Raw genomic sequence first — 61316 nt, forward strand, 5'->3', positions numbered from 1 at the left:
ATAATGGAATACTTGGATGTTCTCACAAATGAAAAAAATTATAGAAATCCAATTATCAACCTCTAATTTCTTTAATGTCCATTTGATTACTATTCTAGGCATGGATGGATTTATGAATTTTACTCTCCATACTAATACGTCAGAATTTATTGCCATTGTTTAAAATCTTTGTTTGAGATTTCATTCATGAAGTTAGACGATGTTGTGTTTTTTTTCATTTCCATTGGTTTATTCAAATACTAACAATACCATTACAACCAAAGTCAATTTCATATGGACTGGCATTTCATAAAAAGTATTAAAAACCTGAAGAAACCTATTTAAATCCAGATGTATCCTGCGAAAGAAGTGACCCCCGCCACCTCCATCCAGATGTTGGTGACTTGATGTGGGAATACTTCACAAACATTTAATTTATTTTGTTATTCATCATTGGTGGTCCAAAGTGAAAGCGTCTCCCTGACGCTTCTTTTCTCTTTCTTTATTGTTTCTCAGGAAGATATTTTTAATTTATCCCTGAAGAAGCATAATCTTTGGAAAGTTTGTGTAAAAACCTTTGAGGACTTTCATTTCACTTGAAGGATAGAATGGTTTGTATCGAAACCAGATTACCCAAAGTTATGTGGCATTGGATGAGGATCAAGAACAGGTCCATATTAAACAGATCCATTCTTTACTGAAGTTTTTCTTTATACCTGCAAAATTTTTGTTTTGTAGTTGTGTTGTAAATAAATCTAATATGGGGGTCCTAAACTGCTTTTAAGGGAGGTTCAGTACATAGGAGAGTCTTTGTTGTAAGAGGTTCAGTGGCCTTTGAATATTCAAGGTAAATACTTATTCTTGAACATCAACTCCAAATTGTATTATGTGGTGATTTATGTGAGGTTTTACCCCACCCCTTCTCTCTCTCTCTCTCCCTCTCTCTATATTCAGGGTGGGGGATGGGGGGCTATGGAAAAAGATGTGAGTAGAAATGGCCACAAAATATACACTGATTTAAGCTGCCCCACTTTCTCTTTGTCATTTTATTTTTTGGGAGAGGGGATGATGTAGATTATTAACTAAAATTCTGTTTCTATTGGTAAATATATACTGCACCTTTTTGCTAATTTTAATTACTCCACTGCAGTGTTGCAGTGCAGGTAAATTGCCAATTCTTCTACTGCCAACTCATCCACTCAACACATGGTCTACTTTCATTTGGTCTTATGCCATTCCGTTCATCAACATTTCGTCTAACAACCATTTGGTCCATTAATCATTTGGTCCAATCATCACTTTGTCAAATCACCATTTCTTCTCATAACCAGTTTGTATAATTTTCATTTCATTTTAATTCATTTTGCACAATTTAACACTTAGTCCAATTAGACCACATGGTATATGGACTAAATGGCTATTGGACCAACTGGTTATTAGACGGAATGGCATTAGACCAAATGAAAGTAGACCATGTGGTGAGTGGACGAACTGATGGTAGACCAAATGATAGTAGACGAGTTGGCAATTGGACGAATTGGCATTAGACGAATTGGAGGTATAAACTGCAGTGCAAAGTGGCAAACAGGAGAAACAAAATGGTTGCCCAAACCAACAGGGTACCTTGCTCGGCACTCTTATTTCCATTGTTTTACTTTGTTGATTAGAGGTTTCAATATGTACTAGTATTGATCATGTGAAAGTTTTTATATATATATCTTGATAACTCAATATAGTTCTTAAAGTGGTTGATATTCATAGCCTTTGGTGATTATGAATTTCTTATTTAGTTCTATATTTTAGCGATCCACCAGTCTCCATCAAAATATCACCATTGTTGACAGGTAAAAGAAAAACTGTAATGACTCGGTGCTTATAGGAACGTATATGACGTATGGTAATACAATCTACACGGCAAAGAACTCATACACAGAATTTGTTTTTAAGAAAATAGAAACTAGGGCCTCATAATGAAAACTACAAAACAGCCTTTCTTTGGAGAAGGAGGGGGGGGGGTTGGATGTGGATTGGTTAGTGGATTGATGTAGGCCTACTCTCACCAATCAACTTGGTTTTCAAATATGAATAAGGTCACAGAATCATGAGATTTACGGCTCTGCTTTATTGACCAAGCTATTTAATGATGGCAGTGCGCCTTTGTAGATGATTTTCAATCTAGATTGCAGTTTTTAAAAAAGGGATACATGATAGGGACACTATGGTAACATTAACCCTACATATTTGTGATGCATAGTCCTGATGAGGATACACCATTACTTGCATGTTTCTCCCACAAAATATTCTGTATTGTAGATGGGAGAGTCCAAATTAAGCAAGCTTCCGTAATTCTTGGCAACGTTCTTCTCTGATTTGTCATAAAACCACAGCATGAGGCATGGGTGAAGCACGTGATCTTGAAAGATCATACCCCTTGCTGGATGATGTAGAATTTGACCCTGTTCACAATCCCCAGCCCCCCCCCCCTTCTCCCCCTTTAGAGTATTATCACTTTCCTAGACCAATTCTGTTTTGACACCGTTCTCATTACGCTTTCTAAAACTAGTTTACTGGAAACCGGTTCAGGAAACTAGTTTGAAAGATCGCTTTGCTAGCTCTCCCACTTGATCACACGAAAGTGGTTTTTCAAAATCACTTCATATAAAGCGATCTTGTTACTGTGGAAACGCTCTCAGTGGGATGACACGTTTCACGCGAAATTCGAAACCGCAGCGTAGGTATTCTACACCTGTCGTGTGGAGTAGTGCGCTCAAAATGTGCGAAGATCACTTCCCGAAGAACGGTTGTGTCCTCACTACGCCAAAACCAGTTTAACGAGCAAAGTGATCTTGAAAACTATCGCAAGATGGTTTTATGAGCCGGTTTGGAAGATCGCTTTGACCGTTCTCGTTACACGTTAAACTATTTTCCAGTAAACTAGTTTTCTGAAGGTAGTGAGAACAGTGTCTTTGACTGCTTCAGAGCTACTGTGAATTACAAAGTGATCATGAATGGTCTACCACCATGCAGGAAATGAGCAAATGCGCTGAACTGAACCACACGACTAGCTCATGGTCTTCTGGGTCACTTTTCTTTCTGGAATGAACATTTTTAATTGAGATTTAAGTTATTGCTAAAGGAATGCTCCAGGCTGAAAATATTTATAAGTAAATTAATAGAGCAAAATGCACAGAGCAAAACGTAGAAAATTCCATCAAAATCTGATAACAATTAGCGAAGTTATTGAATTTCAAAGTTTAGCAATATATTGTGAAAACAGCTATATGCACGTTGTCATGAATATTCATTAGGTAGGCTGATGACATCACATTATTACTTTGCTTCCCTTTTTCTTATGTTATTGCATGAAATCATAAGTGTTTGATTTTTTTTATACTTGTGTGAATGTTATGTCTCCCTTCTTATGAAATAAGTTTCAGCAATAAATATCTAATGCATTGAATCAGTTGTCAATCCGATATATTTCATTCTTGGATGAAAGAAATTGAATAAACCTAATTTCATATGATAAAATACAAAAGAACTTGTGGGGATATGGCATCATCAGTTTGCTCAATGAATATTCATGAAGACATGCCTAGAACTGTAAATTGTTAAAATACAATAACTTTGTGGTTCCTTGTCTGATTTTGATCAAATTTTCAGTGTTTTGTTTGTCCGATTTTTTTAAAATCTGTTCAAATCATACTATTTTCAGCCTGGAGCATCCCTTTAAATTTGTGGGATATATTTGATTTATAGTGTTCTAAAGGAGAATCATATGCAGATTGAATAATTGAAAAAAGGCTGTTTCAATCAGTAAATAGAAATGTTAACATTTTGAATAGTGACATACACTCAATATTGAATTGTAACTTCTAAATGGCTAAGCTGCATACTTGCATACATGCAACTCCTTAAATAAAAAAAATATGTTTTGATTAGAGAAATGTTGTAGGACAGAAGACATATTCAGATTTCAATCTAGTAGTGTAATCACATCACGTTGTGCATACCAGACACACTTGGGTGAAATTTCCATTTGGTGAAGGATAAAAAATTCAATCAAATACAGTACGCCTTGAAGATGCATATAATAGCCCCGGGGGTTCTTCCGGGTGAGCAAACTTGATTACAGAAAATATTCTTGTCTACAGAGATTGAATTATGTTGGTGTGAATGTCATGCTCTCTGCTCCATTTATTCCAATTAGTGCTCAGCCCTCTACATGCGTCAACCAATGTCATCACCATCAGTGTAGATTTCCTGCATAATTCAGATTACATAACATTACCCCTATCCTTACCCCACTCTTGCACACGTTAAGCCTCTGTTAGCGATCATCACATTTCATTAACCCTCCTCTGCCATCTCCGTCCTGTGAGTCAAATAGCAAGGGAGATCCACACTCCTCTCGGCTTCTTGCAATTACACCCCCTCAGGCTTGTAGGGAGTGTGAATAATTCATGTCCACGAGAGGTCATTGTGTTAGCCGCTCCATGCCCGGCAAATCCAACCGAGGATGGTGCTTATAGAATGGGAATTCCCAACTGTCTCTGAAGGGGGCACAGAGAAAGGGGGCAGGGCATTGAGAAAATTTTTACAATGTAGGCCTATTGCCTTCTCACGCGTTCATAGAATTCATGATCAGAGTAATATATGAATTCAACTATTTAAGAGTGTGAAAAATTACGTTCTCGACCTACCTGTAACATCGTAAAAGTCTTTATTAAGCCTTGGTAAATCTCCAATTATCCTTTTCTGTATTTCAGTTTATTGTCATGTCAGCAAGATCAGATAAAATAAAATGGTATCTAAAATGTGATATTTTCATTCAAATTGTCAAAATTAAAGAAATTAGGATTCCCAATTTTTTGGTTAACCATTCCTAATGCATTCACATGAACTGTGTAACTAACAAAAGATGTTAGATTTGTCTCTTGTACGATAACCAATATGATAACAGCAAAAAAAGAAAAAGATAAATGAAAGCACTCAAAGATAAAGCCCTATTGGATTCTAAAGCTGGTAGGATAATGTTTCACTCATTTCCCTGTTATAAAGATGGAAGTGGCATTACCTGTCATCTTTGTAGATGATTTATAATAGATGTATCATCTTTCAAAATAAAAGTACAGGCCATATTCAAGTTTTTATTTGAAGCATACAGGTACTTAGAAATCACTCCCTTTTTAATGAAATGTTTGCACTTTTTCCTGTAGCTGGTAAGAATATGTCCCATTCAAGCTGTGTTTTATATTTATTGTACGTCAAATTGATTGAATTTACCTTGCTCTGCATTTGCTTTGCTTGATACGAAAAATAATGTGAATTCTATTCCAGTTTGTGTAAAGGCACAGAATGAACATGTATCAGTAATTTCTACCGGTACTCTATATTATTCACTGTTATCAGTAGATGGATGGGCAGACAAGGGTTTTAATATTCTCTTCATATGACTGTCTGTGTACTTAACAACATAAGCGAGACATGACTGTCCAATTTAGTTTTGATCATGATTGCGAAGAATAATGGATGAACAAGAAGTTTCAATTTGTGCGTAGTGCACATAGATACTTAAATGTGAATATGCTAAATTGCAATAAGGTATCGATGCAGCATTTGGTACATGCTATGAAAGTGGATGTCATCAGTCCATTTTGTCAGAGTAAGAATGCCTTAATTCTTCAGGCCTAGATTAAGCTTTTGTGTCACGTTTATTTAAAATGTCATGTCCTCCCCAGAAAAATGTTGGTTTGAATCAAAAGAAAAAAAATAAAACAAGCATGATGCTGAAAATTTCATCAAAATCGGATGTAAAATACATGTACTTTATGACATTTCAAAGTTTCGCTTATTTTTTCCCAAACAATGTATGCAAAACTTGTGACATGAGAAGGCAATATCTTTTGCAGTGTGGTGGCTCTCTCAACTTTTATTTGTTTAGAAATTTAGCCCTTCAATATTAAACAGAAACACACAGTTTTACCAAACAAAGCTATAAGCCTGTGACAAACCATTTAAATTTCAGTTGATGTAACCACTGATCGTATCCCTTTATTTTTACATTGACATGCTTTTAAAAAAATAAGGTTAACAATGGTTTAACATGGCCTGCTGTAAAAATGTAACCATAAAATGTTCGTGAGGGGAATTAGCAGGTAATAAACACCTACCTACCAGACTCATTAAATTTGACAGGGTATTATTTTACCAGATACCTTTACAGCATGCATTATGGAGATGAATATAATGAGTTTCACATTGCCCCATGCCATCCATGCATATACCTCATGCAGGTGGTATCACACTACTGCTTCACCTTGAGAAAATTAATAAATGGATTGGAATTGACCTTTAAATAGATATTTGTGAATTTGTTTGTGGATTTCTCATTGCAGAGAATATTCCCATGTTTCTTTTATTTGTTTCAAGATTAAATTCAACATTTATTTCCCACGCATTGTTCACATTATCCTGAGCCAAAAATAGTATTTCTAACATTTATTTATAAATTTAGAGATTTTAGGGATGCATGTTTGGTAATGTACTTTGGGATTCTTTTGAAAAATATGTAGGCCTTTTATTACAAATGATGTGAAAATTTCAATGAAGTATAAATTGAATCCATGCTTATGAATGAATATTTTATTGTTTGCCTTTTGATTATGGGTGAAAATATATGCTGATATTAGTCTGTTGTTGACTGACTAAAGTCCAAAATCAATGAGTGATTAAGTCTTGACCTTATTGGAACACGCTTAAAGTATGTAAACATATATATTGCCATTAAGATTGATTTCTCATGTTTTATAGAGAGGAAATGATTAACTTGATCACTAAATAGAGACAGCAATATTTTTCTTGTATTATTTCAACCCACACTTGTCAATTCCAAGGAGAGACTACTCACATGAAACATGCTGCAAATATTATTTATGCTTCAGTTGCTGATGTAAATAACATTTTAATGTAAGTTTGTGTAAATATAACAGTACATACATGTGTTTGTCAAAACATGCCTTATTTGTTGGAAAGTGAATGTTCTAAAATGATTAAAATCAACATTTTTGTAATGCAGTAAATATAATTTCATACAGGGTTTGCAATTTGGACACTTTAGGCCTACATTTTCACCAGAGCTTGTCATAGAATCATAGAATCATAATAATGAAAGCATGCAAAATCTGGGTCATGTCACATGAAATAAACGTTCAATTACAATTAAAATTAATTGCCTCTGTAAGTCTTTGGAAAACCATGTAAAGTAAATTACAATCAATCGTAAATATTTAGGTTACTGAATACATTCTAGTGGTCATTTTGTGTCTTTATGTTTTTTTTGTATCAGCGGTAGAGATAAAAATGCAATATAAGCAAAGTCTGTGTAAACATGAGTATCCTCACATTAAAAGTGATAACAAAATTGTGTGTATTTGAAGAAAAAAAAGATCTTGCATTTTTAATTGAATATGTAAAATAAATCAAATGAATACATTACCACCATGTTTTCTGCTACTGATTGCCCTTGCAGGCCTTGAATTTTATCACTTTAGGCATGGTACAAAATGCATTTTGTATCTCATTGTTTTAGGTCACCAAGGCAAACATTTTTGTAATGGTCATAGGGTAGGCCTATCTTTTTCTTTAGATGTCGTGTATTTCAGATCTGTCATGCAGTAAATCATGTCTATTTTTTCTTCAAAAAGATAACTTTCATGTCAAACAGCATGAAATGTGTAGTAATCATGGTATCCGGTTGTTGCTGTCTCTGTTCCCCTTCATTGGACTTCCAAATTTACATTGCTGTTAGCACCCTTTTGCGTTCCCTCCTGTCCATAATTGTTTTCTTAATTTAAATTCAGGATTTGCAGTTGTTTTGATCAAGTTCTAAGAATATGGATCATCATATTCAGTGTCCAGGATGAAAACAATTATGGAATATCAATATCATCATTTTCATGCAGTAAATCATGGTTCGAATTTTGTGATGTCTATTTTTTCTTCAAACGGATAACTTTTATGTCAATAAGCATGAAATGTGTAGTAATCATGGTATACCTTGGATTAAAATATTGTGCTGATGAGAGAAACGTGACTGTTTGGACACAACATAGGATTAGTCCTGTTGCATTTGAATATTATTCCAATCAGCATAGAAACTGATTTATGTGTATTCAGATTTGAAAGCACACTTCCTGGCAACAAAATTGGTAATATCCTCAGTAACAACATTGAGTTTAAGGCCATCTAATCCATGCTTAACACATAATCTGTGCAGGGTATCCTGACAGTGATAATGGACAGTCTTGCTGTTAAAGAGAGTGACGAAAATGAATGTCTGGGACTAAAATATGATATATTGGTTAAAGGTCAAGTCCACCCCAGTAAAATATTGATTTGAATAAATAGAGAAAAATCAAACTAGCATAACATTGAAAATTTCATCAAAATCGGATGAAAAATAAGAAAGTTATGGCATTTTAAAGTTTCGCTTATTTTTCACAAAACAGTGATATGCACAACTCTGTGACATGCAAATGAGTCAGTCGATGATGTCCATCACTCACTATTTCTTTTGTTTTTTATTGTTTGAATTATACAATATTTCATTTTTTAGAGATTTGACCATAGGGACCGACTTGACTGAATGATCTGAATCATATATAGTATTAAACAATGCTAATTCCACATGTTCAGGGAGGAATTGATCACCGTTTCACTTGACATTGAGGAGAAAATTAGAATATTTCATATTTCATATAATAAAATACAAAAGAAATAGTGAGTGGGTGACGTCATCAGTCTCCTCATTTGCATACCAACCAGGATGTGCATATAACTGTTTTGTGAAATTAAGCGAAACTTTGAAATGTCATAACTTTCTTATTTTACATCCGATTTTGATGAAATTTTCAGTGTTATGCTTGTTGGATTTTTCTCTTTTTATTCAAATCAATTTTTTGTTGGGGTGGACTTGTCCTTTAATTGTGATTTATTGATTAATTGAAGTGTTTGGCCTTCATGATTTTTTTGTTTTAAATTGTGCACACAGACTAATAAAAATGATCAAATGGGAGTGGATGGGCTATTTAGAGCTATTGTACCATTATTCATGAGTTTTATATTTTCTATTCCTTTGCCATCAGCAGGGGCCACGGAAGCTGTGGGGCTGGGGGGGGGGGGGGGCTTCAGTCCCCCACTTTTTTCAAAAACTGTGTACAAAAACGTAAAAATGACCATATGATTTTTTTGCATGGTCAGCCCCCCCCCCCCCCACTTTGAAAACCGGTCCGCGGCCCCTGGTAGGTGTTTCATAAAGCTGTTCGTAAAGTTACGCACAACTGTAGGCATGACTGGAACATGTTCTTAGGTCATAAATCAATTATACAGGGATATCATTTAGCACAAGAAAGGATCACCAGTCGTGCGTAAAGTTATTCGTATCTTATGAACAGCTTTATGAAACACCCACCTGATCAGTTATGAATATTTTTCTTCTATACATAGGTGACATATTTCTTATTCTTTATTATTCAATTCAATTCAATTCAATTCATTCAATTCAAAAATGGTCTTTATTGATAATCAAACATGTTAACAATCATACATAAAAAACAGCAAAAGCTGGAAATATCATGTTTACAAGTTGGTGTTGGCACATTATTAAATACATAGTAAAAACCACAGTAAAATACATTAAAAAGGCTATACATTCAAAAGTTAATACAATTTAAATAAAGCATAAAAGGCAATGAATGAATGAATGAATGAATACAATATGATAATGACAGACTTGAAGGAGAGGAGACTGACACTTATTTAAATGACAAAAATAATTGTATGGTGGGGTGGGGATGACCATTTTGCATTGCCTTTCCTAGTCGACACACTCGTCTTTTGTTGAGTATGTCAACCAAAAAAGGCAATGGACTGTTTTTAAATCTTGTTGTTCTTATTGGAAATTGTTGATAGTTGTTTGCACGACGAAGAGATATGTTTGTATGTTTTTTCCGAGGTAGCCATGTCTTACACAAAGGATGAGTTGAAAGTGATTTTGCAAACTTTTTACACAGTGTCAGTCTTCTCTCCTCAAGTGTTGGTAAATTACATACCTGACATGCATTTGTGTATGTGATGTAATTATGTCCTAAGATAATTTTACATACTCTCCGTTGTATTCGTTCAATAGTATTATTTTGTTTTGCTGTAAGACTGCTATGGAAAACTGGAGCACAATATTCTAAAATTGGTCGTATATAACCCATATATATTGTCACCAAATCAGGGATAACATGCAGTACAGTACATAGTATCAATTACTTATTGCCATGTCTGACATATACCCATGCAAGCCATCTAGTAATTAAGAATTACTTTTAGAATATAGATGAATCCAACTTCAGATAACTGCAACTTAACTGGCCTTAACCAGGGGGGGGGGGCTTCCAAAGAAAAGAATTTTCAATGGGTTACGCAATGATCCAGGTGCGTTGCTATATCAATGCATATATTATCTTTTGTTAGGTATACTTGAAACCCCCTGTCAGTAATAACCAAAAAAAAGATAACAACCTAACGGAATTGGTCTATAAGTAACCATAGAATCTAGATATCATGGTAATTGTTGTTTGAAAAAAAGGGCCAATGCTTAAAGCCCCCTCACACCTGACCGAATGTAGGCGGACAAAGGGTGACGAATGGGAAAAACGCACGAAATGCACGCAAATTCAACGAATTCAAATAAAATTTCTGTCTAATCATGCGATCAGTAACTATTGTAAAATTTTATCAACGAACGGTAAGGATATCGATTTTTCGGTTCACCTCTTTGAGTAAATTGCAGCCGAAGGCGAGCGAATGGTTGATATAACCCAATAAGAAGAATGAACAGTAAGCAATGGTTTGATATGGCGTGCGATTAGAAACAAAGACGAGGGAATAGATCGGGCGTTCTTATACGTTTATGCGCGCTCCTTGGGGTGTAACTAATTTTTTGTCATCGTGTTGCTTCGTTAAGGGTTCTTTCGAGATCGGTCCACTTTGGCAAAAGCGCGATGAGGACCTATGCGCGACAATAACACACGAACGATTACCGCAGACTAGACAAGAGATGCGAATTCAAACAGATGACCAACGATTTTTCAATTCGTCGGGAAATTTAAAACATGTTCAAAATTTCCGTGCGAATTTGGATAATCGCAGCTTTTAGTTCAGAAGGTGTACGAACCCAAACACGAAGGGTAAATATGATTTACTATCAGTTACCATTGAAAACGATTCTAAAAAAATGCCTTTCGCCAGCCATCGCAAGGCATATTTCAGGCAATTTGGTTTATAGGTGTGAGGGGGCTTTTAAGCAACCCTGAATTGATTTGTATCATTACTGTTAGAGAGAAAAATCCCACTCTTGATGCAGCTGAATGTAAAAGTAGATGTAATTGCTGGTATACCATAATTATGAACAACACACCTCTGCAAGGTCATGCACTTTGATTGATTTTGATATCTGACATGCAAGCCATTAAGTTATGAGGAAGTACTTTGAGAATAAAGTAACCTTAGAATGTAGATATGATGGTAAGTGTTTGGAAAAAATTCCTCAGCAAACTTAAATTGATATTTATTGTAGAGAGAAAGATTGATGCAGCTGAATGTAAAAGTAGATGTAATTGCTGGTTTACCATATGCACAACACACCTCTGCAAGGTCATATGCACTTTGATTGATTGGGATAATAATGTCTAGTGTAGTAGTAAAGGATCATGTTTGCTATTTAAAAAAAAAACCATTGTATTTGATATTGTGACTCATCACTTAAATATAGTTCCAGACTCACATGAAAATAATTATGCATTTGGTGGAAATTCTTTAGTACGATTGCAATGCTAACGTCTGGGTTATTGTTTTAGACTTGTCAAAGAAAACCGCTCTTTCGTAAGAAAACGAAAGTGATATTGACACTCAGCTAAAACTCAAGAGATGTCTGATATATGAAACTGGGAAACATGTTCCTAGTGATAGGTAGACTGACATTCCTTTGTATGTTGTCATGTTTCTTAAAATGTGACTTGCCTTTTGAAATTGACTGCGAGTGAGTACATCTGAGCTGTACTTCCGCAAAAACCATGACAAATGATACCTTTGTAGAAGTGGTATCCGGTACACAACTATTTTAGGCTCAGACAGATGTACTTGGTTCCTCCTATCTGATAAATGTTTATGACATGTTGTTTATGATTATCTTGAGAAAGGATTGAGAAGAAAATCAGTTCCTTCCCTTCATCTTTTAATGTTCTCAGTCTTCTCATTCCAATCAAATTCACCCCCACCCCACACACACATCTCTGTCTTCTTAAAGTACAACACTCATTTCCTGTTAATATTGATCTTGAATTGGAAATAATTTTTCTACTATTATGTGGAAAAAAAAAAGCTTTTATTTTATACATCGTATGGGAAAGTAAATGTTAATAGACTTCTATACAGTACGTTCACTATCAATACAATTCTTTTCCTATCATGACAGTCCATGCAAAATGATTTTATAATGATTTTCATATCTTGCATCCTTTATATATATATATTTCCCTTTGGTGACCTTCCTAGACACATTTACATATCAGAACTATGAGTAATCATAGCGGGTAGTTGAGAATTCAAGCGGAAATAGGTAAACAAGAGTTAACAAACCGACAACTTCTATAGATGTAGGAAATGGGGATGCTTATAGCTAGGTTTATTTCGTTAATTTGCATGAAATATGAGTTGTTCCATTTCCTTTTGTCACTTTTTATAATTGAGATTATTCATGAAAAATACATGTACATGTAAGGCAAACGATTGCCTATCAAGTTATTTTTATAGGGTTCCCATAGTTCACATTCTATTGTTCGACAGCCATTATCTTTAATGTCCACACTTTATCAAAACTGAAATGGTGTTTTTTTTTATACAATATTTATTTTTTATGTCCTTCCCAGGCACATCTACATATTATTTCTATGAGTAATCATGGCTGGAAGGTTGAGAACTCAAGCGGAAACAGATAAATATAGGGTCCACAAATATACACCCTCCTGATTCCCAGTTATTGTTGAGCTTCCAATTAGGAAGGTCGTAACTCAGCATGCCTTTTCAAATGCTGTACATACAGTTTTGAATACCCTGAATACACCGAATTCTGTTATTGGTGCATGGCCTCATTTACTTCATTTCAAATGAATTTCCCTGTCATTTGGTGCTACTTTTCTTGTTCATTTTCTCTCCCTCCTACCTCTCTGTCTGTCTCCCTCTCTCTCTTTTTCTCTATCTCTTGTTTTTGTTGTAGAAAAACTGCCTTTGAGATGAAAATTGCATATAACTTTGCCATCCAATGGTAACTTCCAAGGAATCCTTGATTTTTGATTTGTTGTTATTGTAGCCATTTTAGTTATCAATAGATGGTACAGTTACCACAATGGTAACTTTTATGCAACAGGGTCCATACCAGGAAGAATGAACCTCTTTGGTTCTTGTAAATGTCTCCCTTTTGCATTTAAAAATAATAGATTTTGATAATTCTTATGCATTTATAATTTCATATGATTCATGTTGTAAATGGATTTTACAATTTGCAAGGAATAAATGATAATTGAAGATCAGTGATCTTGAATTTCTTATGGAATAACATGAAATTTCAGAAAGCAAGATGATTACCCTCATTATTGATAGTCCACGGGTGAATGCATATCAAGTCCTACAGGCATCTCTCTACCTTGAAACTTCTTATGTTAAAAAAATACTTTCACAAGATCAAAACCCTGTGAGATATAGTAGATCATTTTGTTTTCTTCATTTCATAGTGAATTTATTTTTATTTTTTAGTATTGTTTCAATTCATCACGATAAAAGACTCGCTCTGGCAGCATACATTCATGTATAATTGCGAAGTATTTTTCTGAGCCAAGCTGTTACAGTTTAAGGCCCCCCCTCCCATCAATGATTAAACAAGCACAAATGGCCTTTTATTGAGACATTCCTGCTAGTTCACTCCGTTGCTATGTGAACCTATGTGAGAACCAACTTACCGTACAAGCACCCCAGGTGATTGCCCTGTACTCTTTTCCTCGCTCAGTTTGAATGAAACAGTTGGTAGACCTCGAGCCGAGCTGCTTGTGTACCGAGGATTGCACACTCGCTTTCTAACCCTCTCTCTCACCATGGACCTATTACGAATGGACATTCAACGAGAGCATTTTATGACCACCACCTGTTTCCAGCTGTCAAAATTGCTGTCTAACCCTTAACTTTCTCTTTACGCGGTTTTTACAACGACCGCCCGGGGTGATTGTTTACACAAGCTCCTTTCGCCCGATGATCGTCACCGATCGATCACTGGCCCTCTTTCGACCAAAGACGGTCATGTTGTAGCCCCGATTGCCAATAGGGAAAGTCCTTACATTACCTAGAATGCAATGCGCAATTCATATCCGGTTTTTCAGTACATTATTTTAGGCTCTCTATAATGTGCGATTGTCGTCTGTCCATCAAAAAAAATCCCGTTAAATTTCATCAATCCTGTGGAATTTTATGCCCAAATGAAAATCAACTTCTGACCGAAGGTAAGCGCTACTATCGACATCGATACTGTCCGAAAAAGCTGAGATTTTAACGTTTTTCCGCAGATTTTTTCGTCGAATTTCAACTGCTTTTTTGCCGTAGATATACGGATCTGCAAGGTGATGTCAATGCATTTCATTTCCGGTTGTTAGCGATGTACGTAAAAAATACGTTTATGCACGCCTGTTTTCTTGTTTCTGCTATCATTTTCATAGCGCTAACGTTCGCTGCTGTGCGTTGCTTTTGATAAAGTGAACGAACAACATCGCAATGGGTAGGAGCAGCGTACAATTGATTTCCGCTGTCCATCAGTGAGAGCATGTTTTACGACCGGCTTGATGGGTGTCAGCTGCCAGCGCTCTGTTTATAAAAGGATTAGCGGCGACGGTCTCTGTGTCAAAGGAGGGGATTCGTTGAATGTCCATTCGTAATAGGTCCATGCTCTCACTCACTCTACTGCTCTGCAGCGTGCTGTAGCAAGCTGGTCCATGGTGTTCTTTCTCCTCTATGCATAGAGTTTTGCATACTTGTATTTAGGCTATAAGGAATTATTCATTGGATAGATAATATATCTGAAGTTATATATACCCGAGTAAGCAGATCATACATGTTTGGAAGGTAAGATAGCTTAATTTCAAAGTCCATGTTGAATGTTGTTGATAAAGAGACATGCAGTGGTGAATGAATAGATCGAAATTCGAGATTCAAAATCGTGAAATAGTGAATGTGCCTTTTGTATGCGAATCCAGGGGAATGTTTATGGGAAAATTATGCAGAGATTGCCTCCACATCGTTTTTTTCCTTCTGTATTTCATCTGTCTTTTTCAATACTACATGAATGTATGATTTGACATAGAATTTAAAGTAATTTTATTAAATTAAAAATACTGCTGTAAAGGCGTGATATTGAGTTTTTCACATTGACATTCACAACCCTAATCCCATGAATTTTGAAAACCAGCATTATGTCACTTTATGAAAAGTGGTATCAAGACTTGTTATATACTGTGTGGTGATTCTGTTTTTGTTTTTCAGTCCCCTGGAAATTTGGGACGTGATATTCACTGCATTCCAGTGGACAAGTGGATACACATGTCTTGGAGATATAATTATAATTGGATGTTTATCCTTGAATTCCAACATATATATCTCTACCTCAGACATGACCCTATGTATACTGATCCCGGTACATCCTCTGAGTTATACCTTGACCTCCTCTAAGGATAACAGCCAGTGGAAATTAATTCTAATCCCATCTTATTTATCAAACCCCATGGATATCATTTGCTTGCTATTGAAGTTGTCTTCACACCCACTGAATTAATAGAAATACTATAGATTACAAGCATCCAATTTTTTTTTGTTGTTGCCAATTTACTCCTATTAAACCAGATATGAGCATGTGCAAATTGATGGCTTTTACGTAGAGAAGAATGGATTGGCTTATTGTGTCACCTCCTTGATGGAACAAAAGCTATCATATAAATAAGTGCTGTGAATAGTATTTTTTTACTTTGCTTTTATACTGACAAAATACTTGAATATTCAGACCAGGACCAAGTCAATCAGAAATACCATTTTTTTTCCTGATCAGGCAGATTTGAATGCATGATTTTATCCCTTCACCACTGGCCTTCAAACATGTGATGGTACTGATGTAGTGTATTTCATCAAATTGTATTTTGTTGGTTTTATGAATGTGATTGAATTATAGGAATTCCTAACATAGTAATGCTTCAATCAGGAAACCACACCAAGAATCGCTTTCTCCTCCATTTTCGTCTGCTATTCAATTTTACCTGTATTACAGTTCAGTTGTGGAATATATGCAATGAAAGAATTTTCTCCTTGGCAATCTTTCTAAAACCGAATGATGCCCCTACCTTCCACTCAGACTTGAAAATTGTTTTGTTAAATCGCTTAAAAATTTTAAAATCAGTAGAGGATATACAGGTAGGACTACATGTATTGGCCACCCCTTGTTGCAATATGGTAATTGTAGAATGGAATGGAACTATATCTCTGATCGTTCTTACTCTTTTCCATCAGAAATCTCTTGAAGGAAGCAGTCATCTCATTTGGTCATCAAGCTCTCATTCAGCCTCTAGGCAATCTACAGGGTTCTGATAAGGTGTCTTGGATCAAGCTCCAGAGATATCCCTTACCAAGGTCAGTAGGGAAGGCAGTCAGGTGGAAAATTTGTCCTTACTTGAGGTCAGGGATGGTCTGGGCCATTAAAAGCTAGTCTACAATCTTCCAGACCAGGGTCATAATCCAGCTGTGACTGTAATGGATTTGATCTTTGAAAGATAGGGAGTGTGGTGAAATGTATTTGGTCAACCAAAGAGATATCCTACACTAGGTTTTTTTGCTGAAAACATGCCATTCACTATGAGGTATGAGATATCTTTGCTTCATGCAAGAAAGGCCTGAGTATTGACAGCTCTCAGGGGCAACCAAATAGCCTGCTCAGCACAGAGTAATATTTATATAAGACCACTGTTTCACACAAGATGTACACATGTTGATAATTATCTGACATGTAATGAGGCAGGAAAATACCATGTATGAATTAACTTGAATATAGGCCTATATGTATTGGCCACTCCTTGTTGCAATATGGTAATTGTAGAATCGAATGGAACTAAATCTCTAAATCCACCCGGCATGGTGGCTCAGTGGTAGAGCGTCCGCCTCATGAACGGGAAGTGGTGGGTTCGATCCTCAGCTGAGTCATACCACAGACTTATAAAAATGGGACCTTCTGCTTTCTTGCTAGGCGCTCAGCATTTAGATTGGAGAAGAGTAATAATAACATCATTATGTTATGCAGGGCCCGCTGGTAGAGCAGTTTCCTAACTGAAGTGGCTACCCTGGGTAAATAAAACATTATTATACTCAGCAGGATATTTTTATCTTTAGTATTCAACTATTTTTTGGCATGAATCAAAGCTTGCGTGTGATTAATACCTACTTGCAGATAATAATCACACTTTATTAATTGATGATCAATGAAGGAGAAATATTGAAAAAAATCTTAAAACTATCCCTTTGACTAACCATTGCTGAACCACCAAGCTCACCAGGCTTTATTCTTTCAAGCAACATCTAAAATACAGTGATGGCAATTTATACAGATACAGCCCTTGTGTCACTGTTGGTATAATCATGATGAATTAATAGTTACTTGGGATATATTCTCGATCTACTTTTTTCCTCTGATTTCTCAAAATTGTTGTGATTTTCCCATCGTATTCTTTACCTGCTTTCAATACCACAAAAGATAAGCTCTTGCGCTTGTTGTTACATGGAATCTTTCACAGCAGCATGTTTTTTTTTCCTTCCCAGCTTGTACCAAGCAAAGAAATAATGAGCATATATAGGTGTGCCATGACATGATAAAATGAAAAAAGAATTGCCTTGAAGCTATCTGCCTAATGAAGGGTGCTTTGCGGTATAAAGATGTATTCAAAGGTTTTTTATTATAGATCTCCATCCAGATTCTAACAGAGTAAGAGAAATGAACACTTTTGCAGGTGCAGAGCATTTTTCATAAATTAAGGGTTGAATGTGCAAAAGAGATCTAAAATATGGGTACAAAACCATGGAATATGCAGATTTTGTGTATAATTTAGTTTGTACATGTATAGTGAGTTAAGTCCAATAATAATGCATGCTCCTTGAAAAATGGCGATAAAATTAGTCCAATGAAAATTAAAACTGTTTAGCCCATGCTTTTTTACCGCTCCAGGTTTAAACCTCTTCTCAACTCGCCATAAAGATAATTAGGAATAGAAGATTTTTGCATACATCAAATAGGTACCTTGGTTTTTCTAGTAACTCTGCATTACATTAACCCATGAAATACTAGTTGTAGGAAGTGCCTGTCCATTACTGGGTGAACTCATGAAGTCACTACTCAGTGGAGTTGCTCCTTCTACATACTGTACTCTCCAGTAGGACAAGGATATCATGAATTATTGAAAGCCCTTGTATGGACAGGTCAAGTGATTCCAGTAGAGAATAGATGGCATCTCTTAAACCGGTGCTGTATTAGGAATAAGGCTCAGAGATCTATAGAGGTGATTTAATTTGTGAGTCATCAGATTCTAATACCCCGTTTAGATCTACTTCTCTCTGGTGTCACGCTAGACAATCGTCTAGAACGAACACAGCATGAAATTCCATATCAAAACACGAGGTGAACATTGGGGGCCCGTTTAGATCATCTGCGGTAATCGCGAGATATATCGTCTCCCTTGGACTCCCGAATTGCGTTGTCATGGCAAAAATGCCAATCAACATACCAATACAAAATAGATATATATATATAATGTAACACAATTTTTAGTATACATTTTAAAAGTAAAAAGTGTCATATTATATTATTTTTGTCAATATATGTTTGGCAAATTGGCCTCATTGTTTACACGATGACTAGCATGTGCATATTATATACGAGAGAAGCGCACGCTCCGATGAAGTTCTTCCGTTTTCTATGCTGCGTTCACGCCGAGACCGTTTAGATCTACAGTCCAACAGTGGATCACGCCGCGTGATGCTGCGATTGTGCTAGACTGTCTAGAGTGAATTTCCTCTCGCGATTCCCTCAGATTCGTGCTTTGTGCTAGACCGTTTAGATCTAACGACTCGTCTAGGACGACCTGCGGTAGCCTCCGAGAGCACTCTAGATTTTTGGTAGATCTAAACGGGGTATAAGGTACAGGTGAGATGTATAGGTATGGATGTTTCATGTTTCTCCTTTCTGAAATTCTTTACATGTATGATTTGACGATTCTGTTCATGGAAACTATGTATAGTTGTATCACAACACAAACGATTCTGTATTTGTTTTCTTTAAAATAACTGTAGGCCTAATTTACAAACCCTTTTCTAAACTGTTATAGGAGAAAAAAATAACAGTGAAATTAAATTAACCCATTGTATTAGATCATGTATATGTAGGCCTAGTTATTTCTTGTTGGGGCTCCATCAAGTTATGAAACTGTTTAAATTTTTATGACGTTAAATCTCTAGTTGATAAAAAAATTGTATATGACTCTCATTTTTAACTCTAGAATATGCAAGCGTGTACATGTAAGTTAGGCATAGGCCTATATGTAAATCTATATGATTTTGTTTATGAATGAAAATTTCATTGAATCTACCCTTTTCTAGAATGAAAAAAAAATCAAAAGGTCATGATTAAAGGCTCTAAACTAAAAGTGTTATGAATACTTAATGTTTGAATTCATGAGTAGGCAGAATCTAAAGTTCTTTTATAGAGACAGAATTTAGATTATTTTCAAGAGATACTATCTTCTACTTGAACGTCTCGTCTTCAGTCATTTGAACTTTTCCACACTGCTTCTGATCAGTGGATGTTTCAGTATGCATCAGGGAGAGTGTGTCTCTCTGTGGGATTTGAAAAGAATTCCAGCAATTAGTGATCTGAACTCTGTCTGAAATCAATCCACAGTGATGAGAAAAAAAGTATTTCAGAAGTAGAAAAATATATCCAATGAAGGTCAATATCCTCTGTGTATTTTTTGTAGTGTTTGCCTCAAATCTTGGAAAGTATTGTTTGATTCCCAAGCCGTCCCCTTGTATTTCTGTGTTTTAAAATATTCCTTGAATTTGCCTCTTTAAAAAAAATATATCCTACATTGACAGTTCTGCTATTTGATTTCTGTAGAGCCAGAGTGATATTTGAAATAAAAATTTGAAACTAATTAGTTTCCTTCAGGCTTCAAACAAACATAATACAAGTCTTTCAGCCAAGAACAACATTTAAAGGAGAATGAAACCCTTGAAACCAGCTGAATCCATATCAAAGAGAAAAATCAAAGAAACATATTGTTGAAAGTTTGAGGAAGATTGAATGAATAATAAGAAAGTTATGAGCATTTGAATATTGAGATCACTAATGCCATGTAGATCCTCCCATTGGCAATGCGACCAAGATCTGTGATGTCACACACGTACAACTCCCTCATTGCTTTAGTACTTATTTCACTTATATTCTCACTTTTATAAAATCTATCACAAGGTGAGGTGTCCTCTTTATGAGAGGACAAGTACAGAGGTTTCACAACATTATATCATTGATGAATTGTTTGTCATATGATTAGAATGAGCAAAAAGAGATGTTTTGGGGTATATTTTCAGTGTCCTAAAGGGGAGAGTTGTTCATCTGTGATATCATAGATCTTGGTTGCGTTGCCAATGGAGGATCTCCATAGCATTAGTGATCTCGACATTCAAATGCTCATAACTCTTCTATTGCTAGTCCTATTTTACTCAAACTTTTGTTGATCTTATTCTTTGATTTTTCTGCTTTCAAAAAAGCTAACTTGCTCCAAGAGTTTCATTCTCCTTTAACAATAATTTAGAATTGAAATAAAATTGTTACAATTCTTCTCTGCTTCAATGATTCTTCTTTGCATTTTAATATTACATGAGACCTCCAGCGTCCAATGATGTAATATTGCGTGTGAATTGGGAATGAAATGATATAGTAATTTTCACATTCTTTTTCTAAACCATAAAACTAGTATAAATTGTTTTTTGCTTAAATCTCTTGTATGCAATTGAGTTGAGACAATTTATTAGTGACAATTTTTGGATGAAAATTTTGTATTTTATTTTTTATTCGTTTAGAATATTTGACCTCTGAAATCTTCTCTATTTGCCCATATAAGTAGGCCTGTTTCTTTCTCCCATCCCATGGTATCACTGCCTTTCTCAATGAGCCATAAATCTTGGATGGAAATCTTCTTCAAAGGGGGAACAAAACAGCACTCATCACCGAATGAGGGGGGCATGGGGGACTTGGGTTGGCCCTAAACAGCGCATCTTTCATCTCTTCTGCAGAAGGAACTGAAATTGGAGAATCCTCCCCCAGAACTTTACGAGAAAGCCAGGTTTATTATTTCAGTCCAACTCCCTTCAACATCATTTCTTTCTTCTAGGTGTGGATGTACACAAGCTAGTCTGCAATTTCAGACTGTGAACTTGAACTTAGGGTACAGTTGTCATGTTCCTCATTAACTCTCAACAGTGAATTAGTACCATTTCTGAATGAAATAGTTAGGGTTTTCTGTGCTTGCATGACATTTTAGATTTCAAGTGTACTATATTGCTGCAAAGTTTGTAAAAAATTAATGTAGTTCAACATTAATCATTAAAATCAGTTAAAATAATTTGAAACATCTCATCCACATATCTCCAAACTTCATGTGACAGGGTCATGGGTCTGTCACTTCAGACTAAATTCAAGGAAAGGAGCAAGGCACGCTTAGCGCTACCTCTCTTTATAGAAGTCGTGGGAACAGGATGAATGGAAGAGGGGCCAAGAAGTGAAGAACTAGGAATTCCCCTGTAATAGAAGAAGCTGTCCCCACTCTAAAAATTTCAGTCCACCTTGAGTAAACCCTATAATGATAATTTTGATGCTCAGTCCATTCACTTTTGTTACGCGAAAAATCTTGTATCGTAATCAATGTGTTATGCATCCGAGATACTGGTAGACTTGTGGTAGCCAGTAGAATTTGGGTGTTAATTAGTGGTGATAGATGCTGTTCTTTGAAGGACAAAGGATGCTGATGAGTTCCATTCGCTCTACTGTGTCATGTTGTAAGTAGAACCATTATCATTCAATATACATGTTCTGGTTGTCATGTACAGGTCATAGGGGTCTTCTGCAGGGTTCAAGTGATAAACTTACAGGCCAGAATGTTACATGATTGATCATGGCATGAGTTGATATGTGCGGAAGTCAAGCAACCGCAGTAGATTACTTCTATTGATATGATCTAGAAACTGAGTAGAAGTACCATCCAGTATGGATATTGGACCATGCCTGTATACAGCCGGTTGCAAAAAGAAGTGATTACAGTAACTTTGCTAGTACGGTATTCACCAAGTACCATGGAAACCATGATTTGATTTGCTGCTTTAAGGTATCTTGGTAGCTATGTGTACCTTCATACCAAAGTCACAATTATCACAAGTCATTTATGTTACAGACCCCAAATCTTACATAGGCCTACAGTTTCTTTTTTAGGGTTTTTCTTGGGAGGCCGACCTGGTTTATATTACAGAAGAAGATTTATTCTTTAAAAATGTATCATCTGTGATTTTCTTCATATGATCATTTGTGAATTATTCATGTGTTTATTTACATTGAAATGTTCTAGTTGAGATCCGTAGCAATTTTGCAGGTCAAGAAGCTTCGAGTTTGCCATCCAGATGATGTTGTTTGTGAAGTCCATAGTGCATAATGTCTATAAGAATGTTCCTTGCTATTGGGAATGTGAAGCAGAGCACATTCGCCTTGTGATAGATAGGCATGCATGATAGGGGGTTTATTGGATTGTCATAGATGGTTTTGTAATCAGATGTGTCATCACATTAATCAACCAAGAATGTCAATAGCTTCTTGGATATAGGATCATAGAGTTCAATCTTGGGAGAGCAGGAGAGAGAAAGAGTGAGATATAGGGGGGGGGGGGGGGGCAAGGGAGAGAAAGAGATGTATGGAATCTATGAAGGAGAGCTCAGCTAAAATATTGAAAAAGAAATAAATACAGAAATAGAGATATGACTGAAAGGAGGTTGTCTGTGTCTTGTTGGAACAAACTACTTTATACCCATTTGATTTTAGCCTGATTTTCCATTTTCATTAAATGCACTAATATGCCTATTTGTTCCTGCTCTTTAATAATATAATTCATGTATAGCCTACTGAATGAATGAAATGATTAGAGCTGATGAAACATTATTTAAGGAGAAAGAGATAAAAACTTGAGAGTAAAATTAGCTACACCATACAACATGCTGAGGAAAGATAAAACACAGTGCTTAATACTGAAATTCAGTTATTAATTGTGCCTTTCATGTAGTCTAGACTTAAACTAATTCATGATCTCTTTGTCAGAAAAGATAGATTCATAATTGAAAATGAATAAAGGCTCTGAATGATAAAACAGTTTGAATGACTATGGTTTCAATTAGAAGTGAGTTGTCTGGTAAGTTTACAAAGACATGTATAGCTCATAGACTGGATATACAAGAAAGAAGAGATGACCATCAAATGACACCAACAGGGGAAAGTGAGCCATTGTTTAGTTAGTCATAGTTGCCATGGTGAGTATGATTGACATAATGATATATTCTACAGTAATCCAACATGAAGGATGATAGATAAGGAGGTGATGGTTAGTGATATCATGAATGCTTCTTGTAAGGCAGGATAGGAATGTCTTCTCAGTTATACCCTTTTTACACAGGATTTTCTTAACCCCGGACTATCGCTAACCCCGTACTATCCTTAACCCCGTAATATTTTTTTTCCTTTTTACACATGCCAAATTGTTATTGCTAACCCCGGATAAGGAATGCTTGCTTTTCACACACGAAACTCGCTAACCCCGGACTAGTGGTTTTTGTCGATCATTCGTAGTACAAGTATTTACCCACGCTACAATTTCCTTAACCCCGTACTATAGGTGGGGCCAAATTGCCATTTAGCCCCACCTATAGTACGGGGTTAAGCTTAGCCCACTTTCGTTTTACACTAGCGATCTTAACCCCGTACTATCGCTCTTAGCACCGCAATTGCTGGGATAACCCTGCTTTTTTGCAGGGCCAAATAATCCCGTACTAAAGGTGGGGTTAGCCCACTTTGCAAAAATGCTGTGTAAAAAGAAAGTGGGCTAAGCTTAACCCCGTACTATAGGTGGGGCTAAATGGCAATTTAGCCCCACCTATAGTACGGGGTTAAGGAAATTTTAGCGTGTGTAAAAAGGGTATTAGATGAAGTAGATCATGAGAACAAACCTGAGAATATTAGGAGAAGAATAGGGAAGAGTGAAAGAGGAGGGGAAAGAGGTAGAGTAGGAAGAAATTAGGCATTTCAATGAAAAGCAGAAAATGACAAGATACAAAAAGAAGAGATAAGACAAAAAATAACCAAGTAAAGGAAATTAATTGAAAGGACGAAGTATCCATGAGCTAAAAATAATATAAACAGAAAGAAAGGAAATGCAGATACAACGTGCTGCGAGAATTTATCATGTTATCATGTACATGTCATCCTATTGAGCCTTGAGGTCAATCTACTTACAGCATGTTCTAATTCTTTTATTTGTTCATAAGTAAAATAGGATTGTTAGGATAATCTTTTTAACCCAGCTACCTTTATCATTGCCTATTCCTGATGTTTACTTATCAAACTCATTATTTGCACAATGAGGTCAAGTCTTCTGATAAGGACTACCTTTACAACACTGCACACATGTACTATTGATGAACATTCCCACAGAATTCACTCTGTAGTAAACCAACATTATATTTTATCGTAGACCCTGACATGATACATTTCCTTGGCCTTTTTGTCAGCCCAAGGTTAAAAAAGCAAGAGCTTAATATTTTGTTTTATCACCTTGTCTGTGATGAACGTATTAATGTTGCACAAGTACTGAGTTTGTTTTGGAGAATTGTTAATTGATCTACGTCCAGTAAATCTAGTCTATATAGTGAGGTAATGTTTGGTGGCGCTTTAAAGCAAGCATATGATTTCACCCTGATTGCAATTATTAAAAAAAGTCCTTTTACATGATTAACCTTTGATATTTCACTGGCATGGGAACGAAAGCTGGTGTTTGTTGAGCTCTTCATTCTTCCTTTACATTCATTTCCACCCAATTTGAATATTTATTCAGTGTTCCTGGGTTGCTATTTGTGTTGTAAGGTCAAGCAGTGTCTAGTAATACTCATTATGGCTAGATTATTACTGTGTAAAACATGCATTATACCAGCATAGCATGTCTCTCCCGCACACATCACGCTGTCGGAGCAAGGACGAAACCAGGGGCGTGATTAAGGAGGTGTGACTGGCTGTGAAATAAAAACACAGGAACGACAAAAGAACTGGGATCTGGTAAAGTTATAAGGATGCCCCATGTATTCACAGGTGACAGACTGTGAAAGGTTGACAAAATCATGAAAAAAAGGGAGGATGGGGGACTTGGGTGGGGAAGGGGGAAGGGGCATAATAGAACAAAGAGTGTTGGCCTAATTGGAAGGTGAGAAAAGAAATACAAAGAACAAAATAGTAGAAATTGAGATGATCCTGGAAAGAAAGATGAGAATAAAGATGAAGAAAAAATATGTATATTCCTCCATAGAGAAAGAAGCTAATGAATATGGTCTTCATACTTATCACACCTCTTGAGTAGTGATCCCAGGAATGTGTACTTTTCGCTTGATATGCCCACCAAAGAAAGCAAGATAATGAATGCTAGTGAACATACTAGAAACATAACATGAAAGGGTTTGTCTTACAAAGGTCACAATAACATGGCCAATGATACTTTTCTGTTTGCATTGCAATGAGCACCTTACCAAAACAAACTGCCAAGATACTATGCTTTAGTACTTGCAGTATGTGTTTGTAATTGAATATATTACATTTGGCCCAAATAACACAATATCATTCCAGACTTAGACATTTTCTTGCAGTGTAGGTCCATGTTCGACATGCTTGCCCGTGTGATTTCCAAATAAAACTTGACCCATGCTATTCTCATCTGAAGAACCCCTCAAGGTTGATCCTTTGCAGGAAAAATGTGCTTTGTTAAAGTAAAGAATCGTTTCCCTATTAATTCATTGTCTGCAGGAACCAAGAGATCTCTGTGTAAAGCGTATGGGACAAATAGAATTCAGTAGTTGTTGGGTTAATATACACAGGATTTTAAACTTGATATACCAATATCCATTGCAGAACTATGCAAGGAGATGATCTTTGAAACATTCTCCTGGATGAAATAAGAGCTTGGAAAATATACAATTTGATCCGTCTCTTTATTTGTAAGTGAATGTTAAGTGTGGGTGAGTGATTGCTGTCATATGTTGGTTCGTCCATTTGCCATGATCCTTTCAAATTCAATATAATCTTCCAATGGTGAGCACATTGCGGGGATGAAAAAAATTGGTCTGTATTGGAGGTTTTAAACTCAGTTTGTCAAACTTAGAAATGAAGATTCCCAATTTGACAAATTCTTATCAAGTGATCATTCTCATAACGAAACTATGTATTGAACTACTTTATGCCTTCTCCAGCTATGAACCTTACAAGATATCTCTTTATTATTTGTATGATTTTATCATCTGCTGCATGTCTTGACAGACATTCGGGCAGGCGGGAAAGCAGGCTTGCTGTTTAAAGCATGGTTTTCAAGAACTGTGCACATGGGGTGATAGCTTGCAGGCTAGGTACCTTGAAATTCCCAACACAAATTTCATTAGAAATAACCAGGCGATGATGGAAAGGGGACAAGTGCAAACAATACATGGACTTTGGTTAGACCATACACGGTTGGATTACACACCACATCGGTGATATCAGTGGTGCTGAGCTTCATGCTGTGATTAAGCATAACATTAACATTATTATTCATTAGGTCATAACAATTTTTGAATGAAGTAAAACAAAAAATGTTCTCTTTACTTTGTAATGACTTTAGATTTTTTCTCTTCAAAGATATGAAGAAAGCAGAAAAAGTCGAATAGCTATCTTTTAAGAATGGACCCATTTTACATTGTTTTGAACATCACCTCTAGGAAGAACAGAGCCATTATATCAATGGCTCTGAATAGAGTTATCCATCCCTATCTTTTTAAATGTTTATATTTTTATTTTAAGTATTTTTACAATGTATTTTGTTGTTATTTTTATAAGGTAAATAAAACCAAACCAAACTGTCTAACAAAAATCATTGGGCAGGCCAAAGTAATGTAAATATGCAATCAGGTTTTGCAATTGATTTTTCCCAAATGGTAATAACCGTGAATGGAAACCTAGCTCAGCAGTCAATAAAAATATAGGTTTACATTGCAGTTATACCACAATTTTAAGTATTCATGTAACCCAACAGTTATTGTCTATGTTGAAAACTTGAAATTGTTCTTTGCTTGTTTTTCTTTCATCTCATTTTTTAACAAGATTGAGGTACAGAAGGAGGGCAGTAAAGGAAGAAATAAAAAGTCCAGTTGAGATTCTGAACCCACTGTCCTCTCCACCCTTTGTCTTCTAGTCCCTTTATTACAATGTGGTAGTACATGTAGAAACAGAGACTCAAGGCGGTGCTGCACCATCCCGAGTTTGCTCAATCTCGAGATTTTAGCCCGATCGGCCCTCTTCGCGATTAATCTCGAAATTCAAGAAACCCCGTCTCCACCATCGCAAGAAGAGCGATTCCTGCTCGAGCGAAGCATTCGATGCATTATGGTCTGACGCCGGGAATAAATAATCCCGAGTGCGTCTGCACCCACGAATTAGTGCGATAATTCGTAAAATAGCACGCTATTTTGCAAATAATCCCAAGTTGATTTGGGATTGCAATCTCGAGATTAATCCTACAAACTAGCGCGATAATTGCGTCTCCATTGCAAATAATCTCGAGATTGTTCAGATCGGGATAATTTGCCGGATCAGAAATAGCGCGCTAATTTGAAAACTCGGGATGGTGCAGACGGCCCTTCAGTTCTCTGTATTGTTAAAAATAGTGGAGAGTTAGCAGCAGAAAGGCTAGAAACAGAAACTCAGTTCTTGGTATTGTTAAAAATAGTGGAGAGTTAGCAGCAGAAAGGCTAGAAACAGAAACTCAGTTCTTGGTATTGTTAAAAATAGTGGAGAGTTAGCAGTAGAAAGGCTATAAACAGAAACTCAGTTCTTGGTATTGTTAAAAATAGTGGAGAGTTAGCAGCAGAAAGGCTATAGAAACAGAAACTCAGTTATTGGTATTGTTAAAAATAGTGGAGAGTTAGCAGCAGAAAGGCTAGAAACAGAAACTCAGTTCTTGGTATTGTTAAAAATAGTGGAGAGTTAGCAGCAGAAAGGCTATAGAAACAGAAACTCAGTTATTGGTATTGTTAAAAATAGTGGAGAGTTAGCAGCAGAAAGGCTAGAAACAGAAACTCAGTTCTTGGTATTGTTAAAAATAGTGGAGAGTTAGCAGCAGAAAGACTAGAAACAGAAACTCAGTTCTTGGTATTGTTAAAAATAGTGGAGAGTTAGCAGCAGAAAGGCTAGAAACAGAAACTCAGTTCTTGGTATTGTTAAAAATAGTGGAGAGTTAGCAGCAGAAAGGCTAGAAACAGAAACTCAGTTCTTGGTATTGTTAAAAATAGTGGAGACTTAGCAGCAGAAAGGCTAGAAACAGAAACTAAGTTCTTGGTATTGTTAAAAATAGTGGAGACTTAGCAGCAGAAAGGCTAGAAACAGAAACTCAGTTCTTGGTATTGTTAAAAATAGTGGAGACTTAGCAGCAGAAAGGCTAGAAACAGAAACTCGGTTCTTGGTATTGTCAAGAATAGTGGAGACTTAGCAGCAGAAAGGCTAGAAACAGAAACTCAGTTCTTGGTATTGTCAAGAATAGTGGAGACTTAGCAGCAGAAAGGCTAGAAACAGAAACTCAGTTCTTGGTATTGTTAAAAATAGTGGAGAGTTAGCAGCAGAAAGGCTAGAAACAGAAACTCAGTTCTTGGTATTGTTAAAAATAGTGGAGAGTTAGCAGCAGAAAGGCTATAGAAACAGAAACTCAGTTCTTGGTATTGTTAAAAATAGTGGAGAGTTAGCAGCAGAAAGACTAGAAACAGAAACTCGGTTCTTGGTATTGTCAAGAATAGTGGAGACTTAGCAGCAGAAAGGCTAGAAACAGAAACTCAGTTCTTGGTATTGTCAAGAATAGTGGAGACTTAGCAGCAGAAAGGCTAGAAACAGAAACTCAGTTCTTGGTATTGTTAAAAATAGTGGAGAGTTAGCAGCAGAAAGGCTAGAAACAGAAACTCAGTTCTTGGTATTGTTCAAAATAGTGGAGAGTTAGCAGCAGAAAGGCTAGAAACAGAAACTCTGTTCTTGGTATTGTTAAAAATAGTGGAGAGTTAGCAGCAGAAAGGCTAGAAACAGAAACTCAGTTCTTGGTATTGTTCAAAATAGTGGAGAGTTAGCAGCAGAAAGGCTAGAAACAGAAACTCAGTTCTTGGTATTGTTAAAAATAGTGGAGACTTATACCTTGGTCACATTTGTTCTACGGCGGCCGTACGGCGAGGCGAAAACAGCCGTTTTAACATTTTTTTGTACCAGCTACATATAGGTGGTTTGAATAAAAATGAATAAAACGGCTGTTTTCGACTCGCCGAACGGCCGCCGTAGAACAAATGTGACCAAGGTATTAGCAGCAGAAAGGCTAGAAACAGAAACTCAGTTCTTGGTATTGTTAAAATAAAAAGAAAAGGCCCAGATGGGATTCCAAACCCACTGTCTACACCTCACCCTTTGTCTTCTAGTGCCTTTAACAATGTGTTCCTGCCTGGAGGGGTGTGTTTCCTGTTCACATTACAACATTTCCCTCTTGGTAGGAAGTTGGAAATCGTGGTATGAACTTGGTGAGCTTATTTCTACCTTTATTTTTTGTTCATGTCCAAGATTTGGCATGGCAGTTTATTGAGATAGTGTTATGTTATCCAATAGTTTGTTTCATGGCCCACAATATTTTCTTGGGATTCAACAAAGCAATGGCCTATAAATACACACCCCCGCAAACTTGACTATGCCATTTAAGCATTCAATATGTATTCAGATTGGTAGCGTTTAGCATCATTATAAGCTCAATCAAATTACCTCTTCTGGGTATTCTGCCAACAGATACCATCTATGGGAGACCTTTTCAAATGTAATGTTATTGTTGTCGAACACTCCTCCCATTCACTTTTCAATAAAGATAAAGGAGTTTTTCACAAAATATTGCCCCTTTTTTCACAAAAGACAGATTGAATTGGATCCATTTGCCCTTGGGTGGGTATCTTTTTATTATGATTTAATATTGAAGACTTGTGGACCATTTCCTATTCAGGGGCTCTGTACAAATAAAGCAATTACCGTTTTTCAAAGATAGTCCTAATAATTTATCTTCTTCATCATTACACATTGTATTGAAAACCAACCTCCAGATAATGTCACATCTTTCTGTCTACTTCATATTTTGAAGTAAATAAGAACCTTTTTAAAGGTTAAATGCAATCCTGTTCACATTTATTGGATAGAAGTCTACAAGGGAAATAAAGCTGTGAGTTCCTTTCTACTCCAAGGCTCACCCAAGGATTGATATAACCAGGGAACTTACATCTCAAGAACTATAAAGAACCTGTATATATAGACTGTAGTGACTATAAAACACAGTGAGTAATACAGCATCATTAATCTGCTTTTACTGGTATCTAATCCAATTATTTTCCATCTACACTGTGGGTTTGCAGTTTGTAAATCTTGTTTTGAATTATCTTCAGGAAAGTTGTGCAGTCTCTTGTTTCAATATTCATTTGATAGTCACAAACAGACCTTCCCCAGCCAGCAAGAAGTTATCTATCTTTCAAAACAGCCTTTTTAACAAAAGGGTGCATGCATTTACAATCTTCATGCATTATCACCTTTAAAACTTCATTTAGTTTTTGATGAGAAACTCTGATCATCAGTATTACATGGGTTAAGTTCCTTTCAAAATGAAATAATCACAAAATGAGATCTTCCTGCTTAGAATGCTGAAGCTGAGGAAGTTCATAAATCATTCTATATTGGTTCTTTGTGAAGTCAAGGGTTCATTTTGAAAACCCAGGTACTTGCCACTTGGACTTGATTCTTGGATGTTATACCTGTTATATATACTGGAAAACTGTCATTCATTAATAGATATAGCGTAAGTTCTCTATGTTTTTTTCTTTGCTTGTTTCCCCTCTTAAAATAGAATTTATTAATTTGTAGAGAAGGAGAGTTAGTGAATGTGTTGTTCGCCATTTCATTTCACGGTGTTGAGATTGTAGATGAAGACGGTAATAGTTTTGGTTAACCCAAATACTTAGAAATCACACCTGCTTGTAAGTAAGCCACCAGAGAACTCATGGCTTTAAGTCCTCTCCAATAGGATGTGAAGTATGTTGACTTCTCAGCATGCATGAGTTCAGCATATTTTCAGACACTGGTCATCTGATTATGACACCACTACTCTACCAAGGGTGCGTTTATCCGCCACTTTTTTACCCTAGAATCATGATCTGAATCATGATTCAAATCATGATTCTGCAGAATCACGATTGCGTTCAGTCGAAATTGAATATAATCATGATTAGAATCACAAACATGAAACACAAAAAAAGGGGCGTTTGAAAGACGTTTCTGCAGAATCACGTACAAAAATGTTCGAATAAATGATATCGTGATTTGAATCATGATTCTGACCTCACTGTGTCGGGCTACTTTCGGTTTGACCATTGCCAAGCTCAAGGCGCTCTATATGATCATTGTATGTACATGATTATGTACTATGCATGCATTTCTTGTCATGTTCAAGTTCTGTGTTGGTCATCGCATCGTCCACTACTGTTCATTTTTTGGTCATGTCTTCAAGTTCTAGTAAATGAATTAACTGGACAGACAATGATCTCAGTTGTTGTTGAGTATACAGTATCAATATTAAATTGGATCTACGCTGAAATTCACTTCCGAACACCATTTTGGATAAACTAACAAGATGAATAGAAGCATATGGACCCTATATGATAGAAGTAAACAAAATGAGGTATAGACTGAATTCTGGAAGCAAAAGATTTTTCCAAAGCCGAAACACGTGCGAAAAACTTCCTCTGTCAAACTGCGCACTAGTGATGCGCACTGGATTGGCCCGAATCTGAGGAGAAACAGCATTGGAATGAAGGTCGTCTAAACGCTGATTCTGTGATATTGTGATTCATGTTTGTGCTTTGAATCATGATTCAAATCATGATTCTGGCTTGAGGTCGCATAAACGCAGCCCAACATGACCAAGTAACCTACAATGCCTCTGCATATAAAGTTTAGATGTGCCATGCATACAGATGTTTTGGGGTTCTTTTATTTAATGAATTCATCTATTATCACTTGAATACAAAGTGGGATTTTCAAATTGAAGGTTTATACTTTTACATTTACTAGAGGAGCATTGAATCTAGAATCCACAATGGTGTATCTTTGTTGTTCTTTCATCTATGGAGAAATCCATGAATTTCCAAACAATTATGATATTAGATCCTTTCGACCTCCCCCCCCCCCCCCCCCCCAGCCATAAAGTTCAACTAAATTTACCCACTTTCATCTTCCAAATCCTTGACAGGATTGAAAAAGCTTTAGTGCAAGGATACAATAGAAGAAGAAAACAAAATGGCATTCTTTCTCTTCTACAAGGACCAACTATACAACAACAAGGTTCTCCTTTTATACTGCTTGTTATGCTTTTCCTGATAACACATTTCCCCTTTTTTTATAAACCATTTCTTCTTGAGTAAGTTTTCAATCAAAATATGGGATGTGACAGGCTGTCCCTGCCTTAAGCATTGAAGATTGAATTTGTGAAGTCAGCTGTGATGATTGCAAACTTGACTGGTCTAAATCAAGATCAGATAAATGAGATTTTGGACAATGAAAATGATTTAAAATACAATATTAACCTGTTGAATTACTGTCAGTTTGACTTAAATACATATTTGCATTGACAATGTAGACATCTAGTTTATTTAGTAATGGGGGGGGGGTGGAGGTTCTTGCTTGGATTTTGACTGAATCAAATGCATTCTTAAACTCCACACAATCCTATTATATACACATTTTTATATGTAGTGAAAAATAAGGATCTCACCCATTGTGTACACTTACAATTTCACATAATATAATCTTACACCTATTTTTTGACCTCTTTGATATTGCAAAAGATTTTCCATCCATGCATAATGCACAGCATGAGACCATGAAATATGCTTTTTAAAGGTTTAAAGTCTTTTGTTGAATGGGCAGTGAAAAGGGATTTAAAGACCTATGACTGATGGCTATTACATATAGGTTATGTACACAAATTACCCATTATTCCATTGCAGCAGAACTTGTACAACATGCAGCATGGGCTCACTACCGTAAACTGCTCATCCTGCAGCCATGAGAAATCGTTGCAGAAATGAATGAGTCATAACGTGCACAAAAGTATCTCGTTTGAAATCAGAAGTATTGAAAGACGGGTCTCATCCACAGGACTATACAAAAACAATCAATGCTTCATATCTCATTTTAATTAACTGCTGGGTATGATATCGCAATTGATTTACAGCCTATGCCTGAAGTATATGCTGGTAAAGAGCAGTCCCTGTGGGCCTGCTAATTAGCTATATGGAGTGTAATAAGCACTGCGATGTGTGCTGGTTATTATGGGATATAATATTTCACCACATCAGACCAAAGGAAAATAGAAGCATCATGGATGCCCTCAGCATGAGTTTGATTAATTTAATAGTGACTGTTTTTATCAGATATGAATAAGCAATACCGAACATATTCTTCTCTCTTAGACTTATACTTGATTCACTTTTTAGCTATTAGAAACTTTTTTTTTCAGGGAAGGTCAATCCTTTCTTTTTTAAAGAAGCATGAGAACAAACAATTAGGCATGTGCTTCAAAGTTTACAGTCATGAAATATGGATCTTATGTATTAAAAGTAATAGGCCTTACATGTAGGTGCTGTTTGCTGATCATTGGCATAAATGTAAATGAACATGTGGACATGAATTAGTACTTAAAGTGAAAAATCTTGATTATGCTTGAGATATTTTCTCCTCATGAAAAAGAGAGCGATGTTGAAAGTGTGTAGGAGTATTGCGGCCAACCCACTGGTGGGAATCTATTACATGACCTTTGACCTAACAAGCTATTTATTAACCATCAAGTTTATGTCAGTTGTCAAGTCCTATATTTCTGAATTACATTGATTGGAATTGAGTGATGCAGTCCAAAATATTATCTTAGTTCGGTTTGAATATAATGAATGATGAAATAACATGGGAAAGGAAACAATTCAAAGAATAGATATCAATAATCAATTGAAGAGATAACAGCTCTAACATTTTTTTAAATGGTTGAAAATGCACAGGGAAGGTCAGGGAAAGAGAGGGAGAAAGAAGAGTATAGGTGATGAGGACTTAATAGGAAGGTTAAAGTTGAAGAGCATCTACATGTATGTGACAGGTTACATTGGAAAATGAGGGAGGGGTATTTCGCAGTTCAAGTACATATTTTGAAGTTACAGAGATTTTCAGAGCTGTCAGCCTTTGACCTTTGAGTGTGAATTTCCCATAGTTGTCATCTCACTTTGGGGTCTTTTAAGCTCGCCTTTCAATCCACTGTTTAACAGTATTTGGTATGATGAAAGATGAGATCCATTTGTGCAGAGGCCATATTTGAGATGCAGAAATGATTTGCATTTTCAAGGTCATGATCTCTGTTCAGTTTTTGTTGTAAAATCTAAAGATTTTCAAATCTTGGTTTGGTCTGTTAGTCAAGGATTATTTTAGAATCTTTGAAACCATGCAGTTGTTAGCAGCCATGAGGTATAATTCCTGCAAGTTTTTTTTTCCAAATGAGTATACTTTGGAAAGATATTCAATTGCATTTGTCACTCTCCATCCAGGTAATGAATGGTCCCTGGTAGGATGCAAAAAATAAATTCACCCCAGCATTCTGAACATTATGGCACTTGAATAAAATACTCTACCTGGAGTTGAGCATATCTTTTGATTTATTGCAGGCTATCCAGAAGCCAAGGACACGTAGTCTATATATATTATATGGTATTAGTTTTCATAAATATTATCATTATCATTAGAGACAGTGGTTTTCCGTTTAAAAAAATGGTCTTTACCATTTCTGAAAATCTGTAATTCTGTTTCAACTTGATCTAAAAATGGAAAATCCTTTTTGTCACTGAAAATGTACACAGCAAAAATCTGAATTCCATTTTGCAAAGGTGAATTCCATGAATTTTTACATGAAAAGCATAAGAAATAACCAGAATTTCTGTTATTTACTGGTAAAACGGAAAATCACTGTCCCTATGTCATTAAAATAAATTGCATCATGCGCACCTACCATGGTTTTGGCTTGATCTCGACCTTGGGAAAGTGTCCACTGTTATGTAGATCTTTAATGTAGGCCTACATATACTTACATTTCCACAATATCTGTGAATCTTGTTGCAATTTATTATGATGCTGTCTTGAAAATACTTGTATGGAGCATTCTTGATATTCTGACCTTACAACTGGGCAGTGTTCACATGACCTTGACTTGTAAGTCATGACATTGACAGGTGGGCAACAGTTGTTGCCACCTGTTTGCGAACCATGGATGACTTGCACTCATGAGTAATGTCCTCAACATTCTTCCCACACCTTCTTACAGCATTGGAGCAGTTCTTTTCTATCTTGCAAAGATTTATTGTTATACACACCATCAGCATCTTAAAGCCACAAGGCCTGAATGCACAAAAGCGATTTTCAATCTGTGGTTTAAAGAAATAAAGAAATCATGCATTAATTATGCTATAAATTCAGCACATATATAGAAAAAGGGTCTAATAATGGTGATAAGCATTTGTTGACGTAACAGTGAACTAATTATTCAAAATTACTGGCTAGTTGATGCTCCAACCATCATTCCCATAGCAACGAGCGTGAATTTTGCAACATGTGACGAAAGTGTTTGGACGTCATTGAAGACATTATCAATATACAAGCTGAAGTAATCCTAGGCCTATATGATATCTGCATAAACTATTCTTTCAAACTACAGATTCAACACTACCTATGTGAATTCAGGTCATGGAGTCAAAATTATGGTAGATTTCACCCTAACATATTAGAAAACTATGTGTAATGATAAAGTCCTAACATGAGAAGAGAAGATGATTGTATGCCTTTTTTAAAGGTCGAGTCCATCCCAGAAAAATGTTGATTTTAATCAATACAGAAAAAACAAACAAGCATAATGCTGAAAATTTCATCAAATCAGATGTAAAATAAAAAAGTTGTGACAATTTACAATTTCGCTTACCGGTATTTTTCACAAAACAGTTATATGCACAACTTTGTTACATGCAAATGATAGAGACGATGGTGTCCCTAACTCACTATTTCAAAGTTTTGTTTTTTATTGCTTGAAATAAATAATATTTCATGTTTTTTTATAGATTTGACAATGAGGACCAACTTGACTGAACCATAAATGTTAAAACAATGGTAATACCACATGTTCAGGGGGAATAAAACTTTGTTTCATAGGACAACAGGGAGAAATCTTGAATAGTTCTAATTTCATATAACAAAATATAAAAGAAATAGTGAGTGTTGTCATCAGTCCTTTCATTTGCATACTCACCAGGATGTGAATATAGCTTTTGTGAAATTAAGCGAAATTTAAAAATTTCATAACTTTTTTATTTTACATCCGAGTTTGATGAAATTTTCAGTGTCATGGTTGTTAGACTTTACTCTTTTTATTCAAATCAACTTCTTGTTTGGGTGGACTTGTCCTCCGTGGCAGTATATGGGACTAAAAGGGTGATGAGAGGGATAAACATAGGAAAATCAAAGGAAAAAGAAACACTCTGTATGTATAATAAATGCCTTGAATGGGATGGAGCCATTTACCTCCAAAAATAAATAGTGAAATTGATTGACAATGAAACCTCTTAAAGTATTTTAGACAGTCTCAAGTTCAAAAATAGAGCCATGACAAGGAGAGGACCAATTGAAGTATTTCATGACCACAGTCCCACATGCTTTTATATAGAACGATATGTTTTCATCAAGTCCATCAATCTGGCTAGAGTTGAATCCTGTTAATTTGGAACATGTGTACTGTGGTTGTTTATGAGAACAAACATTGATGGAGGCACTTTGTTGAAGCCTGTAAAGTAGGACTGTGGGAAAATTTGGACCAGTGCAGGAAGTGCTCTGATGAAATATGAAAAGGACTCTCGTGAAATTCGAACACCATTCCAATTTATTGTACTGCTTTTCTTGATTGATCTTACACATCAACTTCCATAACTGTCCTAAACTTTTATTATCCCAGGCAAGATTCAGAAATGTCACATTAGTGACACCCCACATTTAGGATTAGACTTAAATATATAAGTCTGCTAATGAGACTAGTTCTGACCTATTTCCATCCACTCACCTCTAGAAGGGTATTGGACTTGCTCAATCAAGTGGAAATGAGAATAAACAAGAAGTGCTTTTGAAAGGCTTTGCTACTTTTGACCAATCATTTGAGATTGTCAGAGCACACAAAAAGTTAGTTAGTTTTGCTACCAGACCATTTTGAATTGTATATATTCTTCCCCAGTGGTATTATAGAAAGTTATCTATGAAACCTAATCCAGTGTTGTTATTTCCTTTTGTAAATATGTTGAATTGATTAATCTCTGTACACTCTTTCAGTAGTTCCAAATATCAATCCCACATAAATAGCATTGACATTTAATCAAATTACTCATTAAAAAGTAAGCCTATTCCTAAGGTCATTGTCATATAAAGAGCTGATCTTTTTGTAAGGTCTGTTTCAGTATTCAAGCTCAAAGGCTTGACTTGGATCATATTGAAATTATAAGTTAGATTCCTATATTTCCTGAATGATGGCATTCACATATGTATGAACATTGTTCATGAAGGTAATTTTCTACACAGCACGATTTGTAATGAGATTTAGTTCGATCGGTACCCTTTAGTCATCATCACTGACCTTGAACTTACCTGAGCCAAGACTATTCACCCGTACAAAGATCTGATAGGACATCAGTCTTCTTTCAATGCCATTGTGATGTCATCAAATAAACTGGATAAGATGAATACAGAACCTCAAATCTACATTTCATACACTGCCTTTAACTTTTTTTCTTTTTGTTGTTGATTGGATGGCAAGTATGACGCATAAAGCCATCTTTAGGCTCACTCACCCACGACTTACTCCGATGTGTACTTTTCCCAAGATTGTCTTTTTCGTCAAAGCTTCCCATCTTGTATGTAGCAGATCAATACAGCTTTTCAGGCATGTTAGACATTACTCATGTATATCACATTGTGCAATGGTGCACCTTCATTGTTAAAATCAGGATCTGTACGCTTTTATTAGCATTTCTCTTTTTATCCTTATTTGATTGAGTTTTGTACAATTTGTCAGTTTTGTAAGACTGATCTTTGTCTTAAATATGAATGGAAAAAGATAATAGTCTGCTATAAAAATGTCGACATAATCATTGTAGTACATTTTCATACCATACATTGTTTTTTTTAATCAATCTAATATATTTTTGAAATGATGTCAGCTATATGCAAGAAGGTGCTTTGGTGATTATATATCCATATGAGAACCTCTTTCCTGGAGCTTATAAATATAAATATGTTGTTTGTGTAAAACCAAAAAATATTGACAGGGTATTTTGTGATTTCAATGCATAATCATGATTCACTAAATGTCATGCATGAATGCGATTGAGTACAGTATTGCTATTTGTATTTCAGATTAATGGTGACCTAGAAAATGTCTGTTTGTAGTCTTTTGATATTTTATTAATGCAAAAGCAATCTCAGAGTGAGACATTTCCAAGTAGATTTAAAAAGAGGTTCAAACAGATTGTCTGGATTATCTTTGTAAGTCCTACAGAGTATTGAGCTCAAGTATTTAACAAGCCGAAATGTAAGATGATGTTCATTCATGTGGGGAGAGCCATATATGAGCATGTTCATGTTGTGTTTACAAGCAATGCAAAGAGGACTTTCTCACAGCCATAATAAAGAAAGAGATCTCTTTTTAAACAGAAAGTATTTATGCAAGCTCAAAGGCAACTGGACGGGATATGTGGAGAATCCTGAAGGATCTAACGCCTTGTTTATGAAACGGTGTGAAATATCTTTCTAAGCTGATAGCTGACAGTGATGATGATGATTGTTGTGGTGATTGACCTGTCAGTCCAGCATCTTCCAAGTCTGCTTTCTTCTAACCTTCCGATCCTATTGCCAAGTGATCTTGCAGCTTGTGTTATTTTGTATCTTCAAAGATGTAAAGGCAGAGATGGACTACTATAGTAGTAGTTTGCTCCAGTCTGATTTTGGTCTTTTTTTCCTGATAGTCCTCCCTTGGACCCTACTACCACAATGGTCTAGATTTTCCCACCAGATGATTATCAAAGAGATTATTGATAGTGATTAGTTTTGGTATGAACTGGTGCTACATACACCAGACATCTCCAGTCTCTGAGTCCTTTCTTTCAACTGCTTTCTTACCAACCAGTTTCTTGGCTTCAAGAGGAATGATCAAGTATCTTTGGTTTCTTGCGCATATCCTCCCCTGACTCTATTTCTATACACCAAGATGTGGAATAGGGTTCATTCAAAGCGTGGGATGTTTGTCGTCATGACAACAGTCGTCGAGTGCATGTTCCTGCCACATTTACAGAGACAGATTGCAATGAGATTGATTGCAAAGATAAAAGAATGAAGTAAACTAAAATGGTACCTGCGTATGAGCATATGAAAAATAACCTTTATTATATACTTTTCTAACATTTTGAAAAATTTAGGAACGAATTCTTAAGATGAAGGTACCTTTGCAATCAATTAAACATGGCTATATACATTATGTGTGAAGTTTGTTTATCATCATGTACAAATTGAAAGGGTAATTCTATTTTCTTGCTGGCCCTGAAATGGTAAATTCGATAAATAAGAATTGTCATCATTTTAACCTTCTTTAAGAAACCAATCTTGTTTATTTTGGAGAGTCATTGATGGTTGAGGACATTTTCTTTCTTTATGAAAATGAAGTAATATTCATGGCAGTTTCATAATTTATTGATCCCATGACTTAAAGCTATTAGGGAAAGAAATATCCGTCACCCTATCCATGTGAGAATTCATTGTTTTGCATTTATCTTATTCATTGAATCCAAAACGGGGAAAGACTAAAGCTGTGGAGGAATTAGCAACAATCTATAAAAACAAGAAAGGGAAGAATGATGTCAGACCATATTTCATAGTCTAAAAGAAAATGTGGATATTCATGTGATGTGCATTACCAATGTCACTGTTCCTTTTTTGGCACCAGCTCTCAGTGACCTAATTTCAAAACTGTAATATCCTTAATATCTTTTTTATAGTTAAAGGTGTCTTGTTCCTATTAATTTGATCATGAGGGGAATGTGGCCCCTTCAAAAGATTATTTACTCTACACAGAGACAGATCAAAATCGTCAGGTCATTGTTCTATTGCTTGTTATTCTGTTATTAATGGGTGGAATCAATTAAAGTAATACCAATTTAATATTCCAAGAGTGTGTTAAAATTGGATGATTCTCACTTAGAGACAGTGCTTGATTGATATTGACAGGGCTTCCATCTTTATTTTATTCATATTCATGTGACCATTGTGTGACATGTTGTCTTATAGATGGGCAAATAAACCATTCTTGTGGAAAAACATGAACCAGAATGCAAGATTATATAAATAGGTATGTGATTTTGGTTTGTTTGTCATCTCTAGAGTGAGATTATTTTGGCAATTTCAAGTTAACCTTTGATAACCTAAAGCCATGTCATGTAAATGTAGACTTGAGATGGATGAGATAGAATCTGCCTCCCTCTAGGCTACAGACAGGTTGACGTGTTGGAGGAGGCAGTCTCCTAGACATGAAGAAAATCAACATTTGATTGTGAACTTGATGAGGATAAATATGTTACACAAGTAGGTGGCTGTGTATAGATTTACTCAGTCTCTCTTTAATTATTGTAGGGTGTAGTTCAAAGTGAAGGTTTGAATAGAAACTTGAACATAATTTTGGAATGCCTTTTCGAGGGGGGGGGGAAATTATGCACTAGATTTGGTTCCTTTCAGGTCATCTGAGGTAGTAGACTCCCTTGTGTTAAAAAAAAATGTAATTCTTTGTGATTTTCAGGCTATCTGATTAGTTTTAAAGTAAACCAATTATATAACATTCTTTGTGACAGACAATCCTAGAGTAGAAAATACAATTAAAAAGATAGTATCAGAAGATATTGGACAAGAAGTTTAGTCTTAGAAGGAATCTTGTGTTCTCCAAGAGAGATATTTCATTGTGTTAGAAAATAAATGATGTAAATAAATATGCAATTTTATTCATTGTTAAAGTGGATTTTAGCATTCCCTATCAAAAATATGTAAATCGTATAATTTGGTTTTCAGTTGGTTTAAGGAAATCTGGATTTTTGAACTTGTGAGTAATTAATTAAATTCATGTCTATATGTCTATAAATGCCATAATTTTCATTTAGGGAGAATGGGTAACTTCAATTGCTTCTCAGCTACTAACCATGCTTCACAGCTGCATATTCATATATCTATATTCTTCGTATTGTATCTATTTTTGGAAAATATAAGTGTTTGGGTTGACATTATTCAATAAAATTTTGATTCACTCCTCCTGGCCTTTTCATTGTAGTTGCACTATTTTCTCATAAACCGTCACTTGTAGCTACATATGTGCCGAGACGGGTGGACAAGATCACTTCTCTCTGCTTGGCAGAGGCAGTTTAATCTTCTTAAATGAATTTTGTGATCTGCACTGACAGATTGAATTCAAACTCTTTTCATGTCTGCCTGCTATCTTGAGCTGTCTCCCCATACCACAGACTTTAGATCTCCATCCATGTTCCAACTAGATCTTATTTAACTTGGCATATTTTCTTTATTGTGTGAAATTCGCATTCGGTGATGAGTAATCATTTTAATTTTCAGTAGCCTGAGATAGTTGGATTTTCCAATTGCTTTCTGAATTATGTTTATGGTGTAGGCCTCTTTTTTCCATGTCTTATTAGGTGGTTTCAAACCGCCTCGATCATGAGAATCCCTGTTAAATTACAAGAACTATTTAGGCTAAAAAATACCCATTAAATATTCCTGCATTCACACCGCCCCGAAACATACCCTTTGGGATAAGTTCCTGAAGTTACGAGCATGCGCTGTATGATCTGATAAGCAAGCGAGGCACGAGATTCAAAATCACTAGCTCAGCAACCACACAAGGCGCCCGCGCCCAACTACCCGCTAGGCTAAAAGTTACTGTAAATTGTTTTCACATTGCCAAAATACCTGTGACCTTGGAAAAATCCCCGCGAAAGTTCTTGTAATTTTGACAAGTACCTACTATTTAGTGGGCATTTTCTTTCGGAAAGATTACGCATGATTTGCTTTCACATTGCTAATTTACCTGGTAATTTCTGATCGGGGTAAATTTCCCGATCAGAAAATACCTGGAACTGACGAACTTCGAGGCAGTCTGAAACCACCTAGTGTGACTTTGATATCTTCCAGTGGTTGTCTGCAGAGTTGTAGCCAATAGCTCTGGATAAACCTTGTCCATGCAACATGGCAGGTCATTGTCCATAGAAAATTTGTTTTCAGTATCTGAAATTGGATCTCATACAAAGAGCAATATTTTACTCACTTTCAATCTTCAAATAGCAATTCAATATTTTGTTCAAATTGGAGGCCTTACTTCACATTGAACCATTTCTCACCACCCACATCCTTTGATGCTTGAAGACAATTTTCATTAACCCTCCAACTCGTGAAGTATTATGTGCCATGTTACATTACCAAAAGTTCCAGTACTCAACAGGTTAAAGTCAAATGTTTCTTGGAGAGGGAGAGGGAGAGATGAACCAGTGAGTGATGTTGACAGATGTTTAGAATATAAATTTTCAGGATCCAGAAAACCAATTAGTCTTGAAGGTTTACCATCATCTTGTTTTTCATCAGTATAAAGTGATCATGTCCATGCTGCAAGGAAGAACTTGGCCCTGTTGCATGAAAAGATACAACCAATATTTCAAATTTATTTTAATGTTTTGGATATGCTTTGCCAAAGACTTTATCAAATCAAAATTGATTCTACAGTCAGTTGTATATTTTATGTAACAGGGCCCTGATATATGATTTGATACAATGGACAAGTTTGTGTGTCTGATGTAATGACTATGAGTGAATCTAAGTCAGGAGTAATGAAATCTAAATATATTGTCAATTTCTTCTGATGAAAGATGGCCATAACCATCTATGTAGATTTTGGTAAGCATCACTACAAATACTTCATTCTCCCCCCCCCTCTCTCCTCTCTTTCCTGTTTTCCTGTTTTTCTCTTTTTTTCTCTCTTTCAATTTTTCATTTATTTATCTTCATTTGATCTTAAATGTTCCAACTCTTTATAGGTCTATTTGTAAATATGAATGTTTATTATATCCATTCCTTTAATAGCTTTTCCTTTTGAAAGTTAAGATGATCAATCTTTTTTTCATCCAGGCCTATATCATGATTTGTTTTGCATTCTTTTCTGGGCAATTGAATTGTTTACCAAGCTAGAATGTTCAAAGTGCAGAATATCATTATTGGGCCTCATGCCTGATGTGTGCTAGGTGTGAGCAAAAAAAATAATAAAATGCAAAGTGGAATAGATTGGCATCTCCATGTCATGAAGGCCAATCCAGTCTGTAAATATGCAGAGTAATTTATTAATTTGAATTCTCCCTCCTGTTGATTCTGTCTGTACCTGTGTGTAGCATGCATTCGCCCTATCCGCATCTCATATAGGTTTGGGAGTATGATATACATCCAGGGAAGTTGAAAAGTTCAAATAATGACTAAGGTACACACTGTCTATGTCAGTTACAATATTAGCTCATGATAAAAGACAAATAGTTCCTTGGCTTGCCTCTCAGCAAATCATATGTACATGCTTGTCAATTAAATGCTGGATGAGATCTGGGATTTTGTCGTCATGGCAATTGGGTCATCCACAGAAGATACATGTATGGTTGGACCTGTCAGTCTCATTTACTCCTTCACTCTCATAAATTAGATGCTTGATTGATGAATGAAAATGGCATGATGAATATTAGTGAATTTCAATTTTATAATCATAGAATTCAGAAGAATTAAATGTTGAAACACAACAGATGTACATGTATATGTATGGTTATTGGATTGTCATACTATGCAGTACAATTGTGATAGGCATTCAACATGCGAGATTGTTATCAAGTTGACATACCCATAAATCAAACTACATGAATCGTAATTATGGAAGGATCATTAAGCAACCAATGATGTCAATTTTGGTGGACAAAATTTAGAAGTGAAATTGTCCATGGGCAATGAAAACCGTAAAGCCTCATTGATTTCATAAATCCTATACATTTAAATATCTAACTGGATTGAACAAAATGTTTACTCCATTGTTTACTTTACTTGTCCAATGTTCAAATTGCTCTCATTTATCCATATTCTGTAAGAGATAATGGGGAAATAAATAGATCATATCTTATAAAATCTACATGCAAAATAGTGGGTTAAACAGTTTTTTCTTTGATTTCTTAATATTACTTAAATCATTTCACTATTGAAAGCAGCTCATCTTCCTAACTTTCCTTTTGATGCTCAATAATACCCCCCCCCCCATGTTCCTCATTGGCTGTATTAAGTCAACACATTAGTTTGAATTAAAGCAGGTTTTTTTTTTATATCAGTTTGTAAAAAAATGAAAAAGGTGCATTTTAAAAGGCGATTCTGCAGGACCCAGGAAGTTCAATGTCAAATGAATAAATTTATCATTCCCAAAATTAAGCGATATGTAACAGACAAATATTTTGACAACATGTGTAATAAACAATTATGGTCATGAATCATCATTACAAATGACTTTGTGATTGGCTTGTTCATATTTCAATTCTAAAAATGTGAAGGAAGATAAACCGCTAATAAATTAGTCTTTTTGCGGTTTTTATTGATGATAAGCTTAACTGTGCTATAAAAATACCAAGCACACACGCATATGCATTGGAGTGGAATTATAAAAAGAGATGAGCTTGGTCAGTCAATTGAATCAAAAGGAAAAACTACTGGTGCTTTTGTCAGTTACTATTGTATATGTCTCGTCAATGAACTTGTGGATCCTTTATACCATTCCTACAGGGTCCTGCCGGAGGGGATAAAAGAATGATATCAAAGGATAAAGTGCAGAGATAGGAGGGTGCGATAGTGGTCTAAGCGTGGTAGAAAGACACGCTCCGGTTGGTCATGACTCATTTTTTCGGTAAAACACTTTTGATGACTGTCTCCATGCATCTGCAATTCTCCACAGGGAACGTTAATGGTAGTGGAGTGGTGTAGCATTTTTTACGGGGGGGGGGGGGGTGGGGGTATGTTCTCTATGCTAAGATGTGTTGATTTCATCAACAAAATACAATGGAATCACTCAGATTGTCTCATAAATCTGCATGATTTAAAAAAATAAACTTTTTCCCAAATGAAATGACAAATGACTGAAGTCCAAAGTCTGAACCAAATCTTTTCTAGTGTGAAAAAAGGTGTACCGGGGTACTGATTTTTTTCTTTCATTAATAGACACTGAAATACACAAAGATGATTTTTTTTTTACAAAGTTTGAGATTGTCAAGAAGTATTATTTTGTTATCTCTGAAATTAAGCATTCAAGGGTATACAAGCTATTCCATAACAGATTATCTACACTCATATGTATTGATATTGTTTGCTTAATTTCTACAATCATCATTCTTTTCTAATGTAATGAATTCTAGTTAATGGTTTCCTTTCTTGAAGTATCTCTTATTGCAACCCATATTGATCAATGAGGATCTGGAATGTTCTCGGAAGTTTAAAAGCTGTTGTTGATTTCTCAATAGATGACATCACACCCAGGATATTTGCTTTGTGACCATATTTTATGATTATTTTGTGGTATTATCACCCAGATGTTACAAATGCATCATGGATTTTTGTAACTCTTATCCTAGCCGAATGTATAAAGGCAAATAGTCGGTCTTTATCGTGAAAAAGTGTTTTATCATTTCCTAGTATAATCAAAGTTATGACTGTCTGTGTAAAATCTGCATTTCCACAAATCTAACAAATACCCAGCCCATACTAAACATTTCATATGGTTATTAATCATAAAATTATTTTAATTTTTAATGAATATCCTGTTCCATAGAATTCTTTCTAACCAGAATGTCATCATTGTCATTGAAGCAGTAATGAGGACCTCCTTTCATGAGCCCATTACCATGCAGTTTACATCTGGTTAATAAGAAACACTCATATAACTCTGTTATGCTCTCTATGTTCCTTGGTCTTTCACCCCATATTTGAATATTTACTGATGTATTCACTATTCATCAAGTACCCTGTCAAGATTATAAAGAAGGTCTCTGCATAGCGGAAGCAGAGACATGAGAGGGAGAGGAGGTGGGCGTGGGTGATTCACGTTTCTCCTGCAGTGCATGAAGGTATCTGCATACTAGAGAGAGAAAGAGGTAGTCACCAAGCTAGGAAGAATTTGTTGTATCGGTTTGCGTGCTGCTGTGATGTCATGATTGTTACTCACTCTTCCCCAGTAGCCAGCTTACGAATGGACTGCTACACTTCTCACTAGTTGCGAGTACTGGCAGAACTTCAAACGTGGTTTTCACACTTTGCTTTGTGACCAGCTAGTAGAACTTTGAAGAGTTTGACTTGGTTTATTCTTGTTGGATATTTCATACTGGAAATAAATCTGGATATTAAGGAATTTAGACCTAAGTCTGGTTGGTGAAACAAGTAAGTATAAACTTTCAATGTATTTCTGATAGTACTTACTCACTCTTCAACATATTGTTCTTTTTTTATTGCCTGTTGGTATTTAGAAGTTCTTCATGTAGTGTTTTTTTGTAGGTCTACATGTAGGCCTTTATGTTAAAAGAAGGAACCACTGTTTTAAAAAATCATTGGCTTTTATTGCAATTCCTCAGTAACAATTTGATTGCATGTAATTACGTTTGTGGAATTAATAGCTTGAATGGTATTGTTTTTTGTTAAAAACAGTGTTGGTTGTAATTATTTCATCCACTATTGACACCCCCTGCATCTCATATTGTTATGTGGTATAAAACAATATGTAGGCCTAAATGTATCTCCTGCATTTGTGCAGGCCAAATCATGTGCTGATATTACCAGTAAATAAGATATGACATTTTCTTTTGGCTTTCATACTTTTGTTAGATGTAAAAGACAAAGTTTATAATTTTAAGTTAATGTTCAGTTTTTATGAACCTAGCTAGCTTTTATGAATTTTCTATATAACTTGTTTACAGAGAGGGATTATAATGTGTTCTACATATTTTATTTGTGGCTATAAAGAGTTTGATCAGACTTTGAACCACTGTTTGGATAAATACTAAGACCATTATTACCACCAGAATCACCTGTTATGGTGATGTACAATTGTTACAATATTGAAAATATATAGCTTTATTATTTCTGTATATCATTTATTAGCATATTAAATGGTGTCAAAGAAGAAATATAATATCTGATTAACTGATTTTAACAAACATATGTTTGCCAATTATAGGTCAGAAAAGAAAAGTTTTATTTTAATTTATTTAGCTTCTCATGCTGTACTTGTTTTTCAAAGTCCAACACTTTTTTCCTTCAATTTATCCGGGGGGGGGGGGGTGAGACACTGCTTTAATATGGTCTTTACTGTAAATTGTTTGTCTAAGAAACACCTCTTTTTTATGAAAACAAAGGGGATATATATTGTTGAAAGCAAGTTCACTCAATCATTAACATCATGCTAACAATTAGTCATAAAAGAAATATGTTAATCTATATTGCCTTGCCCCCGTTTCGAAGCAAGGTTTTTGATTAAACTTTCCCTTTAAAATGGAGTTGCCTGACTGAGTAGCATGTGTTTCCTGATCCCCTTTCCCTGACATTTGCACCCTCGATTCTTTACTATGAGCGTTATTCTAGTACCTCCTTGCTCGGTAGTCATGTGGCCAGAATGAGTAAGGAGTTCATTATCACAGTGATCTACATGTAAATGTCCTCAAAAAAAAAAAGATGTTCTTAGTCTTTTAAAAGTAGGCCGATATGAATACACTGAGCACCGTTGAAAATCTGGTAGCTCGAGCTAAAGCTGCGGTAATAATAGCAGCGCTTTGTATCTTCGGGCAAAAAGTGCTGTATAAATCCAGCTATTATTATTATTTTTTTAATTATCATAATTTTTTTTCATTAGTTAATGTCCTGATCAAGATGGGGGTTGGAACAATCAACCTAATTATTTATGATCCTGGGAATTATCCACTAATCCATAACACTTCTAATAATATTGTCAATGCTATCCTCTCATATCACTTGTTATGTTTTTCATTTTTATAATCTCTATATCAATAAAAATTAAATGCTTCGATTTTGTAAGTCCTTAATAATAATTTTTTTTAATAAGAACTGCATTATATTTCTTCATTCATTTTATGTCAATATCTACCCTTATTTTGCCGTTTGTGGCTTTCTTTTACCTTAACCTCATGCATGCCACATTCCTTTCTAATGTAAATCCTTTTCTATATTATCTTTCAATTTTCTCTTCAGCACATCTCTGTTCAAGTTCTCTTTGTTTCTCAACCACTTTTTATAACCATTTTTCGTCTGCACTTTCTTGTATAAAGTTTTATCATGTGATAACGAAACTAGAATAGTGGCATCTTGACTGTGCTCCAGAGACCAATAAGTCAGACCAATTTCTTCTTGTCATTGGTCATAATGTGGTTTATAGGGTTATAAAGCTAGATTCATTCAAAGAAAACAAGGTCTGGTCAATGTCATTTTCACTCTCCTATCAAATGAGTTTTCATTATCAATATTATATATTTAAAAATATCATCTGTAAGGTATGCAAGAGAATTAACTTGGTTTACACAATCCAATAATAAGGGTCCTTCTTGGTAACTTAGTCCCCCCAGCATAAGTTTTATTAGATATTTAGATTTTTTTTTTTTTTTTTCCCTGTATGGTTTGTTTTTATTTGTAATTATCCTCACATCAGAGATATTTTTCTAATACATAATTTCATAGGTTTCCCTGCTGTGTTCATTCTGCATGCAAAAACATATTTAAAATCCACGTAGCTTCATTCCTTTTCAATTCGGGTGTATGATTATATCTTGGCCAATCTTGAATTTGCCAAGTGTAAGCTCAAAGTATTCATGGGTATTGCTCAATTGACACTTTTCCCCTGAAACAACATTGTTTTCCACAAGGTTCAATATACACCATTGTTGCATTCAATCAATTTTTACTAGGTCGCTAAAAACAAGACGTTCTTATTAAACACAAACATGAAAATCTGAATATGTTGCATTACGAAGGCAATTCTGCCAAATTCTTCTTTCTCTTGTTGATTGTTAGGAAATTCTTATCCATTTGCCTGGACATTCCCACCCCTTTCACCTGAAAAAATCATGGACAGGTTTTTTTTCATGGACAAGGAAAATGAGAATTCATTATGAAATATTGAGACACTTTCCTAATTCATCAGATTGAAAAAGCCCAATCCTTGTTGATCAGGAAATGGTCCCTGCTTTCTTTCCTCTCACAAACCCAATAGACGTATAGTCAATATACCGTGCAAATACATTAACAATGTTCATGATTTCACTGTATGTTTGAAACTGTCGGCAATCCTCTATTACTTCATGTGAACAGAATTATAAGTAGGTACTTGGTGATGCTGCATAATAGCTGCTATTCATAGTCATGTCTGCAGAAAAACACTCCCTGAATTAAATGTCAATTTCATGTTTGCCTCACTGCTTTGAGCATGGTCGTGTGTTTCACATTTTTACCAAGCAGAAAATGATTAAAGTAAAATGGATGAGTGAAGCAAAAACTGCAAACGTGTAGCTATTTGCGAGAGAGAAATCGAACCAGGCCATTTGGGGGTAGAATAGCCTCAATGCCAAATATTGTTACATTATGATATCTGATCGCACATCTGAATAGCCGCCATTAGGAGTGTGTTTGGCTTCTGTACCTTATACCTTTCAGGCAGTTATACAGATGCTTTGCATGTTTATTAGAGAAGAACTTAGTGGATTTCAGGTAGCTTCTCTGTGGCTCATTTTATGCATCTATGATAATGCCTTATGGAGAAAGACAAATAATGCAAATTTATGAATAGAACAATATTGTTACTACAGAGTTTTCATCAGGTGAAATGAAAAACTGTAACATTTAGTTACAACAAGAGACAGGTGCATATTATACTGGACTCATCTGCTCACTCTATTTCAAGAAATATCTAGTCAGTTCTGTCTTTTGTTTATCAGATTCAACAATAATATTCATAATGGACTCGCAGGACATTGTGTATGATACTTTTGCTTTATGCATTTTCTACCAACACTTAGTTGTAATTAGCTAAAAAGCTAATGGCATTAGACACCAGTCCATTTGTGCACAACTGCTCAGTATGATGCAGATTTACAAATTATTTAAAAAGTATTTCAAGGCCTCTAATATCAAGAATGACTCTATTGGCATCTCTGAACTGAATTGTCCTTTCATCATCAGCATCAGCCAAATATAGAATTGTTATGATAAATTATACAGTCACAAGGAATATTTAGGATCTGGTAAAATAGGCTTAATTATACAAATAATTATAGGACATGCAAACCGACTTCTTCATTTATTTCCTAGCCCCACATTTACAGCATTGCTATAGTAGCAGTATGACCAAAGTATTAACATGATATGAATAATATGTGTTTGGTCTACTAGCTATTATACTGTAGCTAAGTTATAAAAAATGGAGCTGGAAAATCCAAGTAGTCTTACATATAGGATCAGAAACAGATACATAAAACATGATATCTTTCTAAACAAGATGTATCAGCTGAATGTCAAGGGAAATCAGAAGTTGTTATACATCCCACCCTTCAAAATGTGCTAAATGTCACATATTTGGTCACAAATTGCTACAAATCAAAAGTGATGTAAGGCAACACCAACCCAATAGCAAACAAAAGTGCCAGCCATGTAACAGACAGCCCATAGTGAATTGGTCAGGTAATACTATCCTGGTTTAAATATGAAAGGTCGAAGAGGTTGGTAAAATAGAAATTCATCATGGAGTGGGAATTTTCCATGCCATTTTCACATATTATTTCAAGAAGCATGTTGACCACATTGAATACCAAATATTAGCCAGCATACACTCTATATTGCTGTTTGCAAATGGAATTTGGGAATAAATTTAAGGATTTTATACCTAAGTTAATATTTACTTCTCTTGACAATATAAATCTCTTTTATTCTTTTAAAACTAGTAAAGAAATCAACTCTTCAAACATAACTTGAAATATGTCTGGAGTCTGGAATATCCTGTCTGGCCAGAGTTGCCTATGTCCACATGTTGCAGAGCTGCAAGTTTAAATCCTTGTCTGTTCATTTGTTAACTACCAAATATTAAAACATTCCCCTCTTTTTGGACTGACCTTTCAGTTTTTATTGGGAGGTATCTATCTCCATATTTTTGTAATAAACCTTGACAGCTGGTCATTGATACCACCTTAATACTCGCCAGTCCAGAGAGTGAAACTTAGAAGTACTTGAAATTAACCTTGCATCTGATCATGTGCTGAAAGACATCCTTGGTCAGTCAAATCTCAACACAGATTTTTTTAACCAAAAAAGGGCAGTTTTGATGAATGGTTTTACCAGTGCTCTTTAATTTCATGAATAAAAAAAACTGAGCGAGAGGTATGAACCTATAGTTTTCATGGCCAAATTGTATGATCTTTTTCATCATATTTTTATGCAAAGATATCTAATAGATATGATTTTAGACTATGCATGAGTAGGCCTACATGCAAGATGAATTTGTCAGAAATCACCACACTGATGTTTGAGGCAAATATTTTTATGTGTAGAAAAGTTTTTTTTTCCCTCTTTTTCCTTTTTTCTAAAAAATATCTAAGGAAGTAAATATTAATTTCTTGTTCAGATGTGTCTTTGTTCTTTTTGATTATTTATTTCATCCAATGGATACCTGCCTCTTCCCATCCATTATGTAGAAAATATAAAACTCCCAGTCTCTTTAATATCTCCATAAAAATGATAATTTTTTTTAAAGCAAATTATTCATAGACCTGTCATAGGTATGTGCTTAGCAAATCTAAATGTCTCAAACTTTAAGAGACTCAGAATATTTTGAAGTTGTACAATGATTTGAATTAAAAAAGGTTAAGCCTGGGAGGAACCACTTGTCCCTGTCCTGCATGGCATTTTTCAAAGAACAAGTGCATGCCTTTTGCTTTAGATGAAAGAGAAAAGGAGAAGTCACTGCCCAAGTCTTACAGTGTTGGTTGAGGGGAAGAGGGGGTTTTGTTTCCTTCAGGGAGGAAACTTTAGAAGTTCACTCAACTCACAGAATACACAAGCTGCTTCTACTTTCATCGACTTTGAAAACTTTCTTTGATCACGGAAAAAAAGCTGAGATTAAAATGGAATGCTCATACCAGTAGTATAGGCCTACGATATGCAGATTCGATACATAAAGAATCATGATCTAGCCAAGACAGATAAAATTCTCTTAATGCAGCTGAATATTTAATATATTTTGTATATTATTGTTACATTCTTTCATATGTGCTACCTGCAAGCATTGTGAAACAGTTCTCTTATTTGTTAGGTTTGCATAATAACCTATGACTTCAGCTGAAATAGAAAAAGGTGATTTTTTTAAGTATCAATGAAAAGGTATAAATTTTATTTTGTTTAAATAGAGCATCCTGTAAGAAAATGCAGCATGTGCTACACAATGAACAGTACGCTGTGATGAGAACAATGAATCATGAGACTACGAGTCTTATTCTCTTTTGCAAACCACATGAGCTAATAGAAACATTGCCATGTTTTCATAAACTGCCATTACCATAGTGATGAGCTGCCGTTCAATATTACCCTGCAATATGATATATGGAAAATAGTCATCGCTATTCTACGCTTTCTGGTGCTCTCTCAAGGTTTTTGCTGGTGAAGGTAGCAGCTGGCAAGCGTGGATGTCCTCATGGAATTTAATAACATGAATGTAATTATTATTTGAAAATACATTTAGTATTTGTGGCATGTACACAAACATGCCTTTCTTTTCTCTATTCACATGATAAAAGCAAGAAAACTCCTTGGTATATCTGCTTTATACATGTATACTCTGATTGTATGTAACTATCACACACATTTGTGAACATTCTATAAAAAAAAAATTGCAACTATAAAAAAAAAATTGCAAAGTCTGTGATGTAGTTCTTGGTGCAAATCCATTTTATTGTCATTGTATTTGCTTTTGTCCATGAAACATGTCACATCCATCAATTCTATGTTGTGATTTTATTGCTCATTTTAATAGCTGAGATCAATCGCATTGCAATGGTGTTGTACTTTCAAACAAGATGCCATATTGGAGAAAACTTGGGTCTTACCTAAATCAGAATGTGTGTGGTTCAATCAAATTGTAAGACTTTCTTTGGTTTGAAAACATTCTGTATGACAATCAGTTTAATTCAATTTATGTCTGTACTTTTAGTAATTGTTTTTTCTCTTTTGATTGAAGACAACAGTATGTATTAATAAAAATAGATTGGATGAATTGGCTTCATTGGCAAAGCTGCTCCCTTCAAAATGAGCCTTTCAGGTTTAGCATCTGAAAGAAGACAATTTTTCATTCATTTGAATAGACATGTTTTTAACACATTCAGTCTGAATGCCAGGAATCTTCATTGTACTTTGAAGTTGGTGAGATTTGTATCATTCAGTAAACACCTAGATTTTTTTAGATTAAAATCTATTATATAATCACAACTCACAAGACATAACACAACATCACATGCCATCTACCCAAAAGAATTGAAGGTGATGGTGGTAACGAAAATCTTCACTTATGCAAGCCAGATCTCGTTTAAGGATGATTAAAAAAGGTGTTAATGAGAAGAGCACCTTTTCCTCCCCTCCCTCATATCCAGTACTGATATGGAAGATATGAACAGAGCGAGAGAGGGGGAGAGGGAGAGAGAGCTAGAGAGTGGTGTAATGAAAGGAAGTATGGGCTTGGGATCATTAACACCTATGGGGAGCCAGGGGAAGGTGTGTTTTGAGATTATTGATGGTGGTTTATTTTAACCTCTTTAGTGCCAGGACATGGTCAACTTCTTATTGCCAAAACTGATAGAATATATAATTCAAATTAAATATTGTGCAGGTGAAATTGATAAAGATGAGTGAGGAGTTTCTATTTATCTTTTTTTCTATAGTTTTTTCATTGCTCCAAGATATTTACAGGTAGTTATACTCTCACTTGCCTCTTTGTTCTCAAGCTCTCTCTATTTTGACCTGAGGTCTATTTTCACAAAGACAATTGTATTTTGATCTATAATGTTGACATAATCTAGATCAATATAATTACCAGCTATAATGTACTTTTTTAGATGAGTTCAATATATTACCAGAATGTATTTCAGTACCTTTTCTCCTTAGTTTATTTTTGTAACCTAATCTGCTGAGTAAATGAACCATTTTGCCAACTTCCTTGTATACTTTAGGTAGATTAAACAGTATTAATTATTACCACTTCCAAATCACAGGCACAAAAAAAAATGGCAAGAACCGTGGGAACAAAACTGTCATCAAAAGGAAGAAAAGAAAAAACTTTCACTTTTGGTATTGGTTTAGGTCACAAATAGTGTGCATGTATATCCCAAACCTCACTTGCTTACTTTTGATAGTTTGAGTTAATATTTTTTTAAAATTAAGTAGATGTACCAATGATTTAAAGATAAGTGCAACTGAAGTGTGACTGATATGAATAAGAACAATGGGTTGTATATAATGGATATTATTGGTGTGCTATTGTAATGCGACACTATACTAAAATCATTAGAGATAAGAGTTTCAAGTTTACAGCAGCTGAGGTAATACCAGACATTAATTGTACCAAGAGCTGAATGATGCATTGTGAATGTTTGTTCACATCCTACATTGTAATAACATGGTCAGGAACATCTTTATAACAATTCAATCAAATTGAGGACGGATGAGATTCTAAGACAATACACATTATTCACAATGCACACTATAGCGTGGTGAAGGACAACGCAAAGTTAGTTGGAAACGCTAGTTTTCATCAATTAATTTAATAGGAACTTCCTCCCTTTGTCCTTCTCAAAAGACCATCATTACCAATTACGAACGACACTTTTTTACCATCCATTCTACAATTTTGTTTTCCACTGGCTTTTTACAGATCTTGAGTGGAAGACAACCCTGGACACATTTTCTGTGGCTGGTACCTGCTAGGAGATATCAATGTTTTGACAAGGTAAGATTCACTTTATATTTTTGTATACCCTCTCTTTTTCTCTCTCATTCATTTTCTAAACATTATTTTGGAAAAAGAAAGATGTAGATTGGCCAATGTTGGTTGATCATGAAGTGCCATAAATGGGTAAGTGCAAGATTTATATAACAATTCACTCTCAATGACAAAACGAAATTCTCTGATTCAAACTTCCCCTTCCCCTTACTTGGAGCTTCAGAAGGTTCTAACAAGAGTGGAAGAGGTCCTACAATTTGTACCAGGAATATTTTAGGGTTTCTGAAATTAGAAAGAACTGTACAACCCTTTCTAGATACTAAATACTAATAAGTTTAAAGACTCTGGTAATGGTGGATTAGATCTCATCAAAGGGTTTTTAGAAGCTTTGGATGTGGCTCAGATATTAATAATTGAAGATTTCCTTCCCTGGATGCAGCTATTCACCATACTTGTAATTTTAAGCTGTGCATGTGATTGGTGAATGTTTCTTATATGATCTGGAAAAGAATATACTTCTTTTCCTTAAAAAAAGAAATGGAACAATAAGTTTCTTTGAGTCGCCATTACCTAAATATTATTTCTGTTTGATTCTGCAATGGGCGTTATTATTGTGGTTATTCTTTCGTAACCATGAAATTGGACTTTCCTGTGCATTAAAGTAGCAAGGTTGCTGACACTTTTCTACTTTTTATTTGAAAAGCTTCAAGAATCCACAGTTCCTATCTGGTGAAAAAGTTGACATCCATGACGGAAGTACTCTAAGGTGTGAAAGGAAGTAATAACATATCATAGAGCACTTGAAGTTTCTCATCTAGGATAGGTAGGAAACACTAAAGATCATGTGTCATTGATTTCCCAGCATGCATTGAAATTGTCGAGTTTGTCTGCATATGTTATGTTGATCGCTCTATTTCAATAGTATGCAAGATGGCGTATGAATTATAAAAAAGTGATCTGTAAAAAGGGAAGTTCACCCTCATATCAAGTTAGTTTTAATTCCAGTAGAAAAATGGGAGGAATGTATAATGAATGTTAGGTTAATATCCATCAGATGATAACAGATACAAATTTGAAGTTTAATTTTGTGATGTCACTTAGAAGCAGCTCCTTCATTATCACACGCAATAAAGGCCCTAGTTTTGTGTATTTAAAATCCTTTTTTTTTTTCAAAAATCTCAGATTGTTTTAGTTTTGCAGTTAATAATCAGACACATTTCATATTTATGCTTCATGGGAGGTCTGCTTGCATGTGACACTGGGGGGTACTTCCCTTTAACTGGATTTATCAACTTTCAATATATGTATGTAATTGTGCATTTGTCCTGTGATGTAGCATCTAGGACTTCAGACCATCGTTTCTCTGCTTTAATATGTGAAGCATTCACATCCTTATCAATCAAATAAAACCAACCAATGCTGTTTGTACACATTTCATATTGAAAATAAGGTAGTGCTGTAAATCAACATGACAAGTATAAGAGGAAACTTTCAGAATGAGACAACTTTCATGTTTATTTTAAAATGAATCATTCAACTGCAAGTCTTGGTCAATTTATTCAAATTTATTGTACTGCCAAGCTCATTGCAACATACTGAATCACTGCATCCTCTCCCTAAGTGTATTCACAAAGCTTAATAGACCAATCATGGATGCGTAAATCCAACCATCTATTGTCATTTGGAGCCATTAAACAGACAATAGAAACAATCATTAACAAGCGTGATTATGTACAATACTTCTCACAATACTCCCTTGCGCCATGTCTATTGGCAATGACAGGCCACAAACCCTCAGGGCAGAAGAGAGTAGTGTCTGCCTGTACTGATGTATACAGTAATTTATTTTGCTGTCACTCTGATGATAATCCTGCACGTGACTCAAAATGGCTAGATAAGTTTTGGTATGGTGCTTGATATAAATGAAGATAGATAAAGAATTTTATTTTTATCCTGTTTGCCCTTCACTATTTGTAAATAGACCATCACTACATCAGTGAAATTGTATTGTTAAAAAAACATGATAACAGTAAAATGTTGCAGATGAGAATAATCTCATTATTATTATAGAGTGTGTGAAATACAGGAAAATGCTAATATTTATTCCAACATTCCACAGAAAAATAATAGAAATACAAGGTTTCGTACACATGATGAATTATTAATAACTTTTTAAGTGCTATCTCCATGTTAATTTATCAAACAGAAATGTAAAAGAAAAGTACTTCCAAAAAGATCCTTACAGGATTTGCATTTTAGGTACCGAATGCACTGCTTAAAGAAACTCATAGGGATACAGAGAAATGGTGTGTGATATCAAAAGTAGCAGTGACCATATCAACTCGAGTTAAATGGGACAATTTATAGGCTTTTATTCCAAGGGTCTGTCTTGAGGCTCCACTTAAGTCTAAGCCCCCCCTGAAAAAAAGATAAAACAATTGTTTTGTATGTGTATTTTGTGTATGTGTATTTTGTGTATGTGGGGTACTAGGGAAAATGCATGCAGTCTCCATGCATTTTTTATTGAGCGAGTGTGTGTGCTTAGAAATGTGAATTGTGTGTTTGGGGTGTGTGTGTGCAATGAGGAGTTTGTGCAGGTGCAGTGCATGTATGCATGGGCGGTGGTGATGCGGTATTAAATCCCTCTTGCTCTCTCTCTCTTTAACCGCCATCTGAGGATGCATGTAGTGTCATCCTAGCATCCATCTCGACTCTCATTCATTCTATCTTCTGGAAATATGGTTATAACATGCTGATGGAAGAGGAAAACTCACTTTATCTTGGTTATTCTAACTGGAATTCTATATCAATCTCCATTCTGTAAGTTACTTGTCTATCACTGTATCTCCGCTATTGGGCGGTAGCCTCTGCTCGTGGATTGTGACAATATTTTGAGGGTTGGACGTTTGAGATCTCTACATTGAGAAGGTAGTGTATATTGGTTTTTCATTTTCATGCATGCTTGCGATATACACACTACCATCACATTCACAACCAGTGGTCGCCGTTCCCCAGCATAAAGCCACTGGTAAGCCTGTGAATAAGCAGATGAGTCACTCCCAAATTTGTCAGTATGTGTGTTTGGATGTTTTTAGTCTGTATTTATGGGGCATATATTAGTCAGTCCTTCATTCAGCATTATACCCATACTAGACACCTGAAGATCTAAACATCAGTATCATTGAATGCAGTGTTGAGGGTAGTGATGATGATGTTTCAACCACACCTACATGCTGAGAAGGATGCGGGGGCAATCTCCATAAGCTCTCTTTCTCTCCCATGAGATCACCATAATACTCCTGTAGGTTAATGAATTAATATCCTCTACTCTCTGCCTCTGGCCCCTTTCCTATGGGGGAATGAAAGTAAAGGTAACAGAACCATCTAATGTAGATGTGTACATGTTTGTATGAGTTGAACAGATATGTGGTTTTGTGTGTGATAAGCTGCTGTTTTTTGCTTGCGTCATTGGTTTTCAAAAGGAACAGATGATGCGTAATTGATAAATGACAGTGACAATTGTATCATATATGCATGGATATAATGCACCTTTTCATGAGATACAAAATCCATCAACATAAATTATGAGCAAATTTCACAAACCTGCATTCATATCAAAATATAGAATCACTTTTTATGTGGGTAAAACATATTAGGGTTTCTGTGGTTTAGTGTTATAAACTTAAAATAAAAATGTCATATGTTATCTAACTTTGCTCATGGATGGGTCTTTTTAAGTGTACATAGATATGGAACTAGGATCAATCTTGTTCTTTCCTAATTCATGGTTCCTGCTTTTTATGAAAAAAAAAAAACCTATGGAAGTTTAAACCTTACACACGGTTTACACAAGGTTTACCCACGATTTACACCAATAGTTTACCTCCTTTTAAGATTTAAATGAGAAAGACAAATATTAGATTTAACCCATGTGGATTTAAATATAAAATTAATCATCTGAGACTTTAAAGTTAATCGTTAGATGAAAAAAATAAATACAATATTTAGCTGGTCACAATTTACAGCCAAACTTGATTCAATTTTAATTCTTGAAATTTAGAGTGCATCTCATTATATTTCAATATATATCTTTTCTTTGTTTTACATAATTAATTTTCAGTTTCTGACTTATTAAATCTTCCATAAATTCTTCTTAGCATTGCTAAAATTGATGTACTTAATTGACTTAATTGAAATTTAATAATCCCAAGAGCATGTTATATCTCAACTGGGTTGTTTACTCACTGATCGTCAATTAGTGTGGGCTTTCCTCTTCTTTTTTTTTTTTTGGGGGGGGGGGGGAACATGACATAACTATAATGCTGTTAGAGTGACATGTATTCCTATGGTAAATTATTTTGTGCGAACAAATAATTTCCATTTATACTTGATTGCATTATAGACATTGACAATATCTTAATCTGAATCTGAGATTTGTTCTAGATTTAATTCACAAGATATTTTGTGTATAGGAGATTAAGCTTTCATGAATTACTGAATTGTCATTTTCAAATAAATAATCTATCAGCCTTAAAGTTGATTTACCCATCTGTGATCTACCTTATTGATTAGCCCTACTGTTAATTTGTAAGGAAACATGATACATCTGATTCTCTTAAACTCATTTAAAGTATGAAACTATAAATTTAGTTTTTAATCATTCGCAAATGTTTATTGAGCACTCTATAGATTTAATATAGTAATAAAATTATTTCTCGGAATTTAAAAAAAAAATGGTCCTTTGTTATAATTGAAAGAAAATGTTGATTGGTTAGATATAGTGTAAAATTAGTATATTGCTGACTTAAGAATGACACCTGGACAAAGCAGTGTTTATATTGGTTTAAGATATACATCAATCAATATGTATACCCACTTTGTCAATAGAGTTGACTTAAAGACTGTTTGGTCTTACAATATGGGTATGACGTTGTTTGAAGGATATCCAACAAATTAAATATTTGCAAATCAACTTCATTGCCTAAACCATCATTCATAGAGTGTAAATTGTTCATGCCAATTTGAAAACTTTTTATGTTTACATAGGATTGCAAAAAATAATAACTGGAACTGGCATACTTGATGGTTCTCCATTTGGTCAAATTTGTAAGGTTGTCAATATTTTGAGAAATATCATGTAATTTGAAGAAGTTAACCCTGTTCAACTGTACGAAATTATCTAATTCCTAAGTTTTTTTTTTGTCTTGATGTTGATTAACAATACTGTATAATTTTCAAATATTTAAGATTAGGTTATAGATAAAATATTTTGTTTTGTGGTGATGAAAGAAAACATTCTGATCTGACAAAATAATAGTTGGAGGGTACAGCCAAACCCTTACATAATTTTCCAATACCACTTATTTTGCTTCAAGGCATGCAGGTAATTCCAGAGAATATTTTCTCAATTTCATTACCTATTCATTCACTTATACATGTACAAAATGAGTTTGTTTCCCCCTCTAAACTAATACAAACAAAAACAAACAACCACAAATATTAAGCAAAAATAATTTCATACTCATAACATATTTTGTGTTTCATGCATTGATTTAGCGTTGAAGGTAGCATTTCTTGTATTTC

The 61316-nt window shown here is 35.2% G+C and overlaps 1 long non-coding RNA gene across 1 annotated transcript; it reads left to right on the forward strand.

The window, feature by feature from the left end:
• Positions 1 to 46520: 46520 nt before the first annotated feature.
• LOC135153598 (uncharacterized) lies at positions 46521 to 57848 on the forward strand. Its single transcript, XR_010293077.1, has 3 exons — positions 46521 to 47134; positions 55665 to 55739; positions 56437 to 57848. It is a non-coding gene; the product is annotated as an uncharacterized LOC135153598 (long non-coding RNA).
• The last annotated feature ends 3468 nt before the right edge of the window (positions 57849 to 61316 follow it).

This window comes from Lytechinus pictus, chromosome 3 (assembly GCF_037042905.1).
Source record: "Lytechinus pictus isolate F3 Inbred chromosome 3, Lp3.0, whole genome shotgun sequence".
Taxonomy (NCBI): domain Eukaryota; kingdom Metazoa; phylum Echinodermata; class Echinoidea; order Temnopleuroida; family Toxopneustidae; genus Lytechinus; species Lytechinus pictus.